Genomic DNA, 71,157 nt, shown 5'->3' with positions numbered 1-71,157 from the left:
TTTATCAGAGTTTAAGTAACTAATTTAAGATCAATTAAAATTTGCTGTACAGCACAGAAATCAAAATGCAAGTTTTGAACCACCTGGGCAATAGAGGGCACTGTTATATAGAGAATAGCATCGTCCACATACAGATGAATTTACTGTTTCTAACATTTTCTATTAAGTCATTTATAAAAATTGTGAATAAAAGTGGTCCTAGAATAGAACCCTGTGGCACACCTTTGTTAACACTCATAAAGCTGGACTGATAGCCATCACTCACAACAGCTTGTGCTCTACCACTGAGATAATTTACAAACCAACTACATGACTTTTCATCAAATCCAAAAGATTCCAGGCATTTCAAAAGAATTTGATGATCAACAGTATCAATATTATCAATAGTATTTTTATAGATAAATCAATAAAAAGGGCACAATTCTGCTTGTTATCTAACGCACTAGCAACATCATTCAAGACTTTTGATGTTGCTGTCACAGTACTATGCCCAGGTCTAAATCCTGATTGATACAATTTTAAAATGGAGTATTGACTTTAAAATGTTCTCACTTGATCATTTACCAGTTTCTCTAACTCTTCAGCTAGACATGATAGTTTAGAGATTGGACGATAATTATTTCGCTCGTTGGATTGACCACCTTTATGCAAAGGTAGGACGTAAACTGTCTTTTAAAGGTCAAGGATGGTTTCTGTTACCAAAGTCAGATTAAAAATATAAGTAAAACATCCAGCTAGTAATGGAGCTGCTAATAATAAAAGCCTTGGCTGTAACTGATCAGCCCCAGTGGACTTTTTTGGGTTGATAGAACAAAAAGCATTAAACACTTCATGATTCATAAAAAGCTTCAATGAAAAGGTCTGCATGCCCAATCTGTTTGCCCAGCAAGGTGCACTATGATCACACACAGCAGGATGAAATCCAGTATTTTCAAATAATTAACCTGATGAAATAAAATGTTCATTGATTGCATCACATATTTTCTTTCCAACTGAGATAGCGGTAGACCTTGAACAGTTTCATTGGGTAAGGATGAAGTAGGATTATGTGATAATGATTTAACCATTTTCCAAAAATTTGCTGGGTTTCCTTTACTTTCATGTAATGCAGAATCATAAAATGATGATCTGGCATTTCAAATAACGATGAGACACCTATTACTTTATTGATGAAAATATTGCCAATCAGAGGATGATTTAGTTGTTTGTGCTTTGCGCCAGACAGCATCAGCAATTTCCATACAAAACCAAAGATTGTTCTTGTTTTTTTACTCTGAATTTCTTAAAAGGTGCATACTTATTAGTTGTCTGGAATGAAATGTTTTTATAAAATAATCTAAGGCCAAGTGTGGATCAGGAATGACCATGGAAAATATTCAATATCACTGTAATACAAATCAAACAAAAATGCTTGTTCAGAAGAGTGTTTAAATTTTCCTTTTGACAGTGATACATGGTTTGGATCTTTGTAATTTCATCTCACAGATGCATGCTGTTAGGCAGTGGTCACTGAAGTTGAGAGGAAAAACACCACTAGATTTATAATGTTGGGGTCTACTGGTTAAAATAATATCTAGAAGTGTGGCCTTTACTGCATTTTTTGGATCTGGCCAAGTAGTAGAAGAAATGAGCTGTGTGAGATTGAATTCATTACAGAGATTTTTTCGATGATCAGAAGTGTTAACCAATTAATGTTCATATCACCCAGGATAAGAAGTTTTGAATTTTCATAGCTGAATATCAAATCAAATGAAACATCTATCACACCCACAGGTGTATAGGGTGAATGATAAAACCCAATAACTAGTACTTTTCCAGTATTATTTTTCCCCAAACACTTACATTCAAGAGTTCAAAACATTTGGGCTTAGATACAGAGGTAACACCAGAGACAGATAAACAACTTTTTACAAAAATGGCAACACCTCCTCCCTTTGTAGGCCAATCACATGGAAAAACATTATAGTTATAGCCATATGTCAAGCTAACAATGCGACTAAACATGATGTCACCAAGTTGGGGTGAATGAAGGGGCTTACATACAACACATTGGATCTCCAAATCCAGTAGAGTGTCAATAAGACATATAAAATCGTTCATAAGCCTCTCAGACTGCTGAAATTTAATTTAATTTTAATATCATTAAATCCAACATGTACCAGGACAGCTTTCAACATTGGATGTTTTTCAAGGAGTGATGGTATTTTAGCAGTGACATCCTGCAGTCGGGAACCCAGATAACAGTATGTTGCTGCTGTAGGATTCCTGATATCCCCGACAATCGACGAATTAGCATTGTAGTAAGCTGGAGGGGGACACTTACCTCAATATCCAGGGCCAGGGACTGGGTCTCCAACAGCAGCAAATGGGGGTGCACGCTGGTTCCAAGCCCAGTAATCCCTCTGCTGCTCCTGTGGCCAGTGTTCACTGGTAGTCTGAGGGCTAGGTGAAACCATGCAAATACATATTATGCCCAAGTTACTCACCTGAAAATATGCATGTATTGTCATTTATGACAATTACTCCAGTGTCAATACCTATGCAACTTGTTAAAGTTGTTGTTAGTTTCAGGTACCCATGTCTATATATATACAAAACTTGCACAACTTACAAAAATGTTCCGCATAATGCTGTTTTAAAAAAATGTAAAAACTGCTCTGGTGTTAACCAGAATATTCTGTAGATTGACCATAAAAATTGTGTTTACATGCAATTTAAAGATGCCATGTGGGTCTTTCTTATAAACATTCAGTTAAAACTGTTTATTTTTATATTGACAATGGCTCAAATGACTTAGTTCAATGTAAAAGGTATCATGCTCGCAGTGATGAACTCAGAGAATTATCACATGACTCTGCAGTTCCTTCAGCTCCAAGAACTGTTTTAACTTCTTTCAGCTAAAACAGTCCCCTTTTTTTGGCTCACTCTCACCACTCACATAAACCTCGTTTCCAATTTTCAGCTCTTTTCAGAGAACTAGTTTTAAAAATCCACTGTCTGCTATCTACTCATCATCAAACAGCAGAAATGGAAAGTTAGCAACTAGCTATATTGGAGTGAATATTGGATCTGCATTTGTTGGGTTGCCAGAAACATGACTCCAAATAAATGCTAATGTTTGTCTATGTCTGTTAGATGTGTAAATAAGCAAGCTTGCCAACACATTCGGCATTACAACTATATAATGTGAGAATACTGTATATAAGTGTTGTGTTTACTGTTTGTTTCACTGCTCCCAAGTAGCCAAAAAAATGTACTAATGTTTTTATTCAGTATTTCCGAGCAAAACACAATGTACGTCCTTGAGGCCTCATGAATGTGTTGAATGCATTTACTTCCTCATAAAACAATTGTAAAGTTACTTTCCTAAAAAGAAAAAAAAAAACATTAAACTTGCACTCTCATGCCAGATAGCAGTCTTCTTCTTCCCTGCCTTTTGCCAGCACTTTTCTGTGTTTCTTGGTGTATTACCACCACCAAGATCAGTAGACTAGCATGGATTCACTATACATTTGTGTTTCCACTCTGCAGTCGGAAAGAATGGGTATCATATTACTCATGTGCTTGTATGTGTCCTTGTCCTTGTATGTGTGCATATGCTGGTAGAGCACAACAAACGAGATACAAACAAAAAAGGAGCTGCTCATAAAAAAACATTGCTCCATAGTGCTACTTGTGCTCAGAAAGTCCACAGGGTACCTGATATTGGAATCTCAGCTGTAAATATAAAAGTAAATATAAATGTCAGTGTGCTTAAAACAATAAAACTGCAAATAAAGCCAAATGTATTTTAAAAGATGGCTCACCTTGTGTATGATCAGTCTGAACTACTGCTGAAGGGTACTTTTCTAGCAAACACCCAGTTTGGGGAAGTTTATCATCCAAATATATACATGTAGTAAAGATTTTTGGCTATTTATTCAGTGTAGCGATGATTAGTTTTATCTCACAGTTTGAGTTGTGAGGTTCACCAAAGTCTGCTGTTCAACACAGATACCAAAATAACCAAAATTCGGGCACCAAGTGGCTTCCATTTGGTTTGGATTAGTTTCTTATCTGTACTGTACAGATGGATACTACAGTGAAAACACATTCAAATTTTTGTCATTTTTGATTCATGAGGTTCTCAGAATTGGCCCAGCTCGGACACCAGAGGCACACAATCCCATTATAGTGAGTTGCTGATTGTGAACTACATTTGGAAATGTGTCTAATTCTCTATTCTTTTTTTCTGTTTCTCTTTTAACAGCTTGACTGGAATAGGAACAAACACATCATTAAATCAGCAATGTCCCACTGTCGCCGTCATTATGAAACTCAGTTTGATGCCAACATCTTTCATTAAAAAAACATGCAGCCATTTGGGGCCCTGAGTTCCCTCGGTACGGAAATATGACGCTAATCATGGACACAGTGGACGCCAAGCCCAGGGAAAACTGCTCTCTGCTTTAGGAACGTTTTCAAATAATACCATTAAAAAATAATAATTGATGAAGTTGGCTCTGAGCAAAGGCAGTAAGCGCTTTAAAAGCTTTCTGTCGTCTTACAATACAATTTCCAAATCAATATTTCATTAACTGGATAGAGGTGCAATGTTCTTTGTTAATAAAGAAGGTTTGGCTCAGCACAGAGTTAACGTTTAGCTTTAGTGAATTTCAGGTAGGGAGGTGGGCAATTATGTTCCACCTGGCCTTCACACACACACACACATACACACACACACACACACATGCCTGGTCCTCCCTTGATTGTTTCTGTGTTTATGGGCCGTTTTATGACTGGAGAGCCCCTGATCTCCAGCGTCGGTGGGCATCAGGTGACTTTCCCCGCGGCAACAGCAAGAAACAAACATGAGATCGTCTGACTTTGGCCCTAATTCAAGTGACAGAAAAGGTGCAGCCGCCACGCTAACAACGCTGTAAATACAGAGTGAAGTTCAGGACCAAATTAACTCACAGAGAGACCGTATGCATCACATTTATAGAGCTGATTTGAATTAAAGAAGGGTCAGACCAATTTATTCAGTTCTGATGAGCTGGAGGGGGTGCATTATTCTAACATAACCACATTGCTCTTACAGCCTCATCAGCATCCAAAATTAATATCCAAAGCTGGACAATTACTTGTTTCAGCTGTTCTCCTCTTACTTGTGGAATTAGTATTTTACATTTCTTCCAAAGGTTGACAAAGATAAAAGCAAAACTAGTTTTATATGTCAAGAGTGTAGTGCCCCAAAACAATAAATATATTTGATGTGATCACTGACAGGAGGAAAATGTATAAGCGAGATAATCTGATCTGACCTGGCTTTTTGTCTTTTTATTTGGATCACAGGTTGTGCCTTTAAAGACCTACTGTCACTTACACTATTACATTTAAGTGGCTTTCAGTGGAGAGATCCATGCTTGGTCCTTCAACACTTCACATTTATATCTTGACAGAAATTACTTTTTCAAGTGGAAGAAATACTGAAGAGCATAAGTGACGCAACTTAGGTTGTACTTCTTGATCTAAGCGCTGCATTTGATACAGTCGATCAAGGGATACTTCTAAAATACTGACTTAAAAATTGGATTGGTCTCTGAGGTACAGCTCTGAACTGGTTTAATACGTACCTCAATGGCAGAAGATGTTTTGTTAGCCTTGGTGACCATGTTTAAAACAAGCATGACATTGTTTTTGGTATTCCACAGGGTTCTATTCTTGGTCCTTTATTGTTTTGTCTAACAACTTGGAAGAATTATTTGTGATCATGGAGTAAATTTGGATTGATATTATATTTATCTGTAGTGCCAGATGATACTAATCCCCTAAATCCCTTGATAAATTGTCTCTCCAGCATTGTAGAGTGGATGAGTAATGATTTCCTCAAATTAAATAAAGATGAAACAGAAATTCTTATAACTTGTAGAAATATACAGAGAGAAAAAATATTAAACAAAGTTTGAAGTCTGGCCCTACAGAACAAGCCTGAAGTAAAAGGTCTGGGTGTTCTTGACTCTGAGTTGGATTTTAAATCACATATCAACAATGTTACAAAGATTGCTTTTTTTCATTTAAGAAATATTTCAAAATTTAGACTCCACTTCCCATTGGAAGATGCCAAAAACTTGACCCATGCCTTTGTATTTTCATGCTAAAAAAAAAAAAAAAAAAGCTGCAACTTGTACAAAATGCAGTAGCCAGAACATATTACACCAGTTCTAGCGTCATTACACTGGCTATCTGTAACGTTGAGGATTGATTTTTAAATTCTTTTACTTTTTATAAGGGCCTAAATAGTTTAGCACCTTCATACCTCTCTAATTGCTTATCTGAGTATGGTCCAAACTGTTCCTTAGGTAGTTTAGTGATGGCTTGCTCAATGTACCAAAAATGAATCACAAAAAGTATGGTGAAGCAGCTTTCTGTTATTATGCACCAAAGGTTTGGCACAAACTCCCATATATCAGACTGTCATGCCATGTCACGGTTTGTTTGTGCAGGTCTGAACACTGTATTAGCACTCGGGTGTGGACCAAAACACCAGCATCATGACCCTTTGAGGAAGCGGTCTCAGTCTGGTCCCAAACACACTCTGTTTGTGGTGGGAACGTGATTCGATGTTGATCAGTTCCAACTACTAGGTGTACTGTGCAAGCTTGAGCTAAACGGCTCACATAGTCAGGTGTGCTTACTGGAATGAGGATGAGTGAAATCAACAGTTGCTAGCAGCTAGCCTGAGAGATCCAATCTGGAGTAGTGCAACATAGTATGTTGCTTTTGGCAAACAGGAGATTCTTCAGGACCTTCTTCCTGTGTTTACGTTCTCATTCCCACCCCAGGCACAACTAACCAATGAGCGGAGTGAATGTGGCTTTTAGTGACACATTTTGGTTGGCTTTAATTTTCTTCTGTGTGAAAAGACAATGAATCCAGTGGAAAATGCAACAGGTTTACCAACTCATCCACTAAGTTGGACCAGAGCAAACAAATGTGTATTCCCCTACATAGTGTGTTTACTTTTATGTTGTATGTGTTGTCCAAATGTCTAGTGAGCATCATTTTACCTGTCATTAGTGGACTCAAATTATCCTGCAATGCAATTAAACAGCAGCATACAATCAATACTCTCTAAAATAGAGCCAACTCGAAACAAGGTACATTTAGATGGCTTCAGGGTCATAGGACCAGTGGTGTCTGAGTATTTTGCCATTTTTCACACTATTGTGTACTGAGTAGTAAAAAAAAATAATTTTCTACTTTCTCTTGCCAAGGAATAAATTACTATGAGATGCTATTTTGTCACGTGTCACTTTGATGTCCCTTGGTGGGGTTTTCAAAAGCTTTTCTACTCTGACACATTGAATATTTTCAAATATTTGGGACAGAATATTGACGTACAGCAAATCCCTGCAATAGTATGGGCAGCATTACTCCTGATTCTTTTTTGCTTTAGACATATTAAAAAAGAAGAAAAAAAAAAACCTTTAGCTTCATTCACGCATAGAGACAGAAGCAATGTGGATGTTATAATAAAAAGCATTTATTTGTTTCATGGCTTATTCTCAATCCTTAATCTTGATCTTTGTAGGTAAATAACTATTTTTATACATTCATTCAGTATGGACAACATATGGATGACTTTTGATGACATTCAAAAGTTTTGGAGAAGTATCTACTCCACGTTTGCCAACATGTGAGTTTTGATGAGTTTTGGGGGAAGAAGATATAACGATGTGTGAGCCCCTAAAGATTTAAGACAGCGTTTGTTTCTTGAGTGCAACCAAAACCTTAACGATCAAGCACAGCACTATCCATTCGTACTTGTATATCAGTTGCTTTTAGTCTATATACATTTTGATTTTTCAGGCCCAACTAGATGTTACCTTAAAGGATGGGTTCACAATTTTTGACGTCTGTCGTAAAACAATAGTCAGGGGCCAAAATGAACATTGAAATAGGTTTTTCTTGCTGTAATCATTCCTCCTGTTCATACTGACCATTAGAGGATCCCTTAATAATGTACTTGCAATGTAAGTGATGGAGGACAAAATCCACAGTTCTCCTTCTGTGCAAAAATGCATTTAAAAGTTTATCTGAAGCTAATATGAAGCTTCAGCTGTTCAAATGAGTCAAATCAAGTAGATATCTTTCAACGTTACAGTCTTTTTAGTGCCACAGTCCCTCTTTTTGTTACTGTACTTCCACCGTAGCTCAACAGGGAAACACTGTCCGAGGAAACACAAAGAGGGAATTTGATGCTAAAAAGACTGTAAATGTGGCAGATATCCACTTGATATGACTAACTCAGACTGCTGAAGCCTCATATAAGCTTCATGCAATGACTTTTTGCACAAAATGACTGTGTGGACACACTGTGGATTTTGGCCACTTCATTTGAATTGAAATTGAAACACTGAAAGCACATTTGAAGGGGATCTTTCAATAGCCAGTATGAACAGGAGGAATGATTACAGCGAGGAAAACCTTGTTCACTGTTCATATGATTTTTGTTTTAAGAAAGACTTGAAAAACTGTGAACCTATCCTTTAAAGTGGCCTGGTGGAGGTGAGGTGGGACAACTGCTTCAGACTTGTTTGTTTCTCTTATATTTTTGACTTTGTGCCTCTGCAGTCTGTAAAACTCACTTTACTTCTATTCAGTTTTAGATGGATTTATGAGGAGAAATCACTGTGGAGTTCTGGCATCAATGCAAATTCAGTGGTGCTTGTCATTCAGAGCTGTGTGCCTTGTCATTTGATTAACTATTGTACGGCTGTAATGAAATATTGGAATGCACATGCACAGTATCAGAATTACAGAAAGTCAATTTTACTGTAACATTCTTTAATAGTACTTTTTTTCTCAGCTTGCTGCACATCGTCCCTGCACTGCATGGCTCTCAGCTCAGAGCTGCAGCATGCGTGACGAATTGAAATATTGAAATTCATCTTGATGAATTGAAAGACATGCAGCACACATACCCAGCAGAATTGTGTCAGATTGGTTTCTGTGTCTTTGGTTTCATGTGGGATGTGATCCGTTGAAGGAGTCCGCAGACATGTTAGGGGAAGCTATCCTCTGCGTCCTGTAAAAATGTGAGGGTTTGTGCTGCTGATGCTGCTGTTGAAGTGTCAGACAGGCAGTTTGAATCAGGATGACTCAGACATGATGCAACAGTGACACCCAGTGTACTGAAAATGCAGTAGTGATGCTGATGTGCTACCATGCATGTACTCTCTTGTGTGTCACAAAAATCTCCATGATAATTACAGCCAAGAAAATAGAAAATTCTCTCCTCCCCTCACCAAAATACTGGTTAGCTACTGCTTCTGGCTCCAAGCAACAAATACTGCATGTTCATGTGTAGATTTATACATTCTAATGTATACTGTAATTAGCTATACAACTGTATAACAAATGTTATGTATTATTTTGTGATTGTGTATTTTTAGGTCACAAATTCAGAATTAACAGTATAAAGTGATCAGTGTTTTTTCTTCCACTTTCATACATCGTATTTAATTTCATTTCATTTTTATTCTCTAACATACTATTTGGACTACTTATTTGATATTGCTGTAAAAGTAAATGTATCTTCAAACCTGCGACTTTGGCTGCCAAACTAAAATTCCCAACAGGGATTGGCAGATTTTAATTCTTATGTAGTCCTTAGTAATCATTGGGCTCAGAAGCTTCATTTGATGTTTGTGCACCTGATGGTAATTTCATACTTTTCAGGGAAGTCAGTCAGTGCAGCTCAGCACCCATGGGACCTGCAGAACAGCACCCATGCTTTCTGTTCTTGAACAAAGCATCGAGACAAAGTAGAGCAGGGATGTTTGATGGTTTGAATCTGGGTCTGCTGTTCTGCTGATCTACAAGGCCTCTCCAGCTACAGCATTTCAGTGGTGTCTTCCTTCAGTTATTGTACATGTTTCTAGAGTTAGGTCTAGAAACCAGGTCTATGAGAAAATAGAGAGAGAGTTTGAGCAGGTCGGGTTCACAATCATAATTATCATTGGAGCCTGACAGCGCGGCAGCAAAGTATTTATCTATATTTTGATGAAACAATGACTGTTTGTAACATGCTGAGCTGAGTGGGTTGGGAACGAGTTTCTGCCCTTTATGAAGATGTTAAAGTATCTTCATCATTTGTTCATGAATTCACCAAACAACATTGCAGATACAAGCAGCTACAATGAATTTCACTTGCAGGGTCCATGTCTTTAACTCATCGTTAAAGACAGGGTGAGGGCATCTGGAATGAACTTGGAACCGTTGCTCGTTCATGTTCAAAGGAGCCAGTTGAGGTGGTTCAGCGTCTGATAAGATTGCCTCCTGGACGCCTCCCTAGGGAGGTATTGTGGACATATCCAACTGAGAAGAGACCCTGGAGAACACACTGGAGAGATTGTGTGTACCATCTGACCTGGGGACACTTTGGGATTCCCCATGAGGAGCTGGAAGATATTGCTGTGGAGAAAGACGCCTTCCTTATAGCCTCAGTAACAAAAGCGCTTGTCGGATCATCTGACAGCATCTGAAACTCCCTTTCCAACATCAGAATTGGAGGAAGGTCGGTGACAATTTTGGTAACTTTCCAAAACAAAAAATGCAACATTCACACTCACTTTATGCAGGTGTGAAAGTAGGTTGGGTTTGAACTTGTAGCTAAATCTATCTTTTTTCATTCTTTTTTCCCACTACTTCTATTACTTATCGTGTCCTTTACCAAATGCAACACCACAAATGCATTTGAGGAGAGAGAGTTGGAATGTGTGTGCTGTTATTCTCAGTTGTAAGATTCATTGGCACGCTTTTCCCAATGCCTTTTAGTGTAGTCATTCAGAATAGGTATAAATACTTTCTGTCTTTAGACATAGTCAGACTCAGACATATTGTACAAGTTACAGCAGGTTATGTGAAGCATACTGAAACCTTCAATCTATTGCTACCACAACCCAGATAAGCAGCAGGAAATGGATGGATCAATGGATGAACATAAAGATGGACAATGCAGGCTGTGAAAACCATTGGAGTACATTGTAGTTGGTGACCTTAGTCCTTAGTCACTCTTCTCAAGAAGGAAACCATAAGCCACGTTTCAAGCTTACAGGGTATGTTTGATACTCAAAACATCCAAAAGATTAAAAGATTTCAGTAGTATCACATGCATTGAAGAGCATGATGAGGAAACAAAGTATTAAAAAAGCCTTACTGTTGTTAATTCCAAAAACAAATCATCTAAAATATTGAACTTCAACAAGAACAGACAAGCTCTAAGGTACTTTTGTTTCTACTACTTTTGTTCTTTTTTCTTTTAAAAACAGAAGTATCCCTGTCAAAGAGATATAGACTGTGAGCTTTTTTCAGGGAAAAGAGGTGAACGTAGCTTTATTGGAGGCTGTCCAGAGAACTAACAAAGTGTTTTGTGTCTGGATTTGTTTCTCAAGGGCAAAGCATTCAGCGCCGGCCAGCAGGCAGCCTGCTCTGTGGTGTTTGTGCCGAAGATTTCATTTGGGAGCTAACACTATTTTGCGGATGTCATTCCCTGCACACTGCAACCACAAAGAGAGAGAGAGAGAGAGGGAGAGAAAAAAAACATAAAATGGAAAAGTTAAAAGGAAATGAATAACATCCTGAGGCACTCCCCACACAACTGGCCTCTGATTTCTATTTGTTTCTCAATCTGAGCCTCCGCTGGGCCGCTCAGCACGTTGACCGACAACCAGCATTAAAAACAAATGAAAAGAAGCGTCACGGCATCCCATTCTTTCATCCAGGTGTGTGTATGTGTGTGTGGTGGCCCGGGTTGTGTAGTGCGTACATTTGTGTACAGAATATTTTGAATGCACAATTTCACCCGTCATGAATAATAAAGTCCAGACTATTTGAATCTTTCCTCCAGTTAATTCCCAATGCTGGTAGCATGTTTTCTTGTCTTGTTGGTGGATGAACTCATGCTTAGAATGAAACGATACATAATTCACTTCATGTAACCACTGAACTCCTCCATGGCATCCCTGCAGAGGGATGTTGGGGGGCAACAGAGCTGTATAGGAGCTTACTTTTGCATTTCTGATCATTTATTTATATGACTTCTCATGAAAACCACAATGGAGGGAAATAAATGTTTCACCACACAAGTGACTCTTGACAAAAGACATTTAGATTCTGGAAACGATGTGTTAGTTTTGCATGTACTTACATCATGTGCTTGTGCAGTGGTTATATAAGGAAATGTTGATTTGCATGTGGACCTTGCTGTGTGGTCAAGAATGTGTTTGTCTTTGCATACACAGCAACTACAGTAAGACATTGACAGACATGATATGAACACAAAGCAGAATATAAACTAAGCGTAAAAGTTGATTCATGACCTTGGAAATAGTTTGACAAAACTCAAGGGCTGCTTATTACATTTTTCCACTTCCATGACAACTGAGCACACTCCATCTGCTGAAGAAGACCATATTATGCAGTTATAAGCCGAGGACAAAACTAAGTGGACCGTTAATTGGGATTGGTTCATCCAAAAAAAAAAAAAAAGTGAAAAAATATGCTTTTAAGTTTTTTAAGTTGCAGTTTATAAACTGTGATCCACTGTTAACATTATAGGCTATTGATACAGATTTTACACTTAGATTGGCTATAATCAGTATTTTTCATAGTAACATGAAATGACTGTGTAATGTGTTGGGTCTTTTTGGCTTTACGGAGCTTTACAGTGAGTTTCAGCTCATGATCCGGCTGCACCGGCTCACTACGTGTTTCCGCTGCCCTCCATTTCCATTGGCCCCTTAACATTCCTTTAAATTCCTGTAAAATTAGGTATGCCTTAAATGCCTATAGGCATTTAAGGCATACCTAAAGTAAACTGAAAGCTCTTCTTGAACCATTAGGAGTACATGCATGGTTTTAGTCTCTTTTGAAAGGTAACACTGAAGTTTTTCCTCCAACTTTCAGAATCACTGTAAATGTTACTGGCATTGAGTAATAGAAGTCTGAACACACTGAAGGTTTTTATTTCTGTCTGAATATTTTTTTTGCAAACAGATGCCTGCAGATGACCTATAGCTGTGACTTATTAGCTGGAAAACACAATGGGACCACAGTATGGAGCCTGACCTAGTCCAAGTTCGAATTTAATAAGAATTCCACAGAAAACAAATATTTTACACATGTTTTTCTAAGGGTATTTCTAGGCGTCTGGCAAAAAAAGGCCATTTATAGACACCAAATAACCCCTGCTTCAAAGTAACTGAAACATAAATTACATTATAGTGCTTTGTTCCCTTGTTGAAACTAAACTTTGTGCACATAAAAGAGTCCAAAAAAAAACACTATGGTGGAAAGCAGTTTGTATAAAAGTAACGTACAACAAACTATTTAAATACACATAATTTACATGTTGTGGCTTTATAGAAACCACTAAAGTTGCATATGGTCATTTTTGGAATTTCATTAGCTACTTGAAGCGCCAGTCATCAGCAGAATCTGTTCCTATTGGCTCGGTCTTTACACGAAAGAAGAAGGGCAAGCACTTCCTTTCAACACGAACTCTCATTGGCTATTGTAGTTTATTTTTTAGTTTGGCTCATGTCCCATCTGCTAACATGGAGGGGGTGGGACTTAAGAGCTATACTGCAGCCAGCCATCAGGGAGCAATCCAGATGTTTTGGCTTTACTTTTGGGGAGTTGTCATGACGTCCATATTTATATACAGTCAATAGTGTCTATTGAAACGTCAGAGTGCAGCCACCATTTCAATGCTGAGATGTGGCTAATGTTTACATGCTAATGCAACTGGAGAATACAATGAAGATTAGGACATCTGCTGGCTAATTTGAAATGATGCAACAGCCATTCATGGATATTTATTGGTGTAATAATGTGTTTTAGACTAAATATTTTATTGGATTGGATCGACTGGACCTTTGCCAAGAGTTGTATCAGTCAGTGGAGTAATATGAGGCTTCACAGATGAGTAACGTTAGCATGAATTTTGTAATTGTTTGTTCGCTGGTTGGTGGTCTGACAGAGGTGTCATTGTACCTGTTGATTGTATCCTGAAATGGTTTGCATCAATCGAATCACAAGAATCTTGCTTGCTTTCCAAAGATGTGTCACATGAGTACCCAATTAAAGACAGGAGTTGTGTACATAGCATAGTTGCGTACTCAATAGTCTGACAACCCGCAGGCGGGCCGTTGGAATGTTAAGGGTTCTTCACATTAAAAAATAAATTAGCAGAATTTAACACAATGTGAAGATCAGGTCTGCGTTTATTTTTGTCCAGGTTACATTATTATTGTGTGGTATTGCATATGTTTCATGTATATCACAGATAATCATTGAAACCAATGGATGTTTAAAGGTATAACAAATTCAAAGTTATAAAACACAGCTGCATGATCTGCAAAATGGTCAGCTGTGGAGTAAATGTGATGTAAACATACAAAACACTGGTATGATTCTTTAAGAGTTTTTCATTTTCATTCATTGTTGTTTCATTGAAAATGATGACTAGAGTAAGACAAGAGCTGAGTGACAAACCACACTCACACATTCTCTCAATGGGCTATTCACTGTCACACTCATGGCTCAGTATTCGCGCATCCATTCATCAGCAGTATTGCCACTTCACCAACACAACTCACAGAAATGCACTCTTATCTGACAGAAAGCCCAGATGGACCACGAGCCTCTCAGGTTTATTGGCCGAAGCTTTGCCAAACATTTTTCACTTCAATCTCAGTGTGTATCTGTGCGTCCGAAGCCGCCGGGCGAAGGCAGTCATCTGTACAATTTCGACTAATTGGTGGAGGCATGACACACAAGCAAGTTGTGTGTGTGTTTGCAGCCTGTCTTTGCATGATTACAGTGGGAAAGGGAGACAGTTTGTGGAAAACAAAAGTTAGTGCTGAATTTTTCTGTTTTTCTGTGATAGGAACCCTTTTCTCGGTGCTCTTGAATGCACCATTGCTCTATTTACTGACCTCATGGATCAATGAATGAATCTTCCAGTCAGTCTCAATGAATTTAAAAAGATACTAACTGATTATTCCATAGATTTTTGCGAGAATGTTCTTCTTTCACCTTTGAAACATCCAATAAACTCCATGCTTGGACTGTACTGACATCTATAGTTGTAATGACTAATGAAAAACTCTGAAAAGGATTCATTTATTTAGTTAGTGGTCCAACAGAAAACAAGGAACTTCATTGTCCTGTACTCTTTGGAGCTGTGTCCCAATTCAGAAGCTGGATCATCCAGTGGACACGGCACACAAAGGTCGGTTTACTGGGCCACATCCTAAAGAGATGCTGAATGATTGAACCTCACAGCCACACATAGACTAACACTAGACTGACACTTTTGGGTCGCCCTTATTAATTCATAATGCCAAACATGTTCTATCACCTGGTTGTGAGGTGTAAATATTTCTTTTTCAGATTTTTGCGCTCGTTTTTTCCAAACATTGGCTGGGATCCAATTCAACCCCCTACCAACCTGACAAGGATATGATACCTCACTGGCTTCCCACACTTAAATAGCCAATGGAGTTCCTTGGAAGCCACAACCAGAGGCACCGCTACTAGGAATTGAACCCAAAACCCTCAAAAGAAAACCAGAAAATAGTCACATTTAAGAAGCTTGAACCAGAGAATTTTAGCATTTTTTCTTACAAAATGACTCAAAACGATTACTCAATTGTCAAAATAAATAGCGATTAATTTTCTGTCGATCAACTAATACATTAATCAACTAATTACTGCAGCTCTAAAATGGTGGCATGGCCAATATCATTGGTGGATATTAGAGATGTTGGTATCAGCATATACTGTATGTCAGCTGACAGGTAACAAGAAATATCAGTACAGAAATGTAAAAAGTGTCTTCATTGCAGTCTGTCCACCAGAGAGCACTGAAAGGTTTATTTTTTAATCGTAAAATATGCCGCCCAGTACATATCTTTGTCACAATTTGACCAAATTCAAGAGATTGCTCTCAAAAATGTCAAATGCTATCAGACAATTTCATTATCTAATTTTTTTAAACTCTCAAATATCAGTGTTGGCAGCTTCAAAAAATCCAGTATGGCTAAGGACTGTGTGGCTATAACTGTTTTAATAAATTGTAAATAATTAATATTCCACTAAATGTTTTCTGCTCAGAGAGGTGGAGGGAGGGCACGAGGAAACAGAGACCATCAGGTAGTGGAAGTCTTCAACCGAGAGGAGGAGGAAAAAGAAAATAAAAAAGATTAAGCCTTTTGCTCTTTTCAGAAGTCAGTGTTGCTTTGTGCGGTGGGACCGAGCTAGCCTCCAACCTGAGAATGAGGGCAGAAAGTGGGGCCAGCAGATGGCATTTTATTTGAAAATACACTGAGAGCTGCTCAGAGCTGACAAGGGCTTTGGGAGGGACGTGGTGACAGGCAGATACATGAGCTGGATCACTCACATCAGGAACAGGAAACTGAAGGCCAATTAGGAACAGTGAGACCAAATCATTGAGACACTGTGACCTTTAGAAAATACAAATTCCCAAAGAGGACATGTTTTCATGCTCTCATCTCTGTTTATTCTCCCATGGATGTTTTCTCTCCCTCTAACTTCAATTTATTAGCAGAATAAGACAATAATGATGAGTGGGTGGCTGATTAATCCAAAAGAAAAAGAAAATAAACAGATGAAAACATGAAAGACACCACATTGAGTGGACGTAATTAAAATCTGTAGGGTTTTAGATAAGAATGTACGAGCAACAAAAAAGCAAACTGATAAAGCAAGAAATTGAATGAATAAGCAAAGAACATATCTGTCCTCCCACAAGTGTTAGTCACAGGAAAACATTAAACAGATAATGGGAGTTGTAACCAAATAATTGTTGTATTTTTAAGAAGGCTGCTTTTACCTATGAAATTTATTTTTAAATTTACATTTAAAACCTCTTTTTGGCAGACTGAAACCTCCTACGAAAGCCAATCACTTCAAGCTTATTGTTTCCTGTGTTTTATAAAGGCACTGAGGTGGCTCTAAGGATGTCTGTGGGCTAGTTTCTCACAGAGCTCCGGTCCAAGTGACAGGATGAAGAACAGTGAAGCTGACAGGTTTATACTCAGAGGAGGTGTTGTGGTGACTCCTGTCACCCTAAAAAAAAAAAACTACCAAGCCCATCAAAATAAAGCTGGGACAGTGTGACACACACTTAAAGCTCTATTTTCATGTGGCACAAAAACACTTATATTTTCCTGAGGTGCAGTGGGATGTTCTTCCTCGCCTGTAGTGTTGTTGTGACTTGCTGTGTGCTGCACTGGGAGGAGAGGCACAGCAGAGGGAGTGTCACTGTGGCAAACTCCAGTTTGAAGTCTGGTTTCAGGTGCTAAAAGTGAAATTTTAGAGAAAAAAAAAAAAAAAACTCCTACTCCTACTTGCAAACTTAAGAATTAAAGCAAATATCATATTCTTTTGGAATATTATATTTAAGTGGGCTCCAGAGGTCTTTTAAATGCAGCTTTGGCAAAGGTTCAAGATCTATTTCTCCCTCACATTCTGCCTTTATTCCACTATGGGTGATTGTCTGCTGTGTCCTCCTGTTCTATCTCTCCGTCACTTCTGCTTTCCCACATTGTCAAAATCCTTTCATTTGCAATTCTGACATCATCATACCTGACCAATGATCTTTCTGCCTGCATTCCTCAAACCAATCAATCCCTAGATGGCGTTCTTTAAATATCTCTGCAATTCTTTCATGACTTGTAATACAATACAATGCAATCCTATTGTGCAACCCACCTGTTCCCCATCACCACCATGACCTCCATGATATTCAGGGAGACTTGTCCAAAGGTTTCATCAACCACCACCACCGTCTAGACTCCGGAGGGTTCCTGTCCTATCATCTATCTTCATAAGAGCCTTCGCTTTATGGAGATGCTTCACATCGATGGAGTCTAATCGCCAAATATCTTTCTATCACCAACATCAATAAATATTGTTATACACTTCCAAGTGATCTCTCCTTATTGATTGAGTAGCCTGTTTGGGTCTGAGATGGCTGCAGTGTACAGAAACAAAGTTGACGACACTATAGAGACATGTTTTGGATTGACAGCACAATACAACACTGGTCAGGATAACCAATGTAATCTCAAACAACATGTATGACTGAATTGGGTCATTTTTAGCTACTATTTGCAGTTGCTGTTATATTATAGTTATTTCCAAATGCACATTTGCAGTGGTACATCGGTCATTGTGGAACTAAATTCCCAATTATCCCTTTTCTGTGACATAAATTTACTTAAATATCAACAGGAAACAAAATTTATTATAAGAAGTTATCTTTCTATTTGATTAATATATGCTTGTTTTTTGTTAAACATTCACTTAAGCTTATATATGATCTCCGCCTTCAGTAGTCCCTATTTTATTTAATACTGCATAACTGGACACAGTCATTATTATTTAAAAAAAAAAGACAAAACACAAAAAATGAGCAATGGTAGAATTCATTCACTCAGTAATTTATTTACAAATGTCAAATGAAATATACACACAGACAGAGAAAAACAGTTGGGGTAAAATATGTTGCTGGATGTCTGGTCTATAGACTGTGGATGATGGTTCGGTTCTTAAGGCTCTGGACGTACTCTTTTGCCTGGTCGAAGCTCGTCTTCTCCTCTGTTTTGGGTGGCGAGCCCTCCACCAGTTTGACGAAGTAGTGACAGTAAACTTTGTCCATGATGCCAAACATCCCCCTGCCGTGGAAACGGATCCGCTTCAGGTACTTCCCTTTGCCGGTGTGGGACTCAGCTGCGGGAGGGGAGACAGGAGGGGAGACGGGAGGAGGCAGTGTGTGATGGAAAGACAGGATGAGATAAACAGAGAGAAGGATAAGGTACAGAATTACTCATTTGATTCGTAGAGGTGCCTTTGAATGAAAACAGGTCAAAATAATAAGCATGGCTTATCTGTAATGACGTCTGCAACTCTATATAAATTACTCACTCTGTTCAGCTCCGAACAGAAAAGAAATCTGCTGCTTTTTAACGAAATATTCATTTACTAGCTTCCCCTCCTACTGAAGGTCATTTTTTTGTCACTTTGAAATATTTGTTATTTGCTTTTGGCACAATGGCTGACAGCATGATGACTAATGTGAGATTTCTGAATATGTTTGGAGAGGCAAAAGTTTTTCATTTTTAAGTCTTTGAAGAAAGTTTCCAAAATGTCCAAATATAAAAAAATGTACCGCATCCTAAAATAATATTGCTTATATGTTCTCAGTCTTATCTTCTTGTCCGTTTGTCTTGCTAGTTCGCAGAATGTCTCAAAAACTACTCAATAACAAATGTTTTATGTTGAGACATATTGAGCCATTACTAATGGGCGTCACATTACTTGATCCTAATGTCTTCTTGTTGACCTTTACATTTATAAGAGACCATTTAAAAACAACTCACTTTAAAAGAAATTAAAACCAAAATTTATAGAGCGGAATCAACTTGTTAAAATGTGTTAAGCTAGCTAGTTGATGAGTTGTGTCCCTAATGTGCAGACACTTACCTACATACAGGTTAGATTTGTACTCTACGTTGTGATTCTTAACTGCCTTCTCCTGAGCTTCCAGAAGAATCTGAACAAACAAGGATAAGGGGGATGATGTCAAAATAATGCATGAATAATAGCAGTAAAAAGGGGAACATTTTAAAAATCATACAGGCACTTCATTAAGACCTATCTGTGACTGAGGTCTCTAGTTGTATCAAACAAGTACAACAGCCAGGAAGGCTGAACTGAACACGCAGCTACGGACCTCTTTCATGATCTTAGCCCCTTTCTTGTCGTTGAACTCCAGCTGCGCGATGGCCTCGTCGATACTCATCCCTTGGATCTGCGGAGGAGAACGAACATTTAGATGAGACAACCGAACGAAGGTTTCTTGCACAGCTGTCAGGGCAGCGGGGTGTTGCGCTGCCTGAGGAGGCTGCTTTTTAACTACAGCTACTATACTTTAGTCAACCCTGAGCACAGCGAGTCTATCGACAAAATAATAGGGAAAAAAAATGCTGCATGCAACAGATAAGATTAAAACTAGAAAGCACTCAGCCCGTTTGTACAGGCTTAGTGGACTTATAAACTTAAAGTGGAAGAGACATGATTTACTGCTTCATGTTCTGGCACGAAACTGTTTTGAGGATGTGATATTTATGACAAAAAGGTGTCTCCTGAACGTCTCACCATTTTGGCTAGGTACCACATCTTGTCTTTGCTGTACTTAATCTGTCTCCTGGAGTGGTAGATCTCCTGTGAAAAGAAAAAAAACCACACCAGAGCGTTCAGATTCTTCACACGGGAATAACAAAAGATCTTCTCTGCTTATTCGGTTAATATTTATGAAAGACTCACTGCTGGTCTGCGGGGCTCGTCTGGAAGCTGCGGTGGATACACCTTCAGGTTGTTCCTCTCCCAATTCTTTGATTCCAGCGGAGTGCTGGTGTGGAGGCATGACAGCTGCTGAGGGCCACCGACCAGAACCGGTAACCTGGAGAGAGCAAGCTCAGACCTTCACACATGCACAAACAGAGCATCAAAAAAAATCACAGGCTCGCCTCTACCGTCACAAAAATCTGTGGACATCAAACACGTAATCAGAAGGAGCAAGTACAATCATGGAACCTGTCTGGGAGGTGCTACAGGTCTTTGTCCACCAAAACATTCTACAGTAAGGACTCTGAACTCTGCCTCCTAACTCTAGAATATACCTCCGCATGTATGCAACGTGTTTTCAACATGGAGATTCATCTGCCTTTCTTGGAGCACCATTACATTTGATTATAATGTGACACTGATGTCTCACTATGTTGCTGCTGATACTGTGAACTGAGCCTTGTTACAATGCTACACCCAAAAGTCCATTAACACCCCTATGTAAAAGAAGCCCAGCTGTGCCTGTGTTTTAGGATGAAAATGGCTTATTATGTTACATGGAATCCTTTGTATATGACTGAAGTATGATTTTTGATACTGATTTTTCTTCATAATGAATAAGATTAAAATTTTTCTCGATTGATCAATTAGTTGTTTGGTCTATTAAATGTCAGAAAATGGTGAAAAATGTTAATCACTGTTTCCCAAAGCCCTTAATGCAACCTAAATTGTCTTGTTTTGTCCCGACAAACAGTCCACAACTCAAAGATATTCAGTTTATTGTCATAGAAGATTAAAGAAACCAGAAAATATTCACATTTGAGAGGCTGGAACCGGAGAATTTGTGTTTTAATTGTTGTTTATTTCTGAAAAAAAAAAAATACTCAAAGTGATTAATCTATTATCATAATGGTTGGCAATTGATTTTCAGTCAGTTGACTAATCGTTGCAGCTCTATGAAAGTTATCATTACATGTTAAAAAAAAAAAAAAAGAGTGAACACCTACACTCAAGTTTATCAGGTACAACTAGATAGAGCTAATGCAGTGTAATATAACAGCCCTCCAATAAATCCTACCTTCATGAAGGTGTTGATTTTGGAGGCTGTAGTTTGTGGTGCTGTTTAACTGTGTCGACTTATACTGACAAGTGTTTCTAATATTTATAGTCTCCCTTAATGGGATGGACAAAATATTAGAACAGTATTAGAAACACCTCTCAGCATAACCCAATAGAGTTTATCGTGCCATGTCTCAACCAAAAACAACCAGGAACTGCCACCATTAGACGGTACAGTCACACTGTAGTGTATTTCCAAATGCTTCTCGACAAAAACATTTTCTTCACCCTACAAACTAACCTAAACGAGCAGTGTTTTTAATTAAATTTCCCTTAAGCTAATTCATAACTGCACCTCCTGTTTATGAACACTTTTAAGCATTTTAGCAGAATATATTATGCAAAGATAACTTTAATGTAAATGAGAAGTAGCCAATATGAGTTTGATTTGTCCTTCTGCAGTGTCAGTGATAGCTTTCTAGCTCTGATGCTAACGTTACTGATATCAATGTAGCGTTACTTACCGCAACAGCCCAGTTAGATTCCTAACGACAGCGATGCCTGTAAACAAGTAAGATGCAGTTAAAAACATCAGCAGAAGACACAGTTAATAATATCATGTAATGGCAAATTTGTAAATAATTAGGCTACATTACTCTTACCACGTCCTGTCATAGCGGTGGCCATGTTGCATTTTTACGACGGTTTAGCGTTCGCTTTACGGTAAAGTTAACGTCTGTTTATATATTAGTTTTCTTAAGTACTATGTAGCGTTTGAGATTTATTATAAATTTACAATTAATGAATTGTCAGTCATAGTAGTGATGTATGTAAAATGTAGTGTTAAACAGCTGTAAATGTATTTTGACCCAGCTAGGATTCCGTACTAAGAACCGGCACGATTTACGACACCACGCTGAACGTACGGCCGTTGATGTAGTCGCTGCGACAGTGATGGTAACATGTGAGGAGTTTGTTTTCGTTTTTTCACACTTAATTATTAAAACGTTTAACTTTAAAGTGTCCCAGGAACCATGCACGAGAGGTCGCTCCCCGCCTCTCCTAACTGGTACTGCTCGCGCTGCAGTGACGTCAACAGCAGCGGTTTATTGGGCGTCGGAGCCAAAAACATCATCTACCTGATTGATGTATCTGCGTCCTCCTGCAGAGTCGCAGGTGAGTCTGTTGTCACACACAGCACAGGGCTCACTCTGGTGTTCGTCTGGAAGTCTCTGTTGTATAAAACCAGTGTTAAACGCCAGTAAAAGTCATGTCTTTGTCTAAATGAAGAGGATCTGATCATCTCAGGTGTGGTGATTACCTCTCTTGCAGTCCTGAGTTAAAAGAGACACATATCTGATCACCTGGGTGGATTGGTGGCATGAAACATTAAATATCCCCTCCAGACAAGTTTAAAATGTATAAAAAATACTCTACTTTGAATAATAATTGGTAGATATTAAAAGATCTCCTTCAAATGTGCTTTCCATGTAAGTGATGGAGGCCAAAATTATGAAGGGATCTTTTAATGGTCAGTATGGACAGGAGGAATGATTACAGCAAGAAAAACATGTTTCAATGTTTATTTGGACACCTGACTGTTGTTTTAAGACAGAGTTGAAAAATTGTGAATCTGTCCTTTTGAAGATTCAATTCAAGTAACATTTACAACAGAAACACCTTTTTGAACAGACTGAACATTTAAACTGAGTCTTGTCTTGAGATGAGTGCTAAAACAATCAGACAATTTATATCATAAGTCATTTATCAAGCAACAATTTAGCTGTTGGTTCCAGCTTTTCAAATGTGAGGATTTGCTGTTCTTCTCTGTTTTATATCATTGTAAAGTGAATATCTTTGGGATTTAGGTTGGTCTTTTTCAGCACTGTGAAGACACTGACATCCATGTGTATTCATTTATGTATTTTCAGGTGAGCTGGTCGGCCATAAAGGCTTAGTGTCAGGCTTTGCATTCTGTCAGCATGCAGGCCAGAGTCACATCTGTGTCAGCTCCTCCAATGATGGGAATGTTCTCTTCTGGGACTCAGACAACAAGACTCTTATTAGAGAGCATGCAGCTCATCAGGTGAGTTCTGTTGTTGGCAAAGAGACTGCATCTTCCAAGCGGGTAGCTCCCTGTCTGAAAAGTAAAGCCAATGAGGAAGTGCCTTAAACCTGTATTCTTTCTCATGGCCAGCAGGGGGGGTCTCCACTGGTTGCAAAAAGAAATCTGATTGTATGGAAATCTATGAGAAAATGCTGCTTCTCCTTTGATTTATTACCCCAGTAAACACTTTCCTAATGAGTTTATGGTCTCAATTGATAGTTTCAAGTCTTCTTCAATACAGCATGATGTTCATTTTGTAAATTATGGTCCCATTTGGAGTAAAATAAACTATAAAGCAGGGTATACTTTAGGGCGTGGCTACCTTGTGATTGACAAGACGCTACCACGGCGTCAATGTTGATTATGTAACGTAACTATGGCGTAACCCCAGATTCACAGAGTACAGGCGTAGCTGCCGCTATTTCACAGTGTGTTTTCAGTTCATGAAAGTTAATTGTAACATTTTGGTCGCCTAAAAAAGTCTTGTTCAGTGTTTGATTGTAACAAAAATCTGCTAATTTTTTCCGCTAATCCTAATTTTCGCTAGCATTATCATTATCACAGTTAACCATAGACTGTAAATGTACAGTGCTAACCAAGCTAGCAGCTAGCACAAGGGTCAGCTCCAACCTCTGGTACAAATATGGTCACTTCTGGCTCCAAAAATCAAAGACGGTGACGGAGAAATCCAAGATGGCGATGGTCAAATCGCTAAACCCGAAGCTTCAAAACATGGATGTATTATAAGAGCTGGATAGGGCTCCGCCGCTCAGCCTTGCAGCCAGTTTTTCCCAGTGGTCACTTGCAGTATTGCAGTGAAAATCCCCCTGCGGTCCAAAAAGCATTTTCCCTATAGACCACCATTGTAAAAGCTATAATTATATATATATATATATATATATATATATATATATATATATATATATATAGTTTCTCTCTGCTCAGATTTTTAGTGGTGATGATGCCAGTAAACGAGCAAGTCAGCTACACTGTCTGTTACACATTTTGGTTTCACATTTCTGTACTGATGTGGTTTGAGTGGGCTGCTGCTGACCCAGGTCTGGAGAGAGAGAGAGTTCACTCGACGGGATGTGGAGAACAGTTTTTATTTTGCAGGGGAACCAAAAGACCTATTTTCCATTATTTACTTCAAATTCCACCTTCAAGGGTCATATTTAATGTGGTTTTAGCCAAAAAATAGTAGCCACAGACAGGATGATGAGACTTCCATTTTTAAAGACAGATTCAGACCCTGAATCGATTGTGATTTTCAATTTGTAATGAAGAGAAACAATGGATTTGAATTTGCTGGCATGACACGAATGAAGAGTGAGACATCCATGACACTTCACATCAATGCTGTGATACAAATAGTGCTTTCTTGCTTCTTCTGTCTTTTGAATATATCAAATTAATGCTCAGCTAAAACTGACAACAATGATTTTAGACTGAGATACTAACATTAGGTGTCTAGATCGTGTTACAATGTTAGTTTTCACACCAGAAATTGAAAATCCTGGGAAAAAAAACATGTTTAGCTGTGATTGATTTCCTGTCAAGTTAGAAAAGCATTGGATACATCATTCTGACCATTATAAGACATTAACCTGCCACTGAAACTAGACAAATAAAATTATATTATTATACAATATCAACACAATCACTTACAGATGTTTTATCCACACACTCAGAGCCCCGTCTCAGCCGTGCACTGGTCCCCCGTGGATAAAAACCTGGTGGTTTCAGGGGATGAGAAGGGCATCGTGGTCTGTCACTGGTACCACACAGGAGACACCGCCAGCTTCTTCCCCGAGCCCAGGACCATCTTCTGCCTCACCTGCTCCCCCCACACCTGGAGCTGTGTGGCTGTGGGGTAAGAAGCTCGCAGAGTACACGGCACACTACACTCTGCTGGATCACAATATGTTTTTCTCCTAAATAAAGTCCAGAAACTCAAATTTGGCCTAAAGTAAGATCAGTGTCAGTGGGGCTTAGTTTGGTTATGAATCGAGATGATAATACTTAAACTGGGACCAGAATGAATAAAATCAGCTGAAATTATTCTACTCAAATATGCTGGTGGGTCTATTGTGACACATGTTTTTATACACAAAAGGTAAAGTAATGTTTTTGCTTTTGACATTAATTGTCATTTAACTTTAAAGTTATAATCTCAAAGATCTCTGTTTCATTCTCTTTGATTTGATCTTTGTAATTGCAGGTGTGTTGTGCCCTTGTGTGGATAACCTTAATAAATTACTCTTATTGGTTTTTTACTTGTGAAGGTTTGATTGCACTTATAGTAACGTAACGAGTGTAGTTGTCGTCAAGCAGCACACACACACACACAAGGAATCCTTGTTGAAAGTGAGTGAAGAGGAGAAGATATAGTGCGACCATAAATGACAGCAAAACTGTCATTTAGAGAGACTGATTATTTATGTTATTTACCTAATTCATGTGCACTTGTTTCATTTCAGCTTAGTGTGAATCTCTACTGCGTTTTTCTGTCATTTATGGTCGCGTTACTTTGTCTCCTCTGCTCTGCTGTGAGGAGCAGTGAGGGGTGGGGCTCAGCCCTCCGTGTGTGTTCTGCACGTACAGCACGACACTTACTGTATGTGCAATAAAAGCTTCACAAGTAAAAAGCCAATAATGAAAAGCTTTTAAAATATAAGCCACTTCACATACAAGTGAATGAAGAGCGAGTCTGTCAACTCCACTGATTTGAATGCATGTCAGGAAAATCGCCACCAACACCTAGTATGTAATACTCAAGATCCTGCAAATGCAAGGGCTTTCATCAGCGGGCCATAGACTCACCATTCGGGGATAGACAGTGACTTAACAGACATTTATTTAAATGAAATCTTCGAGATTATAACTTTAAAAGCCTAATGGAATTTGGCCACTTAGTCTTCCGTGAGTGAAACAATTTCATATTTGGCTGTTGCCTCCAGGCAAATCAGTTTAGGTTAACTGGTTTCCTTTTTGAGACTGGTTTGACTGGTTGTTGCAGTTTTCACAGGGTGTTTGCAGTTTATGTGAAAAGTCTTTATGAACACCAGGGATTACATTTGATTTTATAAGGTCTTCATTTTGACATCACTAGTGTGTGATTTTATTTTTTTGTCAAAATGATTCAATTGTTTCAACTACAGAATCAATTAAAACTACTCAAAACCACCTACCTCTTGAGAAACAGATTCTCAAAGACTAGCTTTACGTAAACTTAACGGTAGAAATACAAACCTTCTTTCTGCTCCTCTAATAATCCTAAAAAATAAAAGTCTAAATATGCAACACTGTTATTATACTGTTTAAGGTACAAAGACGGGATGATCGTGCTGATTGATGTGAGTAAAAAAGGCGAGGTGATGCACCGTCTCCGTGGACACGATGATGAGATCCACTCGCTGGCGTGGTCGCCGCTGGCCAATGAGAACACCCTGTACAGCAGACCCGAGGACACTGAAGGTAGCCGTGAATGTGTTTGTGTTAATTCTGCACAAATTTTGATAGAAAAAAATAGAAAATGTGGTGATGATTTTTTTATTTTTTTTAATCATCCTATAGCAACCAATGGCATAACTGCAGGAGAGGAGAAGGGCTGCTATCTTGCCTCTGGGAGCAAAGACCAGACAGTGAGGATCTGGAGCACAGCAAAGGGCAAAGGTGAGAGATTCAGCCAGAGAATGTTGAAGTTAGATTTTTGTATTGAAGGTGCAGATAGCTGGAATATTTTTAAGTAAATTATTTTTAAGTAAACTCAAGAATCTCAAGAATCATCTCAAACCCACAGACAACTCTCTGCTTTCTCTCCCCTCCTTCCCCTCCTTGCAGGCGTGATGACCATGAAGCTGCCATATCTGAAGAAAAGAGGCTCTGCAGTCGACCCCGGGGTCAAAGAGAGACTCTGGCTCAACGTCCACTGGCCGAAGGGACGAGCGACACAGCTCGTGTCCAGCTGCTTCAGGTACACACGTGTTTTCAGGATTAGAGGGAGCCTGATGAAACGTAACAGCAGAGCTCAGTAGTGTTGGGTTGAGCTTGTCATACTGTTTTTCCTTCATATGTTATGATATTGTCTTATGGTAGTGGGGTTGTAAGCAGAGGCTACTGAGGATTAACAAGACCTTTTTACTGTATGTTTAGAAGCTTAAATGAATTACTGAGCATGCTTGTGCTTATATTTGTTTGTTTGTGTGTGTGTGTGTGTGTGTCCCAAGTGGTGAGTTGGTGATGTGGGACTTGACCAAGACAGGGAAGCAGAGGTGGACTCTGTTCGGGACGTCTTCAGAGGGTCAGAACCACAGCAGGATCGTCTTCAACATGAGTTCAGTTCACCTGCAGGACGACAGAGAGCTGCTCCTCAGCACCTCCATGGACAGAGACGTGGGTCACAACACCCAGTTTTAACAGCCTTTCTTTGACCTGTCGTGTACTTGCTTGTGTAAGATGTATTTGTTTATATAGAATATACTGCGTATCGGACAGACTTGATGACCTTTCATCCTGCCTGGTTAGAGATTTTTGAAGTTCAAATACTAAATCAAGAGTCGGGCCTTACCTGACATTCAGCAACTTCAGCCCTTATTTTATAAATCCATACTTGTGTGTATCAGGATATGTTTAACCTTTTTTCAAGACAGAAAGTCTTGAAAAACTGTTCGTATAAAACAAAGTCTGGGTTTGTCGATCTGCTAGAAGCACCATAAGGCTGTTTGACATATTTAGATGATGTAGATGCACTATTGTTTATGAGCTTAATGTGAAGTTTACTTCACTCATATTGTTCCAAAAAAGACCCTTTGATTGAAAGCGGACTCATCTTGTTGCAGCAATAACTTTTGATCAGTGGTTTATTTGCAAAGAACTTTAACTTGACTTTTAAAATTTGCAGATTAAATGCTGGGACCTGGCCTCTCTGGACTGCTGCTGGACTCTGCCTACCCTGGGTGGTTTCGTCTACGCCCTGACGTTCTCCCCCGTCGGCGCAGGGTGTCTGGCGCTGGGTGTCGGTGACAACATGATCCGGGTGTGGAACACACTGACCACCCAGAACCAGTACGACACAAGGTCCTTCTGGCAGGGCATCAAATCCAAGGTCACAGCGGTAAGATGTCACCTCTGTTTTAGTTGAATTACATTTAGTTTGATGACTTTTTTTCAGTATGAACTTTTATCTTTTTTACCAGTGTAGTAGTGCATTTAGTTGAACTGCAGACCCTTCAGAAATACCTTTTTTCTTGTTAATTACATGACATTTCAGAAGTGAAGTGGTGTGTTTTTTGTGTTAAATGAACAGAAATGATACAGTATGAAATGTGAGTTCAGTTATACTTTTTCCAAAGAGCTTTAAAATATCATAAAATGTTTTTGTTTCGTTGTTCGTCATTAATCGTTCTGTGAAAAAAAATAGTGAAATATGCCCGTTATAATTTCCCAGAGTCAACTGTGACGTCTTTAAATGTATTGTTTTGTCTGACCAACAATCCAAAATCTAAAGACATTCAGTTTACTATCATGTATGACGAAGAAAAACATTAAATCGTCACATTTGAAAAGCTGAAACCAGCAAATTTTTGCCGTATTTGCATAAAAAATAACTAAGATGATTTTGCAATTATAAAAATAGTTGACGATTCATTTCCTGTTGATCTGCTAATCGATTACTCAACTAATTGTTGTAGCTCTAGACTTAATGGTGTGTGAGATTATGAAAAGACAGCGCGGTTATATTCCATATAGTCAGCATGTCGGGATCTGGGAGGTTTGTCTAAAATGTGAGGAAAAAGAAAAAGCATTAAGAAAACAATTACATTTCTCTTCTAAATATCTGCTTTTTAAAAAATGCTTACACTGAACTGCCGATAAAACCAGACACACACACACACACACTCTTATCACCCACTGGCAGGCGTAATATTCAAAAGAGACATTAGTATAAACTTGCAATGACTCAGCCTATAAAATAATAATAATTCAGATAATTCATAATTCATTTTTCACTAAAATCTTCAAACCTCCATCATGTCTGAGGTTGATGCAACGGCTGAATGATTGTCAGCCGTCTAATGAAGAGCAAATATCAGCCTGACACATCTGTTTCACTTAGTTGCTCAGAGCAAACAGAACATCTGTGAGGAAGTTTGTTAATTATAAAAGTGAAGCATCTCACATTATCAACAGCCGTTAGTCATTTTTAGAAACTTTTAGATGACACCAAAAGAAGCACTTGACATAAAATAAAGAGTATTACTTTTCTTTCATTGCAGCTAGCGTGGCACCCTAAAAGAGAAGGATCCTTGTCTTTTGGAACAGATGATGGTAAAGTCGGTGTCTATGATGTCTTCTCAAACAAGTAAGATTCCCTTTTTTTTGCAAGTATTTAATCTGATTATTTCAACTATATTCTCTCATGTCAGTCCATACATATATATTCACCTTAGTTCCTTTAGTGTGAAAACTTTTGTTGAAAGTCATGAAGCCTTGTTTGTGTTTTGCCGGGGGGCCTTGTGGATTCTTCTCAACAATCCCTCGAGGCTCCTGAGTGGCATTTTTCCCGCTGCTTTCCACATCATATATTCCTGACTGGGCGTTTGCTCTGCTTCGTCTCCTCCCAGGCCTCCTCAAATATCGAGCTCATATCACAGAAAAACAGTGTACACATTGGCCTGGGGACCCCCAGTACCCCCGATGTCATTTGGTAAGTGCCTAATGAACTCATAGCAACTGCTGCTGTTCGCTCCCAACGCTCTTACCCAGCAAAAAAACACAAAAAACACACAAAAACCAGGGAGTCAGCAAAAAAAAAAAAAAAGGTCCAAACATCTCTGCACGCTCTTTTTTTAATCGACTCTGTAATTGAATGAGCTGAGAAAACACTTAACAGCTCACCTCCCTCCACTTCAGCCGCTTGTGGGAAAATCAAGACGTAGGAAGTCAATTTTACCAGCTGTCGGCAGACGACATTTATATTAGCGTATCAGTCACTCGCCTTCCAAGCCTTAAACGTAATTGTTGCCGTGCCAACAATCTGCTGCCTCCTAAACAAACAAAATGAGCCGCTAATTTGTTTACCTGCAGCATCGGCGCTGATTCAGCTCTGTTCATTTTTCTGGTGGAGTTCTGCGATCTCATTGGTTCAGATCGTCAGGATGATAGGTGTGCAGAGGGAACGAGGAGCAGCCGTCAACTTTCACCTTCCTTTTTGTTCTTTACATTGAAAAGCTCTGCACAAATGCAGGCTAAACCAGATATGTAAACTCATTTGTTCATTCTATAAAATGAGCTGAAACTGATCTACAACCTGAGGTTTTTTCATAATTTTTCCCATCATTCATATCACCAGCTTCATTGTAGAAATATGAGGACACAGGGGTCATGGGACATTGCCATATGAGCCATCAAATTGGTTTAAAACAAGACATAAACATATAGTTTAATCTACTTATTTGGAAGGAAAGCAAAGGGGATCTCTCCTAAACTGCACATCTAGTGGATCAAAGCTGAACCAGGATGTAGCTTTGCAGTGTAATGGGTGTTGACAGTTTGCTGAAAGTGAAAACATAAAGGTGAATGTTTGAGGTTTAAATTTGTGATTTTTTTTTTTTTTTTGCTACCTTGCTGACCTTCATGTCTTTTTATGAAGTCGGTGAACAAAGTCATTTTACAAAAATGAAGCCAAGGTTGCAAAGACGGTTTTAATGCCAGAAATCCAGTAAATGAGGAGTGTTAGTGTTTCTACTGAAATGTATTCTGTCAGGATGCTTCTGAAACAGCACTTAGGTTATAACGAGACACCGAAACACTTTACTCAAATTCAGCGTAATGAAATTCTTTTGATCCTCACACCTGTTCATTGTTCAGTAAATTTGGGATACAATCAATTTTCAGAAACTAGCACTGACCAAATGAGTTAAAAGTCGATTTATTTTCATTCAGGTTTTTATTTTCCCAGTTTTTGACATTCAGTTTGGTCAATTAAATCAATATATAGATTAATATTCAGAATCTAAACAACCAGTCCAAAGTGTTAATAAAACACGTCCTTTTGGTCCTTCCAGTGTATAGTCGTCAGTGATTTTGTGTTTTTGTGTGATGTTCAGGTGCAGCAGGAGGAAAGCCGTCCTACAGCTTGTATAGCTGCGCCGGCGAAGGCGTCATCCTGCAGCACGATCCATCTAAACTGAGCGGAGAGGCATCGGATATCGACAGACTGATCAAAGACACCAATAACATCAAGGTGAGAGGATGTTGATGCTTTTTCAGTGTGGATCAGTGCCATGATTGACTCACTGAAACCACACAGCAGCACCGTTTATTACACGTCTTCATCCAACAACATCGTGCTCTGCATGTTATTAGAAAGCAACACCTGGGTGGTACAGTATGTGCACATTAGGGACCAGTTTTAATCTATTTATATACAATATACAAGTAGTTTTAATGTCTTGAAATCAAGTTTTTATCAAATTTTAAAGATAATCACCAGATAAACTTCTTTACATACATCACTAAGCTCTTGTAACTTGAAAGCAAAGAGAGCTACGATGACTTTTATCTGTTCTCACTGTCCTCTTACATACATGCACAGACCTCATAAACCCTTCGGCCAACCAGGACCGGCTGTCAGCCGCAGTAAAACCTGACAAACACACCTCCAGGTGGAGGACAAACCCAGTAGAATTCACATTAGAAGTTGTGATTTCAGGTTGTCATGGTGCAGATATTGCGGCCAGCGCTCCTGGCTGCAACTTCATGTTTGCAGCAGAATGTAAATGGAGGTGATTTGAATAGGTTATGAAGGTGAGCTCTGTTTCCCAACAGCACAAGCTGTCTCCACACACCGACCTCAGCTGGAAGCCAGATGGGAAAGTGGTTGCCATCGGCAACGAGGACGGGTGAGTGAACGGCCAGGCCTGACCTGTCTCATAACAGACCATCAGCCTGTGGAGTCCTGGGAGGAACCAACTGTCCACTGACAGCGTTCAGTCTTTAGGCTACAGAATAATGGATTTGTTTCTGTGTGAACTCTGTGAACTAGGTCACATTATGACTTTATGACTGAGTGTCACACTGATTCAACTCAACTTTTTAAAGACTGATTCATAGTAAAACAAAAACACACATCAGTGGTTGTCTGTGTAGGATGAGATCCAAGAGCTACAGGCTTTTTTTCTCTGATATTTGAACTTTAGGATTGTTTTTGGGTTTGATCAGAGCAAATCTGTTTTACACTAATTTTTAAATGTTTAATTCTTTGATAATAAATTATTTGGGCTTTAATAAAACAATGACATTATGCTAAAGACCATCAATGTGTTGATAAGCCAATGGCTAAATGTTCTTTTATTTAAATTTCCAATAAAAACTCAGTGACTGATAGCAAAAATTTATTGTAGAATTGGTATAGAACCAAATGCAATTGAAAAAAACAAATCAACAACAACAACAAAAAAGACATATGTGTGCTTACATGTTTTTCTTTGAGTCTGTCTGCAAAAAGATTACTACTTTTAATCAATAATTAGAGCTCCCACAGTGCCACATTTTGTATAAAATACATATATTTTAATTTATGAAGCTGTTTTTACATTCAACACTCTTAGTGATTTTAAGTTCCTGTCCTTCATCAGTTTTAAAAGAGCAATTTCTTCAAAACAGCAGATATTTAAGAAACTTTTTCTGTTGCATCTCGTCATGTTTTCCTAATTTTAAATACCAATTGAAGTTTTGTGTTTTCTTGCAAATGTCTGACCACATGTTCTCTGCTGCAGGTGCATCGATGTGTACGAGGCTCCCAGTCTGAAGCTGCTGTGCAGCATCCAGCAGCACCACAAGATCATCAACACGCTGCGATGGCATCACGACCACAGCTCTCCCACAGAGCTGCACTGCCTCCTGGCCTCAGGCTCCAGCAACGCCGTCGTCTACGTGCACGACCTTCGCTCGGTGATAGGTAGGATGAGGCTTTTTTTATTCACTCTATCCGAGGAATTTTCCTGGAAAGCACTCTTGTTATCAGTTTTTCTACCTACTGCACAGAATTCAGGCCCTTTCTTTGTGTTTGAAAGTCACCAAAATGAATGTGAGATGTCACAGACTACAGTAAAAATAGGCTACTTTACCAAAATATAAAACTACAACATGTACGTGTATTCCAGCAGTTACTTTTGGAAGAACATCAAATCTTAGATATGTGAACTTTTTAAAGAGCTCAGTATGTATTGACGCCAGTGTTTTGCATTTGCACAGAGAATCCTCCAGAGAGCCCTGCGATGTTGACGGAGCCGTATCGCAGGCTGTGTGGTCATACGGCTAAAATCACTGGCATGGCTTGGAGTCCACACCATGACGCCCGGCTGGTCACAGTCTCGTACGATGGCACAGCCCAGGTCAGTATCAAGCCGGTGCTGAGAAAATGAAAATGAACAATTGGCACCCAAAATCTTGAGACAGCTATCCGTCAAGCAAAGATCCGACATCTGTGTTTATTTAAAATTGCTATGAAGGAGCACATTAGAGGAGGTGAAATTAGCTGCTGAAACTCTTCAACTTGTTGAAAAACATAATTTGCCATTTAGGTTGAATTTAGGATGAAATCTTTTATATGACTGTAAAATTATTGCATTTCTGTTTAATTCTGATTTTCTGGCATATTTAGTGTGATCTGTCTGATTTGTTTGTCTGTATCTCGTTGTTATTGCTTGAAAAAGGAGAGGGTTTTCCCATTCACTTCAATACCACCATCACCAGAAATAATCAATAAGAGGACTTAGGTTAAGATTTTTTTTTGTCAAAGTATTGGTTCCTTTTTTGTTTAGCTAATGAGTCAGATTTGATTTCCTTTACATATATTTTGATTTCTTTCTGATTTATCCACTTTACATAAGTAAATACAGTCATTTGAGGTTAATGTGTTGTTGGGTGTTTTTGTTCTGTTCAGGTGTGGGATGTGCTGCAGGAGGCGCCCGTCTCAAACTACCGGGGTCACGTCGGTTACCTGTTATGTGTCGACTGGTCGCCCGTCGACCCGGATGTGATCTGGACCGGAGGAAAGGACTTCACTCTGCAGGAGTGGAGAGTCTCCAAACAAGAGTTTACAAATCCACCTAAAGGTGATCATCTTCAAACACCACCTCCTGCAGCATTTAAGAGCCAGTTAAAGATCACTTCCTCTGCTCTCGTCTTCTTGTATAACCAGTAGCCTTTAACGTTCACATGCTTGTCCTCTCAGGGAAAAAGATGCTCGACCTGAAGGAGAAAATGAAGGCCAATCCCAAACAGAAGAAGAAGAACAAGAAGGCGGCGGGGGCCACTGGAGCGCCGCCACCGCCGGAGACTAACGGACAGCCAGTTACAGGAGGAGAGAAGGCGGCGACGGGACAGGAGCCATCTGATGAAGACGAGGAAGATGAAGTCAGCTCGACAAACAGTTCTTTACCTCCATCAGGTAACAGAGTAGAAAACACATATGACAGATTTGATAAGATCGTTGGGACCTTAAAGTCTCAAGCTAACTTTATTCTAAAACTTTTTCTTCAGGCACTTTTGAGACGCAAAGAAAATCCTCTACAGCAGCAAAGAGCAAAGACAAACCAGGTACATACTTTTAATTATAGAAAGGTAACTTCAACTACAATCATGTGCATGTATGTTTCTGTACGTAACTGTGTGGGTGCGTTTGTATGTTTCCAGACTTAAACTTGCTGAAGAGAAAGAAGCCTCGCTCCATGCTGCCCATCAGTACGTCCATGGACCATCGACCCAAAGAGGAGCTGCTGCAGGACTGCATCACTCTGGCCTCTGTCAAACACAGCGACGGTGAGTCTGCTGTGGAGAAGACTGGTTCGGTTTATACACTGATTCTAATACTAGAATAAGGGAGACTGTTAATTATAGGCATAGGTCTGGATAATTGATTACCTTTGGAGAAAAAGCTTAGTTTCTATCTGGTGGGAAGATGGAAGCAACTTGAGACCAGGGTCGGTTTTGATCAAATGAATCTTAGCAGACTAACTTGAGATAAGTGGTTGCTATGGTAACAACTACATGCTGAAGAAAAATGTCAAAAGATTCAGTAAAGATCATGTTGTGACCCCAAGTCAGTCGAGGGTAGAGAGGAGTAACATAAAACCAGAAGACCAGCTACAGAAACCAGATGCAGTATATCGCTAATGAATAGATGAAGACCAAAACCGAGCTGAAAGGAGAGTAAATATTGAGCTGTTGGTAATGCAGGCTGAAGGAGAATGCTTGGAATGAAGAAGATGATGTCTCCGGTTCTGCTGCATCGATTTTTATCCTTTTTATTTGTCCATCGTGAATTCGGTGGAGAACCCCTTCAAAAGGTGATATGTTGTTTTCACAGCTTGTTTTTCAAGTTTCCAAAAAAAAAAGAATCAGTAAATTCAGGATTAAAACTAGATTTTGACCAGCTAGACTAGTTAATTTCGGTTCATACTTCACTTAGAAGCAAAGTAGGGTTTTTAAGCATCACGTGGACTAGCTTGTTTACTGGACTGTGTGTGTTTGTATGTGTGTGTTCTCCAGCGCCCCCTGCAGGCTGTGTCCCAGGCCAAGGACAGCACATCCATCTGGGTCTCTTCTCTGACAGACAGGCTCTGTATCGCATGTTTGAAGCAGAAGGTATGTTTCTCTTGTTTTTTTTTCTTCTCAGCCTGGAATTATAGTGTTCCTTGTGTAGTAAATCCACTCTCTGAATAACACTGAATAGTCCTTTAGCGATTCATTTTCTGTCTACTTTGTTATTCTGCTAATTTATAGTTTCACAAGTTTAATTAAAGTGATAACAAAATTAAAACTTGAAACCTTTTAAAGAACCTGAACATACTCATGATGCACACAGCTAATCCCAGATTAAAACGTGCTGGTGATATAAATCACAAGCACTGAATTACTGTTTATGTCAGGAATTCAAATATCCACTTTGTTTCAGCTCTTGGAATGAGCCTTAAATGGAGAGTTGTGTCGCTCTGCTGTCTGTCTTGTTCCTCAGAGGAGAGTCACGTGGAGGCGGGTCACTTTGAGTCTGTTGTGTACCTGCGGCTGTGGAGCGGAGACCTGGAGGGGGCCCTGCAGCTCGCCACAGAGAAAGGAGAGCTGAATGACCACCTGCTCTCTGTCGCTCCCATGGGTAAAGGCTTGTTTAGAGTTGATCCAGCATTGATCTTTATATAGGATATACACCCCATAATATACAAGTCAACAAAATTTAAAATATGTTATTGTTTTATAGAAAATAGAAGGATTTTTTGACATACTTGTCATATAAGGAGAGACAACTGAACTATCTCCTGGGGATGGTTGCACAGAGATAGGCTGTAGCTTAAATTGAACAAACAGTCAAAACTCAGGTAGAAATGTTGGTATGGAAGCCTGTTCCTACCAGGGAAATTGATGAAAAGTTAGGAATGATGAAATAAACTCACAAGAAGATATAAAATATTAAACTGACTGACTCGATCAAAATACTAAGAGATAATAAATGTTCTAAAGTTCAGAGGTCAAAATTTTGACTTGCAGAGTTGAAGTTCATGTATTCATAAGAGAATCTAATGATTTTGTCTCACTGAGTAAAATTTGACCAAATATCTCATACTTAACCGTCATTTTGACTTAAAGTTCAGCTCTGCTGAGGCTGTAAATGCCTGACAGATCTATCCTTGACACAGAAATCAACACAAACCTTCCCTACACTCTCCGACCCTTTCAACATCACTTGCAGGGTTTCTGTTGGTCTTTCGAGATCATCTGAGAAATAAAACCATATCATTATAATGTGGCCAGAATTGATGTTAAAAGATAATGAAATACACAAGGAGGCTTCCAGATAGTAGAGACACTGATCCCACTGATGTTGCTTTGAGATAATGTTGCATCAGGTTTTCATGTTTAGTTTTTGTCCTTTTTGTGTGTGTTTGTTTCCCCAGCTGGGTTTGAGGTGTGGAACCGGACGGTGGAGGCGTTTGTCAAGCAGCTGTGTCTACAGGAGCAGTACCTGAAGGCAGCGTCCCACCTGCTGTCAATCAACAAGCTGTACGAGGCCGTCGACCTGCTGCGTTCACACAAGCTCTACAGGTTCGTCTTTTCCAAACTTCTAGTTTTCAAAATGTTGTATCCTGTTGAATCCTTTTTCTAGTCTTACCATGTGGATCAGTAGAGTGTAATCTGCTGTCTCCAGGTGATGTTTGTTCATCCGCTAACAGAACAAACAACGTTTTATTTCAGGGAGGCCATAGCTCTGGTCAAAGCCAGGCTGCCAGCAGACGAACCGGTCCTGAAGGAGCTGTACACCTGCTGGGCCTCCACGCTGGAGAAGGACGGACATTTCTCCGCAGCCGCTAAATGGTGAGAACTGGAAGGACTCAGGGAATGAACTCTCATAGAACTGTACCTCTTGCTCTTAATTTTAATACAAATCTATGCACAAACAGTATTTAAATTTGCCATTCCCTGTTTGTTTTAATCTCGTCTCCTAGTTATGTAGCCGCTGGCGCCAGCTTCGACGCAGCCAAAGTCATCGCCAGGAAGAATGATGTTTCCTCACTGAGGACGGCGGCCAGTCTGGCGAGGATCTCAGGGGAGGTCATGCTGGCTCAGTCGCTGGCGATGCGTTGCGCTAAAGATCTGGCCGCTGCTCAGGACTGGGTCGGAGCCCAGGAGGTCCTGAGCTCACAGGAGAGCCTGCTGGTCAGTGGCACAAACGTCATGAACACACAGAAAAAACATTTCTCTTACACAACTTTTACTCTTTACTCAAAGAGGGAGACATGTAGTTTTAAGTAAGCATTGCTTTACTTAAAGGGTCACAAATCAACAAATCAAACAGGCAGGTTTAACCTTCTCTGTTTAAAGGTCAGAAAAAGATATTCGTCTTAGTAAAATCATCACAATACTGATGTGAAATCATGTTTGAATCGTCTGCAGGTCCACAGGCTTCATCTCTGCGTCGCTGAGCTGCTGTCTGTGATGTTGGCTGAAGTCGTACCTCAGTCCTGCATCTCCAGTCACCCGTGGACATCGCCAGGCGAGCAACACGTCAGCATCCAGGACCGAGTGAGAGACGTGTGGGAAGAGCAGTTTGGCGTTTCACTAAAGTCGGCAGGTCATCGCAGCGCCAGAGCGCTCCTGCAGGAGCTGAAGTCCGCGGAGAGTCCGACACCCACCGCCAACGTTCCCCTCAGACAGGTACAGAGTCCTCAAATGAATTTCTTCATTTTAGTTTAAAATGCCAGAGAAAACTTTAGAAGACTTACAAGCAACATAAAAAAGGGACGTAAGTAGGATCGACTGACCTCTTCAAATGTCAAGTATATTTAATAGAAGCAGCCATGTGGGAGTTGGTATATTGAGTTAGTAATTTTGGAGACTGAAAAGAAGCTACAAAAAGATGGATAGTGACAAGATTAACTGATCACAAAAAATATTCACAATTTCTGTTTATTCGAATTTGAATTAAAATTCAAATCACTTAAAGTACAAATTCCAATCACCAAACTCTTTCAAACTGTCTGTCAAGGTTCATCAGTATTTGAGCCTGAAAGAAAACCGGAGTACTCTTTTCTTAAGTCATTATTTATTGGACTGTCTGTAGAAATGTTTTTCTTTCTTAGAGCTTTGGAAATTCTCTTACAACCATATTTTTAACATTTTCAAGGATATTTGACTGAATATTTTTTCTAATAATAAATATTTTCTCAAGATGCTTGATGCAACTATACAGAGAATTTAATCAGACTTCATCCTCAGGTGCTGCTGTATTCATCCCTCCATCTGACCCGCTCCGTGTTGAGCTGGTTATCGGACGATGATGGACAGCTGATAAAGGAGCTGTGGCAGGCGGTAACTTGGCTCAGAGACGCCGGACACTTTAGTGTGTCTGCAGAGCTCTGCAGGCTGCTTTTCCCTGAGGGTAAGTCTGTCTGACAATCAGTCATTCACAGATTAATGGCTCAACATTTCAATATTATGATTAACCCTGAAGATATTCTGTTGCGGTTGATTTGGTGACACCTTGTGGCGGCTGGTGGTTTCTGCAGTTTGTTAAAAAGGAAATGAATGAACTGAACCATTTTGGACTAACAGAGAATGATTCAAGGCATGTGCCAAAAGATATTAATCAAACTTTGGAGCAATTTAAAGAGGAAAAAATAAGGTTATAAATAAAAAAGCCTTTTAAGTAGAATTACTACTTAATGGTTTGGGTTCATTGTGTGTCAGGACACCCTGAGGAAGGCAAGTGTGCTGATACGTTTTTTTTATTTTTAACCATCCATTTGAATTTTCCTGGAATTGGATTTTTTTGTGCCACGCCCAACCTCGGACGAAGGCACATAGCACCAGCGGTTGTGGTGAACACCAGAAGCGCTCCTGTTTGTATTCCTTTCTGCCAAACTTTAGAACTCAGCTGCTAATTTCAAGATAAAAGTCTTCCCCAAACAGCAAAAATGTTTATCCAAAGATTCCCACATTTATGTCTTTTATTGTGCTGGAATCATTAATCAAATATAGCTGACTGACAGAACAACTAGTCGTTGGTTTTGATGATCGATTTTATTACATCATTTAATAACCAAAACGCTCTCTGGTTCCTATTTCTCCCATGAAGATTTAGCTTCTTTTCTCTGTTTTTAATATTATAAAATGAATTGTCCTGACAAAACAAGACATTCGAAGATGTCACATTTTGGAAGATGATGATGGGCGTCTTGTATTATTTTCCAGCATAACAGAGTAACCAGTAATAAAAACCATTCATCACATTGATGTTATTTCATGAGTTACGACACCACCATGACTATTTTTCTCTCTGTCTGTCAGGTGACGTCACTGTTTGTTCCAGGAAACATCTGAAAACACTTCATCACACAGAAGAAGAAGAAGCCAAAGCTGCTGCTGACAGTCTGCAGGCTTTTGTTCATCTTCACCGGCTGTATGAACGCTGGTGGAGCCGCTCAGCTTACAACCAGAAGGTCCAGAACGGATGTTCTCCCTCAGCAGCTGACTCCAGTCCCGGAGACGAAACGAAGGACAAAGTGGTGAACGGAGGATCGTCAGAGTCGGGACAGAGCAGCATCTGCTCGGCGAATGGGAGGTTCGGTGAACTGGGCTTCGACGCGTCGCTGCTTCTGTCTGAGCCTCACGCTGCCTGTCAGGCCACTCAGAGGTCCGTGAGGGAGATCCAGGAGCGGCTGGCCGCCATGGTGCTGAAGCACGGCAGAGCCCAGGGAGGACAGCTCGACACTGGGGAGAAACAGGCTGACAGTCCCGCTGCCGGAGAGTCATCAGACAGCCAGGGACCCTCCGATGCTGGACAACGGTGAGGGCTCCGTTACTGATTATTGATAATGGTTGTTGTTCTTTCCCAATTCCCAATGTTTGGATTTGATTATCACATCTATAATTACACCATTTAGAAAACTATAAACTGGAAGATTTCACTCCAAAAGTGTCTGAGCAGAGGTTGTTAGATGACTCTTGACATACAGTTGCAGGATTTTTGTGAGACTGACTTACTATTGGTTCACCTTTTTTCTAGCTGAATGTTTCACAAAGCTCAACTTTGCGTCTTCATCTTCATTTCAAACACTGATTGTATATAATTTGGCTTTTGTTTGACATCTCTTCTATTGACAGTCATTTTCATACTCAAATTCCCCTAAAATGCCTTCAGACTGATAAAAACATTTTATTTTGTTACAGATTTTTACTTAAGTATGAGACTACAAAAATACACTTTAAGTATCAAAAGTAAATGTACTCATTGTGTAAAAATGCCCCTTGGAGTGTTACATTATAATACACAATTGGATTATTATGATTAAACTGGAGCTAATTTTAACTACTGGTTAGTTTGAGCCATGACAATTAATCATATTTTATAATTATACTGTTTGTTCTATATGTAAAATCGTGAAAAGTACAATATTTCCCTCTTTGACATAGTCTGATAGAAGTATAAAGTAATATAAAATTGAAAGCACAGTATTGTAAATGTACTTAACTTTCCACCATTGTTGAAAGCTTCTCTTATGTCTCCTGGGTGTGTTTTGAGACTATGTACTGTATAAATGTAAGTGATCACAGTTAGACAGTGATTGAGACATTTGACACTCAAGATTTCCTTTTTCTGCCTGATGGACAGATTTGTAATAGATTGTGCAGTTGTGTCTCATCTTGAAGTCTAACAGTTTGATGATTGGTGATGTTAACGTCTGTTTTTTTTTCTTTCTCTCCCTCAGGCCTGATGACCAGGAGACTCTGCTCTCATTGTCCGTCAAGATGTCCGACTACCAGAAACAGCTGGCTGACCTGCCCGAAACGATTAAGGTACAACTCACATCATAGGAGAGAAGGGCAACTTTGCATGTAGTCAAGCTCTTAGGGTATTTTCTCGCCCGGAAATGCAAACATCTCTGTCAGTTATGACTGAAGGATATATTAAAATCCTCAAGGATAAAGGTTTTTGGCAGTTTTAAAGCGGTAAGGATGTTTCTATCCTCATGCTGCCAAAAACAATCTCACTTAACAATGAGTGCTAATGAACCGTTGCATCTCTGTCTGTGTCCTCTCAGATGTATCCTCACCCAGATGTTGTTGAATGCTGCCTGGTCCTCCTGCACTTCAGCAAGTCTACCCCGTCTGTCTCAGAGTCCCTGCAACAGGAGACCAAACATCTGCTCCGCAAATACGGAACAAGCCCCTCCGTCCTGAAAGCCTCCCAGCGATTCCTCACCTGAATCTTTCACTATTAGACTGAAAGAAGCACTTCCACTGTACAGCTTTTTGTTGAATTAAAAAAAAAAACTTTAATTACAAAATGATGTTTAAACATCCTGAGTCGGTTTGATTCTGTATCAGAGGTGCCTAAAAGGAGGCTGGGAGTGATTTAGGCTCTTTCTTGAAGGAGATTCAGGTAACTATGAAGCGATGCATCACTTGTTGCTAGGCAGGATTCCAGCTTTTTTAAAACATTACATACTTTCATGACCTTATTTGAGTGCTATTATTCTTCACTGGTAAATGGGTGTCTATTGGTAATTTGTTGCTCCTCAAAAATCATGAAAATATTTTGTGCTTTGTGACGAGTCAAAAGGATCTGGTACTCGGGTTACAACAAAGATCTGTCTGAAACAGACATCAGCTTAATGTAATAATTCAAACAATTTGATTTGAATTCACAAGGATTAGAAGGATGTGAACGTTTCATTTTAAACCTCAACCTACTGCTTCACAAAAGAGTTTCAAATGAAGCCTTTCAGACATAGATGTTGCACAAGCTGTGTCAGTGTATGGCTACTTAGTGAAAAGATCAAATACTTAATACTTTTACATTCAAAATACAAAACAATTTAATATACAACTGTTTAAAACAATGTATAATGTAAAAACAAGAGTAACCACAACATCTGTAAACCTGACGGTGGGACAGTTCGGTTCGGTGAATGTACAGAACAACAGTAGTTTGCCCATTGAAACACATGCATAACCAGGCACAGTTATACACTTTGACGCCCACTGTTAAAAGTTTCTTGTGTTGAAAAAAGCTAAAACATTTTTATTTTCATCAAAATTATACATTTTAATTTACAGGCCCTTCCAGCATTAACTTAAAAAAAAAAAAAAAAAAAAAAAGAAATCCCTGCTACAAGAGGCAAAGTCCCGCTGGTGAGAATAGTCTGAACTGAAGAATCTGAATATTATTGTCGATAGTTTGGTCTGAAATCACAGTATGATACAGGAGCTGGTCCCATGCTGTTAAAGAAGGGTGTTGCTAATTCTGTAAAAAAAAAAAACAACAACAACAAAGATTTAAAAAGTGTTCTGAATATATGGCCATATACTCAAGCGACTAAAAAGAAATGTCCGGTCTGGTGGTGAAAGTGTGAATGTGAGCGATCCAGTGAAGCATCCACTGTCGCTGCGAGTCCCGTTTTTTTTTACAGTCACTCAGGAGGGAAATTTTAAAGAAATAAGATTTAGTCGTCTTGTTCAGGGATTGAAGGTTGAAAGGGGGGAGGGGGATCGAAGGGGGAAATCTGCTGGTTGGGGTTTTAAAAACAAGTGCGTATTCCACTTGAAAGAGTCGACCGCCCGGTCAGTGCTTGTTGTTCGTCTCCTCCTGGCCCGAGCTGGAGAGGCCGTTCTGGGGTTGGCTGGAGCCCGAGCCCAGGCCGTACAGTCTCCCACAATACTTTGCGTCGTCTATGTTGTCTTCAAAGAAAAGCTGAACGAAATGATAGAAAGATGTCAGTTTGATGACCGCCGTGGTACTAAACTCACAGCTAATATCCTTACATGCTGTATACTTAAAAGTCCCACAAAATACTTTAGATAGAGAAAAATGACCGATGAAATGATGTCTTCAAACATCTTCTTTTGTCCAACCAACAACCCAAAATCCAAAGCTAATCAGATTATCACGTATGACACAAAAAAGCTTCAAATTTTCACATTTGTGAAGCTGCAACCAGCAACTGTTTGGCATTTTTTCCTTAAAAAATAATTTAATTTTCTGTCGATCGACTAATTGTTGCAGCTCTATGACTGTTTCATATTGATGCTCTAGTGTCACAGAAACCTCAACTCAATGCTATTAAAATTTGAGACCTTTATCTAAATATTGCAGCGCTGTGATTGGTAACAAAATAAACTAGAGCTGCAACGATTCGTTGATCGACTGAAAAAGAACTGCTGACTATTGTGATCAATTGTTTTTAAAGAAAAATACACTAAAATTATCTCGTTCCAGATTCTTAAAATGTGATTTTCTAGTTTCTTTTGGCTTCTATGATAGTAAACTGAATATCTTTGGGTTGTGGACTGGACTTTTTCATTAAAATGTTACCAGTAGCAATTAAACTGAAATTTCTTATCAAGTCACCGAATACATTAACATTTTCCCAGATGTTTAAGTGTCTATTTCAGAGCAATCTCTCTCAGTTTTACCACATTTTCACCATAAATTCCCAGACTTTTAAGCAGTAAAGTTTTCAAAGTATTTTTCAAACTGATTGTATGTTCCTATGTGATGTTTACAGTAAACAAGGTCCTCTAGTGGTGATGACAGTTAAGATTCTTCTTTCCAGTAATCAAAAGTTAAGAGAAAAACGGGGTGTAAATGCTGCATTCACAGCTGGGTATTTGTGCGCTCGTACCTCTTTCATCCTGAAGAAAGCCATGCCGGTGAGCAGCGAGTCCGATCCCGCCTGATGCTGTCTCCCGATCCTCTTCAGCTCCAACTGGTCGGCCACTTCCTGCAGCCCTCCCTGAACAAACGCATCACACAAACGTCTCAAGACTTTTTCCTGACATGATTTGGTTTCCTTAAAACACGAACACCGTCATCTGCTACAGCCTCAAACTGCTACGTTGAACTCAGGCTATGATACCTTTAGGTTCTTGCAGCTCTTCATTAAGTATTTGACGTCGTAGATGGCGGGGAAGAACAGGTTGAGGATCTGGAAAAAGTCGTGTTCTTCCTCGGGAAGCCGCGCGTCTGTCAGGAGCTTCACCAGGTAGCCGAAGTCGTAGCCGCTGAGAGACGGAACAGAGCAGGAGGATTCAGGTCAGGGTGGTCTGGATTACAAACTGATGATACTGGGTTCAAACTAATAAGCAGTCGTCACGGCTGGAAGTTGACACCAATGTTAAAGTACCTTTAATTAGTGCAGTAACTGGGAAACTCCCAGCAGTTAGATTAGATGTCTCGATTTAGCATACAAGTACATATTTAAATGATTTGCTATAAAAAAGGACAAAACACAAGAAACACAGGCACTGAATCTGTAAAACATTTAAGAAACTGCAGGTTCGCTGATACCAGTTCAAACGACCGACCTGTGGAAGGAGAGCCACTTGACGTTTTCACACAGCACCAGACCGGACGTCATGAGAAGCTCAGCGAAGTAGAGCGTATCGATTCCCTCTTCTTCGTGTTTTTTAAACTGGAGGCCGGAGTTCTGGAGAAGGTCTATGGAGTCCTGTGAGTACATGTCTTCTCTGTGATGAGACAAAAAAAAAAAAAAAAAGATATTAATTTATCAAGCTCAACCTTCAGCTGATGAATCTTTTAAGTGAGGATGATCATCAATTCTGGCTGCGTAACAGTAGATGGGACTAGCTAATTCTTTTGAAACCTAAGAAAGAATTCAGAATAACCAAGGGCTTCCTGTCTTGATGAGTGTAAAAGTCGACCTACGTGAGGTTGAACTTGAAGTTGAACTGCCACGTCGTTGTGCCGGGGGGGTAATCTCCGTCCTCATTCATGAACGTGAGGCCGAGCTGGATGATCTTCAGGAGGTCGACGTTGCACCTCAGCAGCTGGTACTGGTAGTCCACTGTGCTGCGAAACTCACCGATAGGTCGGACAACTACCCCGGGGAATTCTGTGTCCTGGTGAAAAAGACATGAAGAAGAAAAAAAACACTGAATATTTGCACCGTGTTATTTGACATAAATCCTGCTGTTAATGACTCCTCATCTCTTACCATGGCGATGTAATTGTAGCTTTGAATAATCTGCCGGATCTTCCTCATTTCTTCCTCCACATTGCTCGCCCAGACTTCACAGATTATCTGACTGGAATCTGTAAGTGCGGCTGGCATGTTGGCAGGTCACGAAAAGATCTAAAACCCCAACAATCCTGCAGCTGCTGGTGAAGGGGGGCTGAAGGGTGGCGGTGTGATGAGGAAACGACTCTGAAAGAGGATGAAAAAAACCGAGTTAGTGAACAAATCTCACCTCAACACTGACATCAAGACAAGATTAGATAAACGGGATGAGAACCGACGCTACTGTCGTTACAACAAAGTTAACGAATCAAAAGCAACTTTAGTAAATAGACTAAAACAAGTTTGGCAGCATCATTATTAAAAAAAAAACAAAGCTCAGAGAGAAAAGACTGGAGCACACTGATTGATTTGCTGCCTCTAATGGTGCAAACAGACTAATGTTTTCACACGACTGTGTCTTCATCAGAGTCAAAGAAAACACAAAGCATCACTACAGCAGTGGGACAAGATTCTGCCAAACAGATTTAAGTTTAATCTTTTGAAAAAGAGTTTAAATAAGTCAACAGTTTAGCAAGAGAACATTACTGTTCTGAAATTAGAATATTATATTCTGTGCAGGGCTGCAAATGTCATCATTTTTACTACTGATTATCACATAGTAGCAACAAATGCCGACCATAAGTCTTATGTGTTCATATTTTGTCTTAATTTACAACAGGAATACAAGGACCATTGTCATCTCACCACAGTTCAGGGCTGCAACTAGTAATCATTTTCATTATTGATTAATCTGACGATTATTTTCTCGATTAATTGATTAGTTGTTTGGTCCATAAATTGTCAGAAAGTGGTGAAAAATGTTGATCACTGTTTGCTAAAACCCAAGATGACGTCCTCATATGTCTTGTTTTGTCCCGACTAACAGTCCACAACCCAAATATATTCAGTTATATTGTAGAAGACTAAAGAAATGAGAAAATATTCACGTTTGAGAAGCTGAAATCAGATAATTTGGAAATGTTCTTCTTTAAAAAAATGACTAAAAACAATTAATCGATTATCAAAGTGTCTGCAATTAATTTAATAGTTGGCAACTAATCAATGAACCGACAAAAAGGAACAAGTGCCAATCATAGATTTAGAGTCCCAAGTCATGTCTGTCACGTTCACATTTTGTCTTAAACAAGTTCAAATGTGTTTTGCAGATTTAGTGACATGAATCACAACAGTAGTAATTCCTCACAGGCTACATCTTCTGAAATGCTCATTAACTGTTTTAAAAGACTACCTTAAGCTGTAGTAAGTGAAATGTTAAGAGCCACTGTGTTTTCCAAACAGCAGGAAGGAAGATATCTTAGTTTCTGTCAGCCACGTTTCTTATGTTGCTTTTTGTCTAAATATTACCGTAAAACATTCGCTCATAAGAGTTTTGAATGCGGGAAGAAGCCACTTTTTGAAGACAAAAGCCAGCACATGTACTACCAGCTGCATGAGTGCATTTTACTGGTGCACCACACTGTTTCCAGTCTATTAAGAACACAAAGCCAAAAGTAATGTTATCTAAACCATGAAAGCTATAATGTACAGTTTCTGTTGATCCTACTTTAGAGGTGAATATTAAACTTCTGAATTATCCTGAGAGGCGTTTTTAATAATTAGCCTCTACTCTCATTGACAGAAATGGCATTTCTTTTTTTCATTAATTTCCAAAGACAAAAACATTTTCATGCAGCTCGTTAGGGATGTTAAAAAATATTTCTTTGTATAGCAACACAAAGCAATGTATAATATACTCGAGATGAATTGACCTCACGTTAACGTTGTAGCTGTGGTAACGTTAGTTGTTTACACTTTCAGGCAAGCTAACTCAACTGATATCTATCAAATTGACACCAAATATAAAGCGTGTTCAAAGTAACTTGATGTCTTTGGGAATAGTTAATGACTCCTAACACCTCTGGAGTTTTTAGCGACTATTAAGTCTGAAATACTGTTAATTGTAAGCAACGACGTCGCAGCGAAGGACTGAAAGTATTAGCTGAGTGCTTAGCATGAAGGGCTAACGTTTACAAGCTAACCCTCGCGTTATCGAGAGAGCTAACCTCACCGGAGCAAAGATTAAATGAAACGGCTCTGTTTTTTTCACTTCTCAATAAGTCACAACGGCTACACACCTTGTAGACATGCCAAAGTGTTACTGAGTAAAGTATAAAAGTAAAGAAAACAGTTTTACCTGACAATTTCCTCGACGTAACCTGCCAAGCTATTCTGTAGCGCGTCTGTTGTCTTCTTCTACGTTTTCTTTCCCCTCCGGCTTCTCCTTCGTTGTTTATTGGCGGATCGCAGCTAAACGGTAAACGTGTCACTGCCGCCTACTGTGCTGGAGTGCACAACGACGCGCAACTAGACCTTATGTTGTACACATTGACATATCTTATATTTCTGATGACACATCAAAACAAAGTAGTTCAATTGTGTTTGTTTTACTGCTAAAAAGTGTGAAAATCTACATTTGAAAAACTAACGGCATTGTTATTATTCAGTGGTGAAATGTTCTGTACTTGAGTTACTTGTATTTTACTTGACTATTTCCATTTCATACTATTTTATACTTCTGCTCCACGACATCTCAGAGTCAAATACTGTTATTTTTACTCCACTGTATTTATTTGAGAGTTATAGTTACTTTACAAAACATGTGATGAGCATATAAAACAGGATGCATTATTTTAAAACCCAATTTGCAGATTAGAACATCTGTAGTAATAATCCAATATTATAATGTATAATAGTATAATCCTCTCAGGGCTTCTTTTCTGCATAATGAGTACTTTTAAGTATTTTATGCAAATAATACTAAAGTAACATTTTTAATGCAGGACTTTTACTGGTAATGAAGTATTTTTACATTGTGGTATTGCTATTTTTACTTGAGAAAAAGATCTTAATACATCCGCCACCACTGGAACTATTTTCAGCCAAAGAAACAGTCCTGTTGGAGTTCATTGGAACTCAAAAAAAAAAAAAAAAAACTCGACCAAAGGGGCAGGTGTGTGTCCCAGCAACGACCACAAATAAAAAAAAAAACAAAACACAAGATTCTTCCAAATTAACATCTTTTCATACATGCCAAAACTAGATTAGATGACTAAACATGTTATTTACACACACAAATCACAGACTGGGCCCATAAGAAAGCACATTTATTTTAAAACCATCTCAAATACCTGATGTACAGTACAGTATATTGCCCACAACACAAAGCTGTTAGCAGTTCTATATCAGAAAAACTGAATCTTATTGAAGATAAATGGCTAAAAGAAGAAAATCACACAATCTTCATCGCGAGTAGAAGCTCCTTCGTTTTCATAAATGAACACCTGGAGTTTTGAGATCATGTTAAACAGAGAAATGGGCTTTAAACGACTATAATTTACAATCTGTATGTTTGTATATTTTTTCAACATTGGAAATTTACATGAGAGGGGAAGAAAGAGTGGTAAGTTTTGTCATTTATGTCTGAATGACGGTGAATCCCCAGTGATTTAGTCAGCATGTCTTAATATTGTCGCCATGGCGACGTATTGCATGTCATTTCCTTGATTAGAACAGGAGTGCAACTTTCATGCAGTGTTATTTGAACATTCAGACAACATTCAAAGCTTTTAATAGTGTTTTTCTAAAAAGCTGATTAGTCTTTTTAATGAAGATGCCAAATTATTAAACATTTAAGCTTGTACAGTATTTGTAGATTTCCCTTGTACAGCATTTTTAATGGTTCCAGGATTTTATCAGGATTAAACTTGAGACTTTTTGCTTTCAAGTCTTACTGCAGTAACAGAAAATCTTTTTTTTTTTTTTAATTCATCCAACTCGAGTCTTTAGCCTTAGCTGGATAAAAAGAAAATCAGACAGGAAGTGATCTGAATATGGAGAGCCTGAAACATGTGAGGAGGTCCAGTATTTGCAGAAATACTGAAGAGAAAATACTTATTTAAAGCTGATACTGAGTTACAAAACTCAGAAAATCTGTAAAGTCGAATTGCAGACTTGATGACAGACTGTTTAAAGCCAGTCTGCTCATGATACCAAGGTTACCAGACACTAAAAAGAACAATCTGTGCACCCAAGGATTATTGAGTCAGCTAGAATCCAGTTTGTCAGATAAACGATGGCCTGGTGGCTACAGAGACTGTCACAAATCAAATATTAAAACTGTCTGCGAGTTCAATCCTTTAGCAAAGATACTTAGCCCCCTGCCTAGCCTCCAGAACCAGACATATGTTGGATGGCAACTGTTTTAAAAAAGATATGCATAGAAAACCAACTATTTACTGCTCAGTAAAGCGAAAAATACATTATCAATATATCTTACTATTTATTTTGCGACACACCTTTTCTTGAAATGAATTACCACTGATGTTTCCATCCTTTATGTCCTTTTATGTGTTCTCTGAGGCAGAATTGAGAATTTTACGTTCACAAGAACACAAGTGCTGTTTGGAAAAAAAAGTAGTGTACATGTTAGAATAAAAGGAGAAATAATATGTTTCTCCCTCTTTATCACAAATGTTCCCCTTTGACTGTGCCTGGTAGATCCAGACGTTCCTCAACACTGTAATTCAATGAGTCCACAGTACTGTCTACTGTCTACTGAGTCTACTGTACTTCACAAATAAACCAGCAATGCAAAAAAGTTAACACTGTTTGACAAAAAAAAAAAAACACACTTTTACTCCCAGGCGTGAAATTGATTTTGTCCTGAGCTGAAAACCAGACAGAGTAAAAGCTGACGCAGGTGATTTTTTAAAAAAAGTTTTAAGGATGTGTCAGTTTTCTGCTGTGACAGTCCCGGCGTCATGGCAACGATGGAGGGCAGCGGTGACGTCGGCTGCTCACTGCTCTGTGGATTCAGCTCTCCTCTGGATGTGGGAGATCTCCAGTATGGGCATCAGCAGCTGGAAAGCATCCTGGATGTAGGAAGCACTGTTGGACGCCTGTGAGGGAAGAAGATCAATCACACAGTATTTTAATATCAGCCTCACAAGAAGACGGCTTGGCTGAAAAACTACATAACATGCTACTTAGGATGCTGTTCAGCGTACAAAACCTTTTTTAACCTTCAAATCGAAACATTTCTGCCAATGATGTAAGATAATTCCACTTCTTCCCAGTGCAGTTTCCCCTTATTGTTCAAGGACTTCAGTATAGTTCAGTATATTTAAACAAGGAAGCAGAAGGTAGATTGCTGCACTATGAAGAAAAGGACTCTTGATTTTAGGAAATTCTTTCAGTTCTTTTGTATTTTTTCTGTTTAAAAAAAACTAAAAAACTCATTTTAAGAAAATAAGATTTTATGATTCAATAATTGACTAAATATGTGGCGAAAAAATAAGATTTCTTTTTTTTCCCCATCTAATTAGGATAGAAAGCATCACATTTTTGGAAATAATTCTGTGATGCTGCTGATGTGTGAATAAGAATCAAAGTCAGCATCTTTGACTTTCAGTTGTTTGAGAGAACTGGGACTTTGTGACATCTATCTCATGTTATCAAGAGACAACAGCAATGAAATGTAGAGTTGTGTGTCATCTGCATAACTATGAACAACTGATTTTGTGTTTGCTGTAAAGCTGAAACAAATAGTCAATTAGTTGGTTGAAAGACAACTAATTTGCTACTATTTTGATGATCAATTAATCATTTGAGTAATATTACAAACACAAATGCTAGATATTTACTAGTTCCAACTTCTCAAGTGTGAAGATCTGCTTTATTTTAATATCTTTGGGTTTTGGACTGTTGGTCAGATAAAAAAAGTGATTTGACAATGTTGGCTTGGATTTTTCACTATTTTCTGACATTGTATAGACAAAACGATTAATAAAGTACATAGTCCATTAAAAGATTATTGGATAATGCAAGTAACTGTTAGTTGTAAGCCTACCTTGGTAATTATCGAACCAAACAGAGGCATATAAATATTAAACAGGAGAGGTTAAAGAATTGACGACTGTGGGATTCCAAACATGTCAAATTTACCCTTGCATGTCTAAAACAACTACACATATAATAAAAAAAATCTGTGTGTTAATCTGATTGTGGTATTGTGTATGTTTACATTAGAAAGTCAAATCAAATGTCATTTTTAAGACTTCTAGGAAGATTTCAGGGAGCAATTTTCCCCATTGTAGAGGCAAGAAAATGGATAGAAATAAAACTGCAACAGTGTGAAGTGGAGTGATGTGGTACTAAAGCACAAACCTCTAAAAAGACTCCTGTTATCAGCGGGTTGAGGACATCGCCCTTCTCGTTTGACTGTAAAACAAAATGTTTAGATCAAATTATAAATCAGTTCTCAGATGGAGACACTGCAGCAGTGACGTATCAAAACTCAGACAAGCAGTTTGGAGATTGAAAATGTTGAAAGAGTAGCACATATTAGACTTCTGCAATGATTAGTTTGACATATGAAGTAGAAAATAATAATTTGGGTAGAAACAAACAGAAACCTTTATTACTTTAATGGTTCAAAATGACATGATAATGACAATGATGGAAACAGATGAACATCCTTTCCTATGAAAAGTCAGTAGTTTGGTTGGCTAAAGTCTAAACAACCTACCTGTATTTTGCCACAATTTGTTATACTTGCACATTAAAATTAATAAAATGTCTTACTGTAGAGCAAAACTCTTACTGATACACAAGGGATTTCATTGAATCATCACACTTACCCCTGCTGTTGTTAAGCAGGAGGTGAACTTCTTGGAAAGTAGTGAGATTTCTTTACACAGAACAACAGTTAACCTGAGGACAGACAACAGAAAAAATATAGACATTCAGTTAAGAGTACAGATGAAATTGTGAATTTCTTTACTAAAGCTCTGAACACGTTCAAACAGAACATCCGCGTTGTCTTACTGTGACAGGACGCTGGCCTCTGCGTTGCCGTTGGAGAAGAGGATCATCTCAGCCAGTTTGTGGAAAAGCTCGATGGATCGAGCCGTCAGCTCCGCCAGACTCCTGATGGCTGCGGCATGAACCTCCTGACAAGATTCAACACATAAACACACCTGCTTTTCAGTGTTAAAACCACAAAAATATAAAACTCCATTATGTGCTCAGTCATGTTGATGATAGCATCCGATGGCTACATCTGTTGGCTAGTCAGCAGCATCATGTCATGTAAGAAAATCGATTTTATTTGTCATTGCTTTTGATAAATTTGATCTAGTTTTTATTTTATTCTATTTTATTATTACTATTTTGAATCTATTTTATTGTTGTTTTATTACATTTTCATAATTTTTCCGCTTGTGCATTAGTCTCAAATTGTTTTACTATTTACAGTTGTTCTGTCTTATTATCAGCTTGTCAGTCATCTGTGAAGCACTTTGAATTACACAAACCTGTATGAAAGATGCTATAAAATCACAATTATCATCACATGACTGATGAAAGTTTCTGTAATCCAGTAAATATTAAAACAGTGGTAATCAGTATAACAGTATGAATGGACAAAGAAAGTTTTCTGCTACTTTCATCAGTCATGTAATTATCATCATCGTCGTCCCTGTTGTGTCTCAAGCTATTTTGATAAATCGGCCCTCTGTATGTTATCTTGCTCATGAAACAATGATTTGAGTTAAGAAAAATAAATAAATAAATAAAAATAAAGCTGTTTCTGCAAAAAAAAAATCATTTATAAGCACCTACCAAAGCAGTACTGCAGACATAACAATGTTTGAAGCTTGTACTGTACACCTTCATAAACTAAATTAAATAACTTTGTACCTCAATAACTTTGTTTCTCTGCTGTAACTGAGCAGTGGCATCCGTCTGTCACAAGGTGGTGCTACTGACTGATTAAAAATCTTCTGTTCTTAGGTTGGAGTACTCTACCACACCTTGTAATAAATATTGATGATGCTTCATCTCGTCATACTTTACCTCTACAGACAGTGTTTTCTTCCCGTCCTCCTCGCTCTCTTCCTCCTCGTTCTCTGGTTTGGTCATGTCAGTGATCTGGCTGCAGGTGCTCTTGCAGGCCTGTTGGAGGTGAGAGAATCAGGAATGCATGTGAGCACACACAGAGGGCAGACACAATAAAAACAACTGCACAGTCTGATGCAATCCAATATAACAGACCTTCAATAAACACTCAAATATATTGATTTTTAGGCTGATATTCGTTGTGTTGTTATATTTTACTGCCACATGCTCCTGTTATTTTGTCCGTCTAAATGAACAATACCACAAATTTCAACCTCACAAACACATTAGAGGTTCATGAACATCTCTATGATGTTCTCAACTAAAATTGAACAGGAATCCGATCCAAATCACAGAAATCAGTAACTGTACCTTGTTGAGTTTGTCGGCTGTGGCAGAGACACTGAGACCCTCCAACGCCTCCGTTAACTCCTTCTCAAACTCTGAGCCGTCTTCATCTGGAATTAGAAATGTACATTCAATCATTTCAAATATTACATCAACTCCGGCGCTGTATTCCTCTGGCAGTACTGGTGGTTTTACAGCCGTTTCACAGAGACGTTACCTTTCTTCTCGTCCACTTCCTCGTCATCAAACTCCACCAGAGAGAAAGAGTCCTTGATGAGATCCAGCTCTCCTCTGAGCTGCACCACCTCGTCTCCCGAAAGAGTGGTGAGCACTGACTTCACCTGCAGGACACACAGGAATGGATATTTGAGGCTTTTACCAGATCCCAATGAAATTTCAGAAACTGAAACAATGTGTCGGCATGTAACAGTAGGTGTCATATTTTGGAATGACACTTCCGTCGTACCTTAGACTCGCTCTCCCGAGACAAAATCTCCAGAGCCTCGAGGTGCGACAGACCCTGATATTCATCAAAAAGCATCCCGTAGTGAGCGACCGGCTTCTTCTCGGAATCTGGCGACTCCTTCTCAGCCGTCTGCAGCTCCTCTCGCTCCTTCGCCTCCCTCAACACCTGAGAGACAGACACAGACAGAGAGTTTAAAAGAAAGAGATAAAGGGGACGAAACTTCAGTAATCTGTCAGACAACTGGGGGGGAAAACCAGTTTGAGTCAGCTGGGGTTTAGATCAGTTTGGTTTGGATAAAACATAGAAGTAAAAAGAAAACTCTGTTTACTCTCATCCTGTCATGTCCTGTCTGATTTAGCTCAGCTTAGTTTTTAATTTATTTAAAAGATTTTTAAATTTTGATTGTTTATATATTATGGCGCCTCTCGTGCTTTGGATCCATTACGAGTAATTTAGTCCATTTTAATCTAAGTCATCATTAAAGCTCATTTGCACAGTGATTTAACACAAACAAAGGCATTAAAATCTGTGCTTTTTAATTAGTTTTTAAACCACTTTTGGTTTATTTCTGAAATAAAGAGTTAAAAAGATTGTTTGGTCTAATCTAATCTACTTACTGTTTATTTTAGAGATTTTATTCATTCTCCAGCCGTTCCATCATTTAGCAATTTAAAAGTCAGCTTTTAAATGCGTCCGTTGTTCTGCTCACCTGAGACAGGGTGGAGTTCCTGATCATCAGTCCTTTGGTCTTCTTAAAGCCGGGATCACCTTCTGCTATCACATCCATGGTCTTCTTCCCGATGAACTCCAGAGCATCCAGCCCACCTGTTATCACCGTCTTACTCTGTGAGCAGGAGAACATATGAAGAGTTTAGTTTCAGTGTAATATCCACAACAACACCTGCACTTAGTAAATGACTGACATGAAAGTATAGCATCTTTAATTAATGAAACTAATGCACAGTGAAAGAACTATAATAAACAGTATGATCCTACTAGCTTAGATGTTGAACCAAATATGGCAAAAACAAAAACATCAATAGTTACTGAAAGTGCACAAAGCTACAATTTGGCAGAAAAAGTATAAGTATAATAAAACCCCATTAAGATTAACATTCAAGTGTGAGTTAAAAATGGTTTGTTGAATTCAACACCCTGCAGAAAAGGACAATATCTACCTTGGTACAAACAGTTTTCATGTGCAGCTACTTTAGGTGACTACTGGTCTGTTTTTGACATATTTTGAGTCAAAACTCAAGTCATCTTAATGAACTAATGTAGAAACACTTCTGGCGGGTGACTCAAGAGTATAATGTAAAGTTTTAGAAGAATGTTAACTTCTGTCTCGTTTCTGTAACAGAAACAAAAGAAACAACTCACCGTGCTCTGCACGACGCTGGTGAGCGACGACAACATTCCCATCGCGCTTCCCACCGCTGTTGTTCCATCTCCCTCCGCTCTGTCTGTCTCACTGCTGGCTCCATCTGCCAGAAGAACAAACACACACACACAATACGTACTGCAATACAACGTTTACATGATGCAGAGAAAATATCTGATGTGTGATTCATATTCATATGTCTGTACAAAAAGATCCATGATGTTTGGACCCGTTTACTCTAACAATGTCTTACCATGTTCTTTCTGCTCTTCTTCCACCTGAGCTGATAGCTCGGTCGGACTGGGGATTCCCAGCGACGTCTCGGCCTTCTCTATCACCTGGGTCAGCCCCTGGCCTGGACAGACAGACAGATAGAGAGGGGTGATAAGCGTATTTTAACAAATGAATAACACATTTTGCTTTTTGGAGTGAATTCTAGTTATTTCTTGGACTATTTTTTGATCACTTTTGTTCAAATGCAATGAACAACTTAAACCTACACACATGCATTCATACACACAACTACATTTACCTTGAAAATGATAAATCTAAGATTAATGGAAATTTCTTTACCTACTATTAAGAGATCTCATGTAACTGCAAGTCTGCATTATGTGATCATGTTAAACAGTAAAAATGCTGAACTATTAAAGCTTTATATGAACACTTATGCTACATGCCGCTTGGTTTCTAATGAAGATGTAGAACCAAGGCAAGACAAACCTGAAGCATGTGAGGCGATGATGACTGGGTGTTTTTTTTTTAGGGGACAATCTCCAATCAGATTACTAAAAAAAGACCACCATACACACTGTATATAATACAGAAAGATTGGGTTACGTGGTCTATACTCACCCACAGTGGCCACAGTAGCTGTTGCTGTGGATAAGATGGATTTGCCCCAGTTGCCCCAGTATCCCCAGCCGCCCTGAGCCACTGCAGACTCGGTGGATATCTGAGAGAGAGAGAGAGAGAGAGAGGGCATGGCGATGGAGAGGATGAGGCCCGGATAGTAGGAGGAGGAGGAGGAGGAGGAGGAGGAGGAGGAGGAGGAGGAGGAGGGAAAGGAAAAACAAAGAGAGAGAAACAACCAGAGGTTATGAATGTTGTAAGAAGACAAAAATTAATGACTTTTGTACACAAAAAGAAGTAACCTGGTGCACCTCTACTGACACAAAACAAGGCTTATCACATGTCTTGAACACTTGCAAAGAAACTGCAGCTTGTTTAAAACTCTTAATGTTTAAGACTTAATGTCTTAATAGTAACTGGATAGTGTTTAGTGTAAGGCCAGGAAGTCGGTTGATTGGACTTTCCCAGGTCAGCATGAGGGTCATTACGAAGCCTTGTTACAGATATTTTTTGTAGATAACTCTCCAATGTCAGCAACATCATACATAGACATCAAAATATTACATCACAAAACAAACAGTATTCACAGACAGGAAGAAACGCTGCGTGTTCAAGTAATACAATGCATAAGAGAACGGGGTCTGTGATTAAGGAGCAGAGTTCAGAGTCAATATTGCGGAACAAAAGAAACTTCTGTTGCGGCTTGGAGCTCCTTCCAGTGACCAAGGTGAGAGAGGTCAGATATGACTTAAGGAGTGCTTTTGTTTATGTCTTTGTAGTACAGAGACTCCAGTGATGGGAGAGAGAGCCGATGATCTGTTGAATATGCGCTGTATTTATTTTTGGCTGTCTGCTTTCTGCGGTGCTATGGGGATGCTTTCAATGATGGTTGTATAAAATTCTCATCGAAAGCGTTTGATATTTTAATCTATATTCTTGCAAGACAAATATTTGCCAGGTAATATCAGATGTCCTCTGCATGCACAACACACCTATTTCAAGGCACATGCTCTCAAAACCTTATGTCAATAACTGTAGTTAGTAGTATAATTAATGGGTAATACATATGCTCAGGCATTCCCAGGGAACCAAAGTCAATTAAGTTCCCTTTTTACCCTTTTTTACCCATCTAAGTACTTATAGTTTTGTCCCGTGTAAACAATGATTTTCTCATCAGTACCTTTGCAGGCTGCTCTTCTACTTTCGGCATCTCCTTAACTTCAGCTGCAGGTTTGGCCTCTGGTCTCCTCCTGGCTTTCCTCGTCGGGGCCACGTCAGTCGAGATGTCAGGCGTGGTGGGCGCAGAGCTGTCAGGAGTTTCGGCAGGAGAGTCATCCTGAATCTCTGCCGGTGCCGCCTTTGAACCCTCAGCTGCTGTAGCTTCACTGTCTGACATCTTAATGTCTTAGTACATGCCTGCAAATCGAAAAAAGAAGAAAGGATATCAATCTTAGTCACATAAGGATCCAATTAAACTTCTGCATTCAGTATGTTGCTTGGATAGTGAAAACTGCTGGGAACAAAAAATAAAGTTTAAATTGAGTTTTTGTGGGTTATAAACAAATCCACAGAATTTAATGCAGAGAAGGTTTGCACTGGAGACTGACTGGATGAGTAAACGATCACTTTGAGGATTTTGACATACAACTGACAATATAGAGAAACTGTTACAGTGTCCAGATAGGATGTTTAAGTTAAAGTCAAATAATTTGTCCACTAATGGATTTAAAAACTCCTTCCAGGAGTTATTTTATAATAAAACATTTTAATTTGCTGTTTTGTTGAACCCACTTTCTCTCAACCAGTGGTATAATACATTTCCCAGTGTGCATTTCAACAACATCCAGGGAAAAGCAGTCAATAATTCAGCTGTTGGTTATCTATGAAGCTGGAGAGCTTAATAAATCCAGCCTGGGTTTTCTGAATCAAAATCAAACTGAAACAAAAGGGGGGTCCAACTGACATATACATACATACATACATACATACATACACACACACACACACACACACACACACACACACACACACACACACACATATATATATATATATATATACACACACACACATACATACATATATATATATATATATATATATATATATATATATATATATATATATATATATATATATATATACACATATCTCTGTGCATGAAAGTATCTCACATACATATATAGGACGGTTAGACATAACCTAACGTTACCTTATATTTAGATTTCGCAATTAGTATTGTCGTATAATTGCAGTATTACGTGATTTGTTAGTCATTTGTTCAAGGCACAGTGACACAGGCTTCACTATGGGTTGCTAATAATTTTGGTTAGCTAATGATCCATCAATGTACTTCACAACTAACGCTAGCTATGGCTAGGAGGAGCGTCAGTTATTTTCTAGCAATGTATGCTGTTTTAATCATTATTACAGCACATCTCAGTCAGAAAAAACAACACACAGTTTTATAGTTTTGCTACAAACTCACCTTTTCTCCTGCTCAGCTGTCAAAGTCTTGATGCTAGCAGTTAACGTTGCCTCAGGCTGCTAACAGTTTCCTTCTTAAAATCAGCAGCAAGACAAGTTTATCTTCTTTATTTATCTTCTTTATTTGTTACACTTCTGTTCCTACAGTTTACAGGCCTTTGATTTTCTCTGTAAGTAATTCAGCGATTTGGGTTTCCTCTCTCACTTTTGTCCAGCACGATTAGCCACGTCACATTTTGTTTTCACTGGCAGGTCCAACGGTTAGCCGCGCTGACGCCACAGTTCCGGTTACCATTTTCAAAATAAAAGTTGTTTTTTTTTTAGAACCAACAAAACAACCAGCACCGACACCGGGTCCAGAAACGAAACCGGTGCAATAATTTAGCGACTACTGACACTGAACGGGTTTCCGTGTCAAAAGTCCACAGGGTGTTGGTCCAGACTGGTTTTGCAGATAGTAATTTGCTCTGAATTTTCTGACTCCCTGCAGAATCCTTCCCGTGAACGCGCACACACTTCACGCAACAAACTAGTCATATCTCCGCTCTGGTTTAACCCTCATCCCACTTGAGGACCCCAAGAATAAATACCTGTTGGAAACAACCATCATAGCAAAATGTTAACTTAGTTCTTCTCAAAACATTATTAGATTAAAACTACAATTAGATTATTATTAATATGGGGTTAAGTTTAACCCTTTCCCCTGGGTATACAGTGGAATTCAGGGTATATATATATATATATATATATATATATATATATATATATATATATATATATATATATACTCATGTATATATATACTCATGTATATATATACGTGTGTTACATGATATATATACATACATACATATGTGTGTGTGTGTGTGTGTGTGTGTGTGTGTGTGTGTATATATGTATATATGTATGTATACATACATATATATGCTCAATTTCACAGCTTTCCTATTTTAAAATATACAGTATTCAGCAATCAAAATGCTAAAAATGTCCAGAGTTGGGTTTGGCTTGGAGTCAGCGCATTTTGTCTTGTGAATAATCTCTTCAATCAATCAATCTCATCAGTAAATCAGTATCAGTATAAAACACAATGAAATCCCCACATCTCCAAATTTCTTGTTTTACAGATGCTGAACTGTAAGTTACTGTAGAACTGATATATTAAAAACAACGAAAAACAACAACATTATTATTATAAATATTACCGGATGGATTAACGTTATTTTTATTATCGTTAATCATCTTTCCAACCACCAAGTGACGTCATCTACCTTGTTGGGAGAGTTGACAGCAGGCCACGCCCCCTCTCTCACCTGAACTAGGAAGTGAAAGGACGGGACGGAGCGTGTTTGTTTGCTTTCTGCTAACGTCTGACAGGTGAACGCTGAGTGACAAGAGGCCCAAATAGGACTAAAAGGATTCAAAATATATATTTTTTGAATATACATCAAGTCACAAAAAGTGTTAAATGTTTATGTCGGTCGAGGATTTTTTGTTTTCGTTGCTGTCTGAGCAGCAGGTGGGCATTACTGGCTCAGACTGACTTTTGGGTGTTTGGTGTTGGTGTCTGTTTACCCCTGGTAAAATGTGCTTGATATACTGTTATAATGTGAGAGAAGTTTGATATTCTGTACTTAATAACTGTATTTCTACTACTATTTTTTAATTATTTAAATCAGTTTTATTTTAATCATCATAATGATCATAACTGCTATGTTACACAATACTGAGTTAATTACTAAGGGTTACTTGAATTGCTATTTCTGTGGTGATATAGACTCACAGTTTGTAATTGAATGTGCCATAATGTCAGCACTCACTAATGAGAATCTCCACTAATTCATTTGTAGTTAATTTGCAAGGAACAACAACACTGAACAGTTTTATATATGAGGCTTTGAAAAGTCAAAGGAAGAAATTAAATTCACATTAGATTGCTAAAAATCAATGCAGTTTGTGAACCAATTTAACACAATTTAAACACATGCATTAAATGTCCATGTAACCAATAAGATATCCATTATTTAAATGAAAAATATGGGTATTTGATGGGGTGGAAGATTAAATAAGATAAGAGGAAATTGAGTTTAAATGAGTGAAATTTAAGTCCTTGAAGTTTCAGATAGTAAATTTCACAGCTAAAACTCACATATTGAATCAGAAATTAACCCATGAACATCCTGCAGTATGTTCTTCTTTGTGGATTTATGTGTATATGTTAAAACACTGAAAGCACTACACAGTATGTAAACACTAAAAAGTGCTACAGTCCTGTGTCGCTTCCTTAACTGTAACCCTTGTCTCTTCCTGTTCTGCAGGTTTGTCTTGTCTAGCTGTAAGCTGAAGCTGTAACTCCTTTCATCATGTTATTACCTGGCAAACACCACTTGTCACACGTGCTTCTCACAGTCCTGCTGCTCAGTGGTCGGACAGCGGATGGAGCTCGTAACGGGTCAGAATTGGCGTCCTCTGTGCGGCTGGCCGGTGTCCCCTCCAGCGGGGACATCGTGGTGAAGGAGGGATCCAGCGCGCTGATCAAGTGTAACGTGACCGGAGGCCACAGTGACATCAAGTGGTACAACTCTAAAGGACCTCTGCTGGGTGATGACACTGGTAGGAGGAGAAAATGGATGGAGTGTTGAGAAATGGTCCAAGAATTACTTTGAGTTCTTTTTTTAACTAAGACAAATAGTTTATGCCACACAACACAGATGACAAATCAGAAAAATACTCTGAACACTAAAACATTTGATATTAGAATTGACATTGAAATGAACTTGTGACATTGAATCCAGTTTTTAGGTATGTTGGTATTACAAAAAACACTGAACTACTCAATAATTCAATTTATCAATCCTTAAATATTTATTAACATCATATTCCCAACGCTTGTCCGTATCATTTTAACTAACCATTAGCCATTAGTTTATGAGTCTAAAACATGCTTTCATGCATGTTTCTGTAAATTCTGACACCCAAACTGCAGCTTGTGAGTCAACACTTAAACACAATACTATTGTTTGTTGAAGTCACTCTGAGGTATAAAGCTTCTTTTATTTCGCCAGGTAGTGTTTTGTGTGGTAATTTGTCAAAGGATTCAAATGACATTAAGTCTAATTTGAATTGAATAAGTACTAACTGGGTTTGTTGGCCTGTGTAAATGTTTTTGATTATGCTCAACAAACTGCTTGATTGATGAGGATTTTCTAATCTGGTCTTAATGGGAAAGCTTCTCCCTGTTTCTTCAATTCTCAACTCACTTCTCTAAAGTTTTTGTTAAAACTAAAAATCTCTTTGTCTTGTTGTCTTATGTCTTTTGACTCCAGGTGGGAAGTGGCAGATTCAGGAAAAGGGCGCCCTGAACATCACTGCAGTCTCCTTTGAGGACCGCGGCCGCTACACGTGTGTCGCCTCCGGTGGCGCCGATGGAACCTCAAACTACACCGTCACTCTACGTGTCGCCCACACCGACAGCGGCCTGGGCCTGTACTATGTCATCGTCTGCCTGGTGGCCTTCACCATCACCATGATCCTCAACGTGGCGCGGCTCTGCATGGTCAGCAGCCACCTCAAGGAGACAGAGAGGGCCATCAACGAGTTCTTCCGCACCGAGGGCGCAGAGAAGCTCCAGAAGGCATTTGAGGTCGCCAAGCGCATTCCCATCGTCACATCGGCCAAGACGCTGGAGCTCGCTAAAGTCACGCAGTTCAAGACTATGGAGTTTGCCCGTCACATCGAGGAGCTGGCACGGAGCGTCCCTCTGCCACCGCTCATCCTGAACTGCCGCACAGGTGTGGAGACGGTGAACCCCGGACCTGACTCTGCAGGACATGTAGGGAGGAAGGGGTCTGGAAACAGACAAGCTATAGGCCCGCCCCGCTCTGATGGAGAGGAGGATGAGGTGTGTCAGGCGCTTCTGTCAAGTGAAGGACGAAGGAATGACGGAGGCGGCGTTGACATCAAAGTGTCAGTCCACGCGGTTTCTGAAGCTGTCGGTGCGGACGCAGAAGAAGAGAAGGTTAATGGTGAGGAGAAGACGGCCGCGGTGCGCCTACCTCTGCTCACACCAGGCTCACGAACAAGTGTGTCCTATGAGAGCAACATATAACCTGATTGAGTCTGAATCACAAGTTTAAAGTGCTCAGAAAGATCAAAAAATCATTAGAAATTGTTGGGTTGGGTATCATTTAGATTTCAGCAATTCTGATTATAAATTCCTGTTCTTCTTCTCTGTTCAAATCTTGTCGCACAACATGTTGAAAGTAGCAGCTTTATTTCAAGGCGATCAACTGACAGAATACATCTTGATTCTTTTTGGTTAAAATATAAAATAAAGAAAACTATAAATATTCTATCTTGACAAGTACAAGTTGGATTCTGGCTTTCTTCTTTTTTCTTTTTTTCTCAAGATGGACATACTACCATCAGCTGATATTGGACATAATGACTATGTGAACTTCAAAATACTGCATCTTTAAGCAAAAATGAAAAACATTTGTTGGTTCGAGCCTCTCAAATGTGAAGATTTTCTACTTCTCTCTATTTTTTAATCATTATAAACAAAATATCTTTCAATCTCTTGGACTTAGAGACACTGGAATGGGCGTATTTTTTTTTTTTTTACTATTTTTTTTTTTGTTGTTGAAGGAAGTGCACTAAGTCCATTCTTACTTTCAGGATCCAAAAAGCTGTTCTTTCTTCAATTCTTATAAATTTTTTACTAACACCAAATCAAAACTGCTTATCGGTACCCATCTGTAGAAAGATGTCCATGCCTCAGTGATGATTCAGTGATTTTTCTTTTAATTCACTGCAAGCAAAACACATTTTTATATATTCTTGCCTTTATTTGATAAGATTACAGTAGAGAATCAGAATTGGACAAGAAACCTGAGGTAGGCTGAATTCAAATCAGTGACATTGCAGTTATAGGTCTTAGAGTAGCAGGCCAACAAAACCTTTGAGGATAACCCAGCTAACAATATATGCAATATTCATTTTTTGAATTCAATTTTAAGTTGTTTCTCTGTTATTTTGAAAAAGGACAAATGATGCCAGTAAGTTTCACCAGAGCTAAACCGCATCAACTGAGCTCAACTGAGAATTCTACGTCCTCTTGTTTTGAATATATTTTTGTTTTTGTTTTTGTCATGTTTGTACCGCAGCTTTCCTTCAACTTTCCATTCAGTGTAGCAGCGGATATAAGAGCTCATTTTCCTCCTCCAGAGCACATCATCCGCTGTTGTTTTTGTGTTTTGTTCACTTTGACAGTCAGTCAGCTTCTGCAGAACAAAATGTTGCAATGAGATATCCTTATTTCATTGTGTCGATTGTTTTCATGTCAGCGCTTACTGCCAATCATCTGATACTCACAGGAAGAAGTAGAAGACTTTGAAGTAACGCCTCAAAAACATGTCACCATGTCATTTCACAGACTCGATTGCCATCTCTGTGTCTGTTTATGTAGGTCTTTGTCAGTGAGGACAGCAGTTAATTACAAGTTAAGCTTTGCCTCAGAGTGATAGCTTCAACAAAAGCAATACACATATTTTTAAAAAGCAATGAAAATGTGAGAGGAACTTTCAAAAAAGTTGTACAGTAAACACCAAGCTTCATGCTGCTTTCACCTCTCAGAGGCTGCAGCGAAAGAGAAATATTAATGTGATTATTTCTACATTAGAGTTTGATGTGATGGAAAATGGCTGAAATTGTGCTGACAAATATTCAGATGTAATCGATCATATTTTGTTTGTGTGCGGGTCTGGAAGAACTAGGGACTTTAATGTTTTTTTTTATTATGAAGGTGATGCAGCATTTTCTCTTTTTACATTTCTAAGATCAAACAGTCTCCTCCTGCAGCTGGTGAAGTCACGACTATAGTGTGATAAATGAGGTTCGGAGGGTTAATAGTGTCTCATTTGCAGCAAGTCAGTAATTTATTGTGTGTAGAAGTTTACTTTTGTATAAATATATATATATTGTCCATATCCTGGTAAATGTTGAGTCACTTGAAATCTATAAGCGTTAGAAATTTATGTTTGTTGGTTATGTTCTATATATAAAAAAAGATGTTCAAATGTTTATAAAATCAATTTGGAGCTTGATTCAAGCTCTTGAAGGAAAAGGCAAAAGAAAATAATTCTCAGAAAACGTTTTAGAATCCAAAAACCAGTTCAGAGTCCAAAAAATGTTGGAAAATGCAAACTCACATCTTCTATAATTGTGTATCAGAAGGATTTATATAATAAAATAGTATCATGTAAGGTGTGTACACTATTAATCAGTTGTGAAACACTCTGTATGGTTGAACAAAAAGGTTTTTTGGAGTAATTGTGGTACTATTTTCTGCTGAGCTGAATCATGCTGTATATAGGCTGTTGCCATGGAAATGGGTTCATATTTAAAGGTGTGGCTGCAAATCTCAGGGATAGAAAGCAATTTTTTTTTCTGACCACAGGAGAAAAAAATATGTAATTGATAATAAATAAATGATTATATACAACTTGAACATGTTTGTCTGGTGGTTATTTCTTGTCTTTCTTTCAGTAACATTGCTAATGAACCACAGAGTGGAGCTGTTGGGCAAAACATCAGTTTTGTAATTTAACTGTAATAACGGTACATTCACTGCCTGAAACACTCCGGAGGTGTTGTTTTTTTGCACATTATCTGCTGTGGATAAACACTTGATATTATTGTTAAAGGAACAGGAAGAGATTTTCTTCTGAGAGCTTAAGTGTCACCTCATAACAAGGCTGAAGTACTGAATGCAGATTGAAAATGTGTCATTACATTTTAAAAGTAATGTTCTCAATCCTGTCCATTTCATTTGGTTTGCTGGGTACCATTTTACTGTGACTTTGGATGAATGTCTTTACATGTGCAAAAGAAAAGGAGAACATGACAAATGAATGTAAACAAAAATGACACAGCAACATCATCACATCATCACTGTTGAACTCTGATTTTCCACTTAAGCATCTGCTTCCTCCAGCACTTAATTTAAGTTATGGTGCTCAGGTCAATCTAACATATTGATATATTTGGAAACTTTGGGATCTCCATAAAGTTCTGTGGGTGTGAACAAGAGTTTGTGATGCTAGACCAGCTGCAGAATTGATGAGGTTAATTTAACACCGTCCTTAAAGGACCTCTGCACACTGCCTGCATATATATGTCACTGACCGGCTTCTAAAGCTGAGATATATTGCAGCTCTACATTTAAATTTCACTGTGCTGTGCTTTTTCTTCTGCATCTGTAACCAAAATCTATTAAACATTTTAATGTCTGATCATATAAAAAATCCTGTCTGTGCCAAAGTCATCAGAGTAAAACTTTATTCATACACCAAGCTAGTTTCAAAGTTCTTTACATCCCTTAAAAGGAATTTAAAAAAAAGAGAGAATTTAAGGTGCTATGAGCTAAATGCAGCATGCTCAGCTCACAATGATAAAAACATTGATGTTTACCATGTTCACCATCATACTTTAGAGGTATTTGTCATAAAACACATTAAAACACAAATAAAAAATTTGACTTGATGAAGAAATAGAAATAAAAATAGAATAAAAATAATGAGTGATAAAATATTAAAATATGTGTTTTATTTTTATTTTTCTTCTTCTTCACATTATTATTATTATATAACCATATTAAAATGATAATAAATAAATAATAAAATATAGAGGAAAAAATAATTTAAATGACATTTTATGCAGTCAAGCCTGAGGGGGAACATAAACGTGCGTACCAAATTTCATTACAACCTATGGTTGTGTTAGGGAAGTAATTGCATTAATCATGTAACCATGTGATCACCTGTGTATGTGTAATCATATAAACTGTGCATGGAGGTTTAGGTCAGCTGTGTGTGAAGACCTTGACGGTGTATGACTTCGGGCATATCTGAAAACCACAGAAGGACATTTACCTGATAGAAAAGAAACTTAATGAGTTTGGCTTTATGGAAAGGTCATGGACAGACATCCATCTGTGGAAGGCTAAGACAAAAAGAGAGCATAAACATAACAAGTTCACATAACCTTGATTAAATAGTAATACCCCGCTGTGAGCGCATGAGCACAGCACATGCTGACAACCACTGTAGCATCATTTTAACTAATACAGAGATTATTGTAAGTGTCAGGGACATACAACCTGCTAAAACCTGTTGTCTACGTGACTGGCCACAGCTGAACACAACCTTCCTTATCAAATCTTACCAAATAAATATACTTATGTGTTTGGTATAAATTTGAGCCTGTAATCTCAATCAAGGCCTCTCATTGCTATAGTGCATGTATGGCCCGTATATGTACGTTCTGCGTGACTCATTAAAGGCAGTTTGACTGCAAGTACTGTGTCTTTGGTGCCAAATGCCAGCCTCATCATGGCACTGCTGGAAAAGTCAGTGGAGCAACAAAGTCAGTAAGATTCATCCTCTGGGGATCATGAATGTTTGTATATAATGTCATGGCAATCAATCCAATAGTTGTTGAGATATTTCAGTCTGGAGCAGAGGTGGACGAACGGACACTGCCGACATTCCCTAGAGCCACGACGTTAGCTACCAATAGCTTTTGCTGTCATTTATTAGACTATTTCCACCTTTTCTGAGTAAATGATGCACTGAGGCCTCATTAAACCCATCCTGTACACTGCTGCTTTGTACTCAGAGTACTCTCCTAGAAGTTAATCTCCTGGAATACAGCAACCAAAGTGTTACAGCCTGCTCCATACCTGTGAGATATCAGGTTGGAGAGCAGCCCAAATAACAATAACCTTGAGCCTCTGCGTTGAATAACTCAAAAAATCCATCCTTCTTCCCTGTCCTGTCCTCTCTGGAAGTGAGCTTATCTAAATAGAATTGATTGGCTTGAGCGATCATTCATCATGCTGAGCCAAAGCAGACGTTTAAGGAGAGAGGGAAGGAAGATTTTAAGGATAGGATATTTCCAACGGGCCCTCTGTGTCATCAAGGTAAACTGAATGAATTGATTTGGCTTAAAAGGACAGACATTGCGTGTATGTGTGTGTGTGTGCGTGTGTGAGGGAAAGAAAAAAAAAGTATATATATGAGAGACTGATTAACTTGAAGGACACATTTATAACTCACAACTTGTGAGTATATTGTGTGTGTTTACATGCAAGACAGAGCTGTCCTCAGTCTGCAGTGTGTGTGTGTGTGTGTGTGTGTGTCTGATTATGCATACTCACGTAAATGACTGAAGCTGGTGCATGCAGTAAATTTGGGCCTCTTGAATTTAATTCGCTCATAAAACCAGGTCAGAAGAAAACTGTCGCTAATTCCATTTTATTTCCAATCAGCCTGAAGGAAGAAGATGGGAAAAAAAGAGCCAAGGACGGTAGACGATGAATTAGATGACACGACGAGAGAAGTGCTCGTCATATCTGTTCATTAGACGAGAGGATTTGGTGCTGATGCAGCAGCCGTGATTAGCTCTGTTGTTCAGCTGTGTGTGTGTTTACTTTCGTGATTCACTGGCATGATCCCAAACACGTTGTCCTCTTTGCTTTGAGCTGGATTGTCTTGTCGTGTAAAGTGAAGGACAAACAAACACTAAACTTTTTTTAATTCTCTGTGAAGACAGATTAATTGCTTAACTTTTATTACAGCAAGTCAGAGGATGTTTGTCCTTCCAAATCTTTGTGTTAATTTCTGCACCGACAAAAGCAAAACTTCACTCTAGTCATTGGGAAAGATGTGAACATGTCATTCCAAAACCATGGGCATTAGCATCTGCTGCTAAAACAGCCTCCACTCTTCTGGGAAGACTTTCCACAAGATTTTGGAACCTGGCCGCAGAGATGTGATCCCAGTCAGCTAATAATGTTTGGTAATAAGGCTTGTCTTGTACTTGGCGCTCCAGTTTATCCAGTTTTTGAGCCAGCTGAGGTGGTTTGGGCACCTGGTTAGGATGCCTCCTGGACACCTACCTCTGGAGGTGTTCCAGGCACATCCAACTGGTGGGAGACCCTGGGGCAGACCCAGAACATGCAGGAGGGATTACATATCTCTCCTGCCATGGGAGCATCTTGCAATCCACCAGGAGAAGCTGAAGGGTGTTGCTGGGGTGAAAGATGTATGGGTTTCCTTCCTCAGTCTGATACCACCGCAACCCAGAAAATGGATGGAAGGATGGATGGATGGATGGATGGGGTTGAGATCAGGGCTCTGCGTAGGCCAGTCAAGTTCTTCCTCACCAAACTGGGAAAACCATTTCTTTATGGAGCTGATTTTGTGCACAGGGTTATTGTCATGTTGAAACGAGAAGGGACCAAACACAAATTGTTGCCACAAAGTTGGAAGAACACAATTGCTGTACCCTAAAGATTTCCTTCCTTGGAACTAAGGATCCCAAAAAATGAAAAACATCCCATAAAGTATGCAAAACTATGTGGACTACATGTATCCATGTAGTGTCTTCCACTCAGCGACGGCTGTTGGTACCTATTTCAACCCAATCCTCTGTTTTTTAAGGAAATGGGATTTTTAATATTATTTATTTTATATTTTTTTAGCCAAAGTGTATGTAAATAAACACAGTTAGACATAGCACACAATTACTTTTGTCTTTTTCTTGGTTTTATTACGTTGTTTTTTTTGTTTTTTTTTTATACAATTCATATCCAGGTTCATATCCATACTAACTGCCTGGCTCTATGGATAACAACAACATGGATAACATAGTCTGTCGGCTATGAAATTTTCTACAAGTGTTCATGGTGCTGAGAGGAAAATGCCTTACAACTTTGGTGATCCCAGGACTTTTTATCTAGCACTACCAGAAGGGGGTCAACATTGTCACTTATCCAGTGGATGGATTGGTGTTAAATTTTGTACAGACAATGTTTTCCAGATGATGCATCCTAATGACTTTCGAGACCCTCAACTTTTCTTCTAGGGCCACCATGAGGTTGACATTTGTGGTTTTCAGTGAAATGTCTTGACAACTATTGGATGGATTGCCATGAAACTTGATTCATGTTTCCTACGTGATGAATTATAAGAACTTTGGTGATCCCTGTATTGTTACTGTTTTCAAAAAGCACTATATAAATACATTTTAAATACGTATTGTGTGGTTTTACATTAAAACAGCTTCAATTGTTCCGTGTTTGCAGTCAATCAGAGCAATTCATTACACCGTCAATATAGCTTTTAAGCTCACGTCTTCATTTTTACATAACCTCCAACAAAAACGTCCATTCGGAGATGGTCCAGGTAAGGTCAAGGCCCAGCACTGGAGCCCCAGAAACAGCACATGAGCCAACAAAGGGATGGGGGCAATATGGCTGACCTGATTCTCCACAGGGCCTCATCGCTTAAAATGGCCCCGCTGTCAAGCACTAATGGGAAATAATGACTGCAGCGGCATCACAGCGGCAGGCTGGGCTCGCTGGGGACCAGGGTTAAGGTATTGGGGCCATGTCTTCCGACGGTTCCCCACACCCTTGGACAGATCAATACTGCACAAG

General features: G+C 38.9%; 5 protein-coding genes across 5 annotated transcripts; 2 read left to right on the top strand and 3 right to left on the bottom strand.

Annotated features, from left to right (window-relative positions):
- Positions 1-18,494: 18,494 nt before the first annotated feature.
- On the bottom strand, positions 18,495-22,309 carry mrpl22 (mitochondrial ribosomal protein L22). Its single transcript, XM_067608886.1, has 7 exons — positions 22,143-22,309; positions 22,005-22,041; positions 20,401-20,536; positions 20,233-20,298; positions 19,808-19,885; positions 19,558-19,627; positions 18,495-18,804 (listed from the first exon to the last, which is right to left on the bottom strand). Exons 1-7 carry the CDS (start codon positions 22,165-22,167, stop codon positions 18,596-18,598), a joined length of 621 nt encoding a protein of 206 aa, XP_067464987.1. The 5' UTR covers positions 22,168-22,309; the 3' UTR covers positions 18,495-18,595.
- A 102-nt stretch (positions 22,310-22,411) lies between these two features.
- gemin5 (gem (nuclear organelle) associated protein 5) lies at positions 22,412-42,446 on the top strand. The gene is made up of 28 exons (XM_067608883.1): positions 22,412-22,656; positions 23,412-23,566; positions 25,279-25,460; positions 26,913-27,064; positions 27,164-27,262; positions 27,431-27,563; positions 27,817-27,982; positions 28,491-28,703; positions 29,866-29,951; positions 30,214-30,296; positions 31,699-31,835; positions 32,420-32,493; positions 33,370-33,551; positions 33,848-33,987; positions 34,539-34,710; positions 34,830-35,045; positions 35,138-35,194; positions 35,291-35,416; positions 36,146-36,241; positions 36,612-36,749; positions 37,546-37,693; positions 37,844-37,963; positions 38,095-38,305; positions 38,543-38,803; positions 39,365-39,527; positions 40,436-40,934; positions 41,857-41,944; positions 42,190-42,446. The coding sequence occupies exons 1-28, from the start codon at positions 22,515-22,517 to the stop codon at positions 42,352-42,354; spliced, it is 4,404 nt and encodes a 1,467-aa protein (XP_067464984.1). The 5' UTR covers positions 22,412-22,514; the 3' UTR covers positions 42,355-42,446.
- Positions 42,447-42,938: 492 nt separating this feature from the next.
- cnot8 (CCR4-NOT transcription complex, subunit 8) lies at positions 42,939-48,457 on the bottom strand. The gene is made up of 7 exons (XM_067608885.1): positions 48,362-48,457; positions 46,105-46,314; positions 45,816-46,009; positions 45,455-45,616; positions 45,007-45,151; positions 44,773-44,883; positions 42,939-43,841 (listed from the first exon to the last, which is right to left on the bottom strand). The coding sequence occupies exons 2-7, from the start codon at positions 46,219-46,221 to the stop codon at positions 43,713-43,715; spliced, it is 858 nt and encodes a 285-aa protein (XP_067464986.1). The 5' UTR covers positions 46,222-46,314; positions 48,362-48,457; the 3' UTR covers positions 42,939-43,712.
- Positions 48,458-49,307: 850 nt separating this feature from the next.
- On the bottom strand, positions 49,308-59,932 carry fam114a2 (family with sequence similarity 114 member A2). Its single transcript, XM_067608884.1, has 14 exons — positions 59,659-59,932; positions 58,351-58,586; positions 57,174-57,273; positions 56,572-56,673; positions 56,318-56,421; positions 55,647-55,781; positions 54,938-55,102; positions 54,689-54,812; positions 54,496-54,581; positions 54,082-54,180; positions 53,053-53,177; positions 52,866-52,938; positions 52,393-52,446; positions 49,308-51,125 (listed from the first exon to the last, which is right to left on the bottom strand). Exons 2-14 carry the CDS (start codon positions 58,564-58,566, stop codon positions 51,024-51,026), a joined length of 1,485 nt encoding a protein of 494 aa, XP_067464985.1. The 5' UTR covers positions 58,567-58,586; positions 59,659-59,932; the 3' UTR covers positions 49,308-51,023.
- A 992-nt stretch (positions 59,933-60,924) lies between these two features.
- LOC137196073 (microfibrillar-associated protein 3-like) lies at positions 60,925-66,136 on the top strand. Its single transcript, XM_067608882.1, has 3 exons — positions 60,925-61,176; positions 61,976-62,270; positions 62,984-66,136. Exons 2-3 carry the CDS (start codon positions 62,021-62,023, stop codon positions 63,763-63,765), a joined length of 1,032 nt encoding a protein of 343 aa, XP_067464983.1. The 5' UTR covers positions 60,925-61,176; positions 61,976-62,020; the 3' UTR covers positions 63,766-66,136.
- The last annotated feature ends 5,021 nt before the right edge of the window (positions 66,137-71,157 follow it).

This window comes from Thunnus thynnus, chromosome 13, assembly GCF_963924715.1.
Source record: "Thunnus thynnus chromosome 13, fThuThy2.1, whole genome shotgun sequence".
NCBI lineage: Eukaryota > Metazoa > Chordata > Actinopteri > Scombriformes > Scombridae > Thunnus > Thunnus thynnus.
The sequence above is the reverse complement of the archived record's forward strand: the minus strand, read 5'-3'. Positions and strand labels throughout refer to the sequence as shown.

Bases quoted from the DNA above. Each gene is read 5' to 3' on its own strand.
- mrpl22 (XM_067608886.1), bottom strand. From the start codon at position 22,167: ATGGCCACCGCTATGACAGGACGTG. The intron at 20,299-20,400 runs GTGAGTCTTTCA...TTCTTTTCACAG, and splicing joins ACGAGCCCCGCAGACCAGCA to GAGATCTACCACTCCAGGAG. The intron at 19,628-19,807 runs GTCCGTAGCTGC...TTGTTTGTTCAG, and splicing joins GGGCTAAGATCATGAAAGAG to ATTCTTCTGGAAGCTCAGGA.
- gemin5 (XM_067608883.1), top strand. From the start codon at position 22,515: ATGCACGAGAGGTCGCTCCCCGCCTCTCCTAACTGGTACTGCTCGCGC. The intron at 36,242-36,611 runs GTATGTTTCTCT...CTTGTTCCTCAG, and splicing joins TCGCATGTTTGAAGCAGAAG to AGGAGAGTCACGTGGAGGCG. The intron at 37,694-37,843 runs GTTCGTCTTTTC...GTTTTATTTCAG, and splicing joins CGTTCACACAAGCTCTACAG to GGAGGCCATAGCTCTGGTCA.
- cnot8 (XM_067608885.1), bottom strand. From the start codon at position 46,221: ATGCCAGCCGCACTTACAGATTCCAGTCAGATAATCTGTGAAGTCTGG. The intron at 45,617-45,815 runs GTAGGTCGACTT...GTCTCATCACAG, and splicing joins AACTTCAAGTTCAACCTCAC to AGAAGACATGTACTCACAGG. The intron at 44,884-45,006 runs GTATCATAGCCT...GCGTTTGTTCAG, and splicing joins AGAGCTGCAAGAACCTAAAG to GGAGGGCTGCAGGAAGTGGC.
- fam114a2 (XM_067608884.1), bottom strand. From the start codon at position 58,566: ATGTCAGACAGTGAAGCTACAGCAGCTGAGGGTTCAAAGGCGGCACCG. The intron at 57,274-58,350 runs GTACTGATGAGA...TCTCTCTCTCAG, and splicing joins TAGAAGAGCAGCCTGCAAAG to ATATCCACCGAGTCTGCAGT. The intron at 55,782-56,317 runs GTGAGTTGTTTC...TCCTGCTCACAG, and splicing joins CCAGCGTCGTGCAGAGCACG to AGTAAGACGGTGATAACAGG.
- LOC137196073 (XM_067608882.1), top strand. From the start codon at position 62,021: ATGTTATTACCTGGCAAACACCACTTGTCACACGTGCTTCTCACAGTC. The intron at 62,271-62,983 runs GTAGGAGGAGAA...TTTTGACTCCAG, and splicing joins TCTGCTGGGTGATGACACTG to GTGGGAAGTGGCAGATTCAG.